The 72,089-nt window shown below is 34.5% G+C and overlaps 1 protein-coding gene across 1 annotated transcript; it reads left to right on the forward strand.

Moving 5' to 3' along the window:
• The first annotated feature begins 39,606 nt into the window (after positions 1-39,606).
• LOC131869067 (AP2-like ethylene-responsive transcription factor PLT2) lies at positions 39,607-42,268 on the forward strand. Its single transcript, XM_059215721.1, has 7 exons — positions 39,607-39,674; positions 39,773-39,855; positions 40,361-40,449; positions 40,851-40,924; positions 41,242-41,292; positions 41,453-41,529; positions 41,667-42,268. The coding sequence occupies exons 1-7, from the start codon at positions 39,607-39,609 to the stop codon at positions 42,266-42,268; spliced, it is 1,044 nt and encodes a 347-aa protein (XP_059071704.1).
• Positions 42,269-72,089: the final 29,821 nt, after the last annotated feature.

Raw genomic sequence — 72,089 nt, forward strand, 5'->3', positions numbered from 1 at the left:
CTTTTTATTTTTTTATTTTCTTTATTATTAAATAATTTAATTAATATTTGTTTTTTAAAAAAAAGTTTTTTTTTTTTATTATTTTTTTATATAGAAAAAATAATAAATTACAAATAATTACATTATTATGTAGTTAGTTATTTCAATTTAATTGGGTATTAAATTTATTTTGTTGCAATATTGAATTTTCATTTTATTATATATATATTTTAAATATGATATATTTATCAGGTATATATTTGAAGAATATATATATATATATATATATATATAATTTGAAATTTAATTTATGTTATTGAAATCATTTAATTGGGGGTATTTGTAAATTTTTCTTCAATATTTGTAGTGTTAGGTCATGGCAAGGAAAGCTAGGGGAGTTGGCCATGTTGGTGGCTTCAATAGAGGCAGAGGTGGGGGATAGGGTCGAGGTTCAAACTGCTATAGCCCTCCAACACCACCCACTCATGTGAGTGTGAATAAGGAGCAACTTGTTCATTAGGATGAACATCTTGTAGGAGAGCAGGTTCTCGAAAGGGAAGAGCCAAGACAGATGTTTCAGGAGGTTCTAGCCAGACTAGGCCCCAGGCCTGAGGGTGAGCAGCCCAACCATGCTCAGGTTGGGGAGTTGCATCAACAGGTTCTAGAGGGGAGAGAGAGAGAGAGGTCTCCAAGAAGGAGGGAGGTCCCAGCTAACAAGGACCCAGCTCCCATGGCTCATATTAGGGACTTGATGAGGACCAACTCTCCCTTCTTTGATGGTAAAGGGACCGATCTTGAGGCAGAGACCTAGCTTATCAATTTGGATAGATGTTTTTCCATGTTCCCTTATATTAGCAACACCAAGACGAGATGTTCTATCATGCGTCTCGATAGTTTTGCTTTGATCTGGTGGAGATTAGAGGTAGAGAAGATCGGTGTGTGTATTACCACCATATCATGGGAGATATTTCTAGAGAGATTCAAGAAACAATTTTTCTCACCCTATTGGAGGCAGTCTCTGGCAAACGAGTTCTACGCTTTGCGTCAGTTTGGTTCGTCAGTAGACCGGTTTGAGCATAGGTTCTATGAGCTTAAACAATATGTCGGGATTGGTAATGATGAAGCAATGCTTGTGCAACACTTCTTAAGGGGTCTAAATGACCGCATCAGTGGAGGAGTGAGAGTTTTTGAGCTAGCTTCAGTTCAGGTTGCCATGGTGAAAGCTAGGTTGGTTGAGCACAACCTTAACCATGCACATGGTGGTAAGTTAGGGGTGCAGATAGGGAGTGTTTCTTTCAGTGGATCCAAAGCTCGTAGGAACCAGTCCTAGCTAGCTGCAACATTTAGGAGTCCTCAGGCACCCACTAAGGGTGGACAACAGTAGCAGTAGCAGCCGTAGAGACCGAAACAGCTCCAGTGCTTGCAAGGTAGTAACTCTCAGGATAGGAAGAACAGGAACTAGCATAGGAGCAAACAGGGTCTTCCAGGGGAGTCCTCTCAGGGTGCATCTCTGGCCCCTAGCAGGGGAAGCTTTTAGCAGTCCATTGGGTCGACTGGAGGTAGAGGACTAGGTAGGAGAGCTTTCTTCTCTTATGGATAGTTTGGTCATTTAGCCTCTTAGTGCCCTCAACATTCTCACAAGACAGGTAGTCAAAGGCCAGCAACATTAGAGCAGATAGTAGGGGATGCGGGTAGATCTCATAGAGTGTTTGCAGCAATTGATGACCGCTAGGTTGAGCATCAGGGGATAATTATTGAGGCTACAGGTGTATTGTTTGGTATTCCTATCTCTATGCTTTTTGACTCCAGTGCTTCAGATTCTTTCATTTCTTCATCCATTATGGGGTGGTGTCGACTCGCATCTTCTAAGCAAATGGATAGGTGGCAAGTAGAGTTGTCTACCAGGGTGCGCGTGTTTGTAGATGCCTTTGTTCCTAGTTGTGAGTTGACCTAGGACCCTTTTTGACTTCTGTTGACCTTTGAGTCATTCCTTTCGGGTCCTATGGAGTAGTGTTGGGGATGGATTGGCTATCATCTCACAGTGCTCGTGTAGACTGTCTTCAAAAGATAGTAGAGTGTTTCGATGACCATGGCAAGAAACTGGGGATCGCTGGAGTTTAGAGATCGATATCCTTACGTATGATTTCCACTTTGAAACTTGCATCAAGGATGCTAGCTTTTTGCAATTGCTCTTGAGGATATGGATAACCCGTAAGCATAACCCAAACCCACCATAGATACCGAACACTACTAAGTTTTGGTTTCATCTCCTCTTGTTTAGTTTTCTAACTAGGAATTTAAATTTGAATTCACAAATCTTATGTAAAGTACTAATACAATCATGAAAATGAAACAATGATATACAAGGAATTTTTGCTTGAAAATTTATAAAATTATAACTTATGAATTTTTTTTAAATACTTCTTGAAAGGTACTAAATTTCTTAAAAAAGTTCTAATGCCTAGGTAGAAATAATTTATAAATGAATTTTAACACTTACTTGATTGAATGAAAAACCCAATAATAATAGGCTCGAAAGTAACTGCATTATTAATAACCCACTAATTCTTCCACTTGAAGCATAGATTTCATATTTAATTTTTTTTTCTGTGAATGATAACCTTTAATTATGAATCCTAATGCTTTAAAGGTACTAATTTTCTTAAAGAAAATTAAATTATCTAATATTAGTTTGGAAATAAAATTAATATTAACTTGTTTGAAGGAAAAAGAAAAGAACTATTAACAATATGCTTTAATAACCACAATACTTTTAATCACTAATTGTTCGAAAATAAGAGTGGAAGAGAGTACAATACTTGTTAATCAACTAAAATAAAGACCCTAAGCAATTCAAACCAATCTTCCTCTAGTTTCTTTAGAACCAATGTCAATTCCTTGCAAGATTATAAGAGATAACTAACCATTTCTTCCACTTGAAGTAATGTTTACTTTATCCTTAGAATTTCCTATATATAGCAACCTCTTCAATTCCAAATTCTTAGAAGTGAGCTAAGGCTTGCTCCTAAAATGTACTTCAATTAAAATTTATTATTTAACTCTCCAAGTGATCATGGGGTAGTTTTCTTGAAAAATCATTTGCTTGATAATGATAGAACTCAATAATCTCAGAACAATGAATCCTAATTTTTTTCGGCTTTGGAAGGTAAGTGATGTAGCCAGTTAAAACATAACCAATAGAACAAAGAATAATTAGAACAAACACAAGTCTAGATCAAATTTTATTCATTATTCTTCTGCAACTCCAACCATTCTGCCATTACAATGAAAAAGTCCATATTTTAAACAATCACCAAAAATTTCCTTTTTGGACCGATTTTTACAAAATCTAAAAATTTCAATTTAAATAAATTTTCAAATCTATCCCAAAAATCATGAAATCTTCTAGAAATCTAAAAAAATTCCTATGACGCAAAAAACCAACTTTCTAATCTCAAAAATATTACAAGCTCAAAATTAACTAAAAAACCAACTTTCTGAAAAACTGAGAAAGAAAGTAAAAGCCAATTTTGAGGCGTTAGATGAAGGAATCCGACCCTAAAAATTTGAATTTGGGAGGCCTTACCGAACAAGGTTTAATTAAAATTATAATTAACTCCTTAATATCTGCGTCCACGTAAAATTTCAGCCCAATCGGACAACCGAGTCAAAAGTTATGACCTCGCGAAGTCCCTACATCATTCTCCTCTAGTTGAAAAGAACGTAGCTTTTGCAAGTGGGTGTCCTTAAATTGCTGCCACTAACCTTGATCCAACTACTGCAATTCCCACTCTGTAATCTATGTGCTCTTTTTTGGTGCTAATCCATCTCACTGTACCAAGTATCTATGGTATTCTCCTTGCCGAGTGCGAATAGTCTTCTTGTCAAGAATCTGTGATATCTTCTCCCATTTGTAACGAGGGAGAGTCTGCTACCAATCTACTTCCTCCTTAGCGCCATCATCATGAATGTCACCATGAAATGTGTATAGATCAGAAATATTAAATACAGGAGAGATAGCAAGATCAGGTGGTAAATCGAGTTGATAAGCATTGTCATTGATCTTCTTGAGAACCCTGCAAGGACCAACTTTCTTTTATTTTAACTTGTGATATGTGCCTGTAGGAAACCTTTCTTTCTGTAGATAAACCATCACTAAATCACCTTCCTTAAAGACTTGATGTCATCGACCAACATCGACTATAGATTTGTACTTCACATTACTTTCCTATAACTTATGTCTCACCTCTTCATGCAATTGCTGAAGGTGTTCTGCAAATGCTACTGCATCATCACCGATTCTTTCACTAAGGGGGAACTGCACCAAATCTAGAACACCCTTAGGATTCTTACCATAAACAATTTGAAATGGGGGTTCACCTGTAGATTTGTTCACTGAGCTATTGTAAGAAAACTCTTCTTGGGGCAATGCCAAATCCCACTACTTGGGCTTCTCTCCAACAATGCACCTTAATAGGTTTCCCAAACTATGATTGGCTACTTTGCCCATTAGTTTGAGTGTGTTAGGAACCTCTAAACTTCAACTTAGTCCCCATCTTCTTCCATAAAGTTCACCAAAAATGACTTAATAACTTTGTATCTCTATCAGAGATAATAGTTTTTGGCACACCATGCAACCTAACAATCTCTGAAAAAAATAATCTGGCCACTCATGTTGCATCACTAGATTTCTTACAAGAAATAAAATGAACCATTTTACTGAATTTGTCTACAACCACAAAAATAGAATCATTACCTCATTGTGTATTTGGCAATCCCAAAACAAAGTCCTTGCTCAAATATGTCCATGGTTCTAGAGGTACAAGAAGTGGCATGTACAACCCTGTATTTTGTGAGTGTCCTTTAGCAACCTAATAGATCCTACACCTTGCCACATATCTGGTTACATCTCATTTCATCTTTGACCACTAATATTTATCTTCGATTAAGGCTATTGTCTTATCCTTGCCAAAATGTCCAGTCAAACCAGTGCTATGAAATTCCTTGATGATATTCTCCCTCATGGAACCAACTGGAATGCATAATTGTTTCCCTTTGAAGAGATAGCCATCTGGCATAAAGTATTCACCTTGAATATTAGACATATGTCGAGCTATTGGTTTCTTCAACTGTTCCACAATCTCCCATAAGTCATTTCCAGACTCATACAATCTTTGATTGCATCAAAACCAACTACCTCATTCTCCATTATTGTTAGAAGTACAACATGTCTTCTCAATGCATCTGCAACTTGGTTGTGCTTTCCTGATTTTTGTTTCAAAACAAATGTATAGCCTTGTAAGAATGAAAAACCATTTTGCATGTCTACTACTCAACTTATTTTGTGTGTTAACATATTTTAATGCGATGTGATCTATGAACAAGACAAACTCCTTTGGCACTAAATACTGCCTCCAATGTCGCAAGGCTTGCACAAGTGTATAAAACTCTAGATGATATGTGGAATAGTTCTTCCTTGCCTCATTCAAATTTTCACTAAAAAAGGCGATTGGTTTACCTTCTTGGCTAAGAACAACTCCAATACCTACATATGAGGCATCACAATCAACTTCAAACACTTTTTTTAAGTCTGGTAATGCTAATATGGGAGCTTCAGTTACCTTCTTCTTTAGAAACTTGAAACTTTCTTCAACCTCATTGGTCCACATGAATTCATTTCCTTTGGTACAATCTGTTATGGGTGCAACAATACTGCTAAAATTTCAACTAAACTTTTGATAAAATGTGGCCAGACCATGAAAACTTCGTACCTCTGTTATGCTCTTAGGACTAGGCCATTCCAAAATTGCTCTAACATTATCTGAATCCATCTTGATACCTTCTGCAACAATAATAAATCCCAAAAATACCAGACTCTCTTGCATAAAACTACACTTTTTCAAGTTTGAATAAAGTTTCTCTTTCCTCAAAACATCCAATATGATCCACAAATGCTGCAAGTGCTCCTCTTTGCTCTTGCTAAAAATTAAAATATCATCAAAATAAACTACAACCAACTTATCAATGTAAGGTCGAAGCACTGTATTCATCAATCGCATGAAGGTGCTAGGTGCATTAGACAACCCAAATGGCATCACCATCCACTCATATAATCCATCTCTAGTCTTAAAATCAGTCTTCCATTCATCCCCTTCTTGGATCCAAATTAGGTGATACCGACTTCTCAAATCAATTTTACTGAAATAATCAGCCCCTGCAAGAACATCCATTATGTCATCCAAGCGAGGTATAGGGAACTGGTATTTGATGGTAATTCTATTGATTGCACAGCTATCTATGCACATCCTCCGTGTACCATATTTCTTTGGTGTTAATAATGCTGGTACAACACATGGACTCATTCTTTCTCACAGAACGCCTTTCTTCAAAAGCTCCATCACCTGCTTGTTGAGTTCTGCATGTTGTGTAGGGATCATCCTATATGCTTCCTAATTAGGTAAAGATGCTCCCGGGATTAGATCAAGATGATGTTGAATATCTCGCTTCGTTGGTAGACCATCAGGTAGCTCATCAGGTATAACATCACTATATTCTTTGAGTACCTTTGCTACTTCAGTAGGTATTGATACCCCTCCTCCTTCCTCCTTTTGTACCATTAATGCATAATAGAATCCTGTCGCCTTCATCTCCTTAACAAGCTCTCTTTTAGACAACATATTCTTAGCTTCCCCTACATCCTTAAGGGGTTATAAGATGACTTTTGATCCCTCCTTCCAAAATGTGTATGTATTCCTTTCCCCATCATGCATGACCTTTCTGTCATATTTCCAAGGCCTCCCCAATAATACATGGCATGCATCCATTGGGATGACATCACACCAGACCTCATCTTTGTAAGTTTTGCCTATAGAAAACTTGATCAGGCACCTCTTATCAGTAGTAACTTTATTCCCCTTCTTAAACCATGCAATATGGTAATGGTGAGGATGTTTCTCACACTGTAAATTCAACTTATCTACCATCTCTCTGGAAACCATCTAGTTCAAAAAATATTGGTTCGAAGCCATGAGTCATCAGAGCTTTGAATCTATGTTTTCTCCTTCTTTGGGATTATCAAGGTTCTCCTTATGATGAGGTTTTCTCCTACATCTGGGAGAACTAAATTTGCTATTTAATTTTCAGATTTAGCTAAAATCACCCTGGATGCTACTCCTTGATTTCTATCTTGCATGTTAAAATTTGAGCACTCAAATGCTCTGTGGCCTTCTTCCCCACACGTAAAACAAGTGAATTGTCTCCTTTGGCCTTCCCATCTTCTACCACCACCATAATCTCTTCCTATTTGAATCCCTCGTCCTCGTTGTAGATTAGAGGACTCTAGACTGGTATTATCTTGCTTATCTACTCCTTGGGATGAATCTCCCCTACCATAACTTGAACCACCACATGAAGGAGATGAAGTACCCCCTCTTCCTCCTCTATTCCTTTGAACATACTGTTTGTTTTTCTTTTCTTCTGCCTTTAGAGCCAGTTGATAGGCCTCTTCCATATTGTCGATTCGGTGCATGCTTAATTCATCCTGAATTGAAAACTTCAATCCATTTACATACCTAGCAGCCATTTGTTCATCAAATTGTTGATGCCTAACCCGAATGAATAACTGGTAAAATTCATCTATGTAATCTTGTACAGTAGATAAGTTTTTCTTCAGATTTTGAAATCTGTGAAACAGAGTTTCTACATAGTCTAAAGGCAAAAAATTTCTCTTAATTTCTTCTCCATCTTGCTCCAGGTTTTGATCTTCTCTTTTCTTTTCCTCATTCGCTCCTTTTTTAGATGATCCCACTAGATCATTGCATGACCCTTTAACTTAGTGCATGCAAACTTAACGTTTTTTTCCTCTATCATAGATTTCCACTCAAAAAATTTCTCCATCTCATTCAGCCAATCAATTAGCTCCTTTGGTTTAAGACTACCCGCATATTCTGAAACTTCAACTTTAATTCCTTCATTTTTCTCTTTTATTGCCGTAAGCATGCTCTCTTCAAAATTTCCATGATTTACTGGTTCTTCTTCAAACTCTTCAGATAGAGAGAGATTTTTACTAATTTCACTTTGAGAAATAAAAACAAAGAGATAGATACACACATATATACATATATACATACATACATACACATATATATATATATACATATATACATATACATTTATATATACATATACATATATATATATACATATACATATATATATGTATATATATATATATATATGTATATATATATATATGTATATATATATATATATATATGTATATATATATATGTGTATGTATATATATATGTATATGTATATATATATATGTATATATATATATATAGACATACATACATATACATATATATACATATCTATATGTATATATATGCATGTGTATATATATATATATATACATATGTATATATATATATGTATGTATATATATATATGTATATATGTGTATATATATATATATACATATATATGTATATATATATACATATATATGTATATAGTTTAAAATCTCTTTATCCCTTTACCTTGATTCCATTTTTCTACTCAAAAGTTACCTTTTTGCCTACAGATTTAAAATCAGAATAGGGATAAGAAAGAAATAAAATATATTTTTATGTGAAATGCATATATATATATATATATATATAGATATGAATTTCACATAAAAATATATTTTATTTCTTTTAAAATATAGAAACATGTAACTTTTGAGTAGAAAAATGGAATCAAGGTAAAGGGAAAAAGAGATTTTAAACAATATTCTCATTGCATGTATATTTTGAAAGAAGTTTGTTGATTATAGGCAAAATATACAAACTTTATTTCCTATTTGCATATAAATTCTTCTATCAAAATCTAAACTAATGAACGAATTTTTATTTTTTTTAAAAGATATACAATATTATTTTCACCTACCCAAATTTATGATAGGAATGCATACAAGTGAATAAAAGTATTTCTTCCTTCAACTACATAAAACCCATAACAAAGAAAACCTATGCATGAAAGTAAGAAGGAAAAGAGATCTTTTTGCTACAATATCTACCATACAAATACATCATGAAAGAAAAGCAAGTGAACAAAAATGGAACTTGGATTGAATGAGAACTTTTTGGAGAACTGTCTCTAAATCTCCCCCTAATCTTCTTGAATCCTTCATTGTAGCTTGGTGAGTATTATTCAAGAAAAAACTTAATATATCTACAATGAAATGTGGTTACAAAGTATGACTACTACTAACAAGCATCTACAAGAACTTGAGAAATTACTTCACCTCAAATCCAAAAAAACCATCAACTACTGTTTTGAAAACTAAAATCCATTATATAGAAAGGGAGACATTTTTCATATTACTAAAAGAATTAATTGATTGGAGAATATTTTTCCAAAGTAAACTCCATTTAAAATTAATTATTGACAATGTGGGGGCTACATGCAAGAAATGAAATTTGAAAATTCTTCTCATTTTCTCGTACGACATGTGCTGAATTTATATTTGAATAAATAAATACTTTATCAATTAAATTTATGACCTCATACATGTCACCACTTATTAATTCTTTTTACTTTAAAATATTTCAACTGTATTAAATTTATAATTTCTACCTAACAATATTCTTAAAATTACTGGTTCCCTTCCAAGAATGTGTAAATAAAGATGATGAGCGGGAAAGGGCGATCTGCAAGTGGAGGGTGTGCTAGGGTTTCTACTGTCGTAGCCTCAGATGAAGACAATGAGGAAGTGGATGCGAATGTGAATGACCTTTGTGTGGGCCTCTCTTTAGTCGATATTCTGCCTATTGCCATGTACAATGTGCTTCCTTTTTGAAGTTCCAGGATTAGAAGAATTTTTAGTGCAATCGCTTGGGTGTGCGAGGGATGTGGTGGTTGTGTTGATGCTTTGCCTGATGGTCATGGCTCTCGCTCTATGATGGTATTTTTTCTAATGTGTCATGTTTCTGAGAGGGTCGTTTGCTTCCTTGATCTTAGTGGTGAAGCTTCTATCGCTGGTGGAGATGGTGGGTGGTGTCGGTTTGTTGCTTATCATCCTGTTCCTTGAGTTATGGGCAGGGCCATTCACGGCTTGGTTTATCTTTGGGTTTGCAGTTTCTTCTCACCCACTTTGGCTTTTGTTGGCGGCTGTGACGATGGCTGTAGTTTTTGCAGCGGAGGCCCTATTTTGATCCTCAACTTTGGGCTCTATCATGTCATTTATTTTTGGGTGTTGATGGGTGAGCGACCTGTGGTCTTTTGTCCTGTGGCTTTTCTTGGTGATGGGGGTGGTTCAGTCCTCTTCCACTTCTACTGGCAGTTTCATGGTTTTCTCTATGGGTTCTGAGGAAGGGAGGATGGAGATATTCTGGGGTTTCTAAATCTTCTGAGGTTTTCAACTTGTGCTCTCATTCCCATATTTTTTTGTTCTCTTTGGTGGTGAATGGGGATTTTGGGCAGCTAGTTTATGCTTTTTTGAGTCCTATTGAAGTGGTCCTCTTTCCTATAGAGGTGGAAAGTTGGTTTTTTGGAGCTTTCTAGCTCTTACAGTTGACCTTGTTGGGTGAGGTTGCCTTCATTTTCCCTTGATTTTTTGTCTTCAAGAGGTTCTCAGGTCTTGGTAAAATACCAATGATTTGGTTTATTGTGGGTGTGGTTTATTTTTTCAGCTATTTTCTTTCCCCCCTATTTGGTTTTTGTGGCTGCCCTTCTTGCATCTTTTCCATTTTCCTCTTATTTCTCTGGTGTTTCCTTTTGAAGTGGATGGTGATGTAGATTACCTTTCTCATATTGAGGTGCAGTTGGGTGCTATGTTTGTGGTTGGGAGGTGTTGTGGGGATGTTAATGATGCCTTGTTTCTTGGTTGTTTGGGATCTACGGATAATCTTATTACTAGTCACTCCCCTTCCTCACCTATGGAGGTAGTGATCTTGGAGGAGCTTCTTTTCACAAACCTATTCATTCTCAAGTTCAAGGTTATGAGAGCCTCTCAAAAACACATTGTCTCAAGTTGTGGGAGCCTTGCAAAACCCACTTTCATCAAGGTTGAGGGAGCCCGAAAAAACCCTATGCTTTTTACTTATATCAAGAACAGACTGGATGCTAGCAGTTTTTGTTTTTGGTTAGGACCAGGCTTTGGTTGTGGCCTCGAGATTCTATTACAAGTTTTGGGAGATTGTAAATCCCTTCTTATGTGGGTTTTGGGAGCCCTTTCAAAACCCAAAATGTTGAAGGTTAAGGGAGCCTTGATAAAACCCTAGTGCTAGTTATTGGCTTTGGCCACTTCCTGTTTCAACTAAATTTCATTGATTTACCTCTATTGATAGGTTAGTTTTTTGTTGTTGTTTATCTTTGATATGTCCTTTGCAGCTATTTGTTGTGGGTTTCAGATCCTAGAAAAATCTGAGGGTTTCGAATCCCTTCAAAACCTATTGTAAGGAGTTTCAGGTCCCATAAAAACTTGTTTATCCTGATCAAAAATATTATTCTTAAAATTAATAATAATAATGAAATTAGTAATAATATTAAGCATAACAAGGTCTAAAAGAGGGTTATGACACATGGAGCATACACATAGAAACACAAAGTATACACATAAATATATGAAGACACAAAGCATACACATCAAAACACAATGTATACATGAATATGCAAACACAGAGTATACAAACAAAAACACCTGTTGTTAGATTCCTTCCTTTATTTTGAGCCAAAAAGTGGGCCTAACACCATCTTTCCATTTGAACTAGAACGTGGGCCTAAACTCATCTTTCCATTTTGAGCTAGAAAGTAAGCCTAACCTCATCTCTTTATTTCAACCAAAAAGTGGGTCTAACTGCATATTTCCATTTTGAGATAAAAAGTGAGCTTAACCCTATCTCTCCATTTTAACTAGAAAGTGGGCCTAACCCCAATCCTTCTCCTTCCAATCTAATCTGAGTCAAAAAGTAGGCCTAACCATAATCCTTATACTCCTAATCCATTCTAAGCCAAAAAGTGCACGTAACCCCAATCCTTTTTCTTCCAAATCAAAATGTAGGCGTAACCCCAAGGCTTCCTACTCCTAATCTATTTTGAGCCATAAAGTGGGCCTAACCCGAATCTTTCTACCCCTAATCTATTTCGAATGAGAAAGTGGGCCTAACCCCAATCCTTCTTCCCCTAATCAATTCCAAGCTAAAAACTAGGCCTAACCTCAATCCTTTTGCTCCTAATCCTTTTCAAGTCAAAATGTGGGCCTACCCCCAATCCTTCTACACCTAATCCATTTTGAGTCAAAAATTTGGCCTAACCCCAATCCTTTTACTCTTAATCCATTCTGAGCTAGAAAGTGGGCCTAACACTAACCCTTTTGCTCTTGTATGCCCATTCATGTGTCATAAACTTTCTCCAATATTCTTCAAACTTTTTCTTAATTTGTCCCATACATCTTGACGTTGTAAGGGCACCATAATTACTATATTGGATCCTCCATAAAGATCCATTTTCTTATTGTCCTTTCTTCATTCAATAGCTCTTAAATCTCATTGACTTAACTATATTAATCAATTTCCCTCAGGTTGGTAGGAACATGCTCTGATACCACTTGTAATGTCTAATTTTGTGGGCACACTAAATATTGCCCAATATATTTGTATAATTAATGCAAGTTATGTATTTTCAGTCTATTATGGTAATTTGGACAAATTCAATTCAATGTGTTTTTCTGTTTAAATGCACAGATCTATTATTTATATCGATCTAATCTACTACCTATACTCAGATGCGAGTGTGTGTGTATGTATGAATCTATTCTATTCCATTAGGTTTTATTCTCAATTTATTGAATTAACATTTCTTCTTCCTTTCCTTCGTTGCTTGCTTTATTATTATTTGTAGATTTGTATTTATGTTCTAATCTCTTTGAAAATTGTTCACATCATTCTTCTAGATTTTCTTAGAACTCAAATTTAGGTCTTTTCCTAAATCTATTTTTAATTCTTTAGATATTTTCTTCTATTCCATGGATCCTTCCTTCTCAAATGAAAAATTCTCCACTTTATATCCTACAATGTGAGGGAGGGTCACAACCTTTCACAATTACCATCCTTTCAAACGGTCACAAAATTTCATCATTGCTACCCCTTTGAAAGAGTCACTTCCAAATCTTTTTCCCATTAACACTTAATTCCTTTTCTCCCTTCTTTCTTTCTTCATCCCTCCTGTTGAAATGAATTTATCTTTTCCCTTTTATATCTAATGTTTGAGGGAGTCAGAACTTGTCATCTCATACCTTTTTGAGGGAGTTAAAACAAGAGCTACACATGGAAGAAGAGGAAAACTTAGTTACAGCTAAGTAACTATGTTTTCTTCTAATGTGTTTCATTTTTTGTGGGTGTAAAATTTTATCATATATGAGTATCATTTAATCACAAGTGGAGTGCCACTTTGGTGGCCTTTCACCAATTTCAGGACTTCTTTTTTAAGTAGCATGATAGTTACCTTTCATTATATGATGTTTTCATCATTTTACATTTTTGAAAGGTGCATTCATATCTTCAAGATAAATGGACGGATTTTATTTCATTTTCTCTCATGTGTAGGAACATATTAGAAAGTACCTCCACCTTCAATTATGACATCAAAATTTTAACGGTAAAGATACACCTGCCTACTAAGTTCTCCTCAATATTGCATCTTCAAAATTTAACATTGTGAGGTTGATGACTCTATCTTGGGAATATAGAGTTTAAATTTAGAGAGAATTTAAAATCTTTTCCCTATAAGACAAGTGTGTTGAATTATGTGTGCATGTTGGGGGAAACTATAGAATAGGTTATTGATCAAGCAAGAACATCTTGGCCATCTCTTGACAAGTAGCCAATGCTAAATGTAGACTATAGGGGGTGCTCCTATATTTTGTAAGTAGGATTTCAAGGACGTTGATATTTTTGTTTCTCATCTATTTACCAAGGCCTTCAAATTTGTTTGGGTAATATTCAAGTAGGTGTATTTTCATAGTTGGCCCATTTTCTCAACTCATGGCCATTTTCATGGTAATGTGGGCTGAGTGAAAAGGGGTGGCATAATTAGAGATTCATGTGGTAGTTTAATTCTTGCTTACATGGTAAACATTGATGTACAAACCTCCAAAGTGGCTAAGGTGGCTATTGTGTTTCATGAGCTTGTTGCTACTAGGGATAAGGGTATAAGAAAAAAATATTGTTTTTGATTAAGATAAGTGAGTTTTACAAGGACCCAAAACCCAAAGTCGAAGAAAAATACAAAAAATTAAATAGTCGCTGACCAGTCCAAAGACAATGGCAAAATAGACATAAAAATAGGGGCCATTCCTACTTAGAAAAAACACAAAAACTAAAAATAGAAAAAACTAAAGAAACCACTAAACCAAAGATTGTATCAGCTCTGAGTTCTTTTGGATCATACTCTTGTTGATTTCCTCGATCTCACCCATGATGAACCTGGAGCTACTCTTCTCCTAGTTATTGCTCCTCGTCCTCATATAGGGGCTAGTAGTGATTTGTGATCCCATACCTTGCAAGTTTGGCTCCTAGATTTTCTTTTTTTATTTAGTGTGTGAGGGAGAGATACTAGTGACAGACTTGGCTCTTTGGTCTACAATCATTGCATTGACCTTTTTGATACCCTCAACTCTATTATTCTTGGCTTCCCTAATAATATCAACCATATTCCTCAGGTTGTCACTAAGATCTTCCAATCTTATTTCCAACTTACCAATCCTTATTTCATTATCCACTTTCGTGATCTTAACATCTTTTGAAAGTTTCTCTGTCATTCAGATAAGTTTGTCATTTTTGCTTGGCATGGGCGCCTTAGTAAAGGTGTCAATACTGCCCTTAATTCCTTAATTCAACATGTTGATCTCCTTGCTGACCCAAAGAAATAAATTTTCATGGATTTTAATAGAATTATTAAGGAGAGTATTGAAATTAGAGTCTTTTTTAGTATCCCCATGTTCCCTGTGTTCAATGTTAATGGGGATGTCAAGATTTATTTCCTTCTCCTTTTTCTCGGCTTCCCTTATTTTCCTAATTTGGAGTTTTTCATACTCGGTGGGCCAGAACCCTGTAAATTGGGGTTAGTGGTTTTATACTTACTAGTAGCCCATCTGGGTTGTTTTTTTCTTCTACTGCTACTAGTGAAAGGTGTAATATTTTAAGGGGGGCCCTCCTACTAAGAGGGAAACCAAATCCCTCTTCCTCCATCTCCATGTCAGACATAATTTGTACATTAGGGTTGGTCGAAGAATTGAGGGTTTTGACAACTGGGGAGGATTTAACCCCATGATCTTTGACATATTCCATGATGAGCATGATTAACCCTTTATTCAAGATAGGGTTGTCACTATTTTTGGCGTGATTTGATAGACTATTTTCAAGAGAATATAACAAATAGAAAGGTAAAGGATTTCTTTTGTTATGCCTAAAATGATTCAATATCATAAAGTGGTAAGAGAAGCTATTGGTATAGTGGCCATCAAGTATAATGTACCTCATTATCACTTCAATCGCATCCACCCAAAGTGATTGTAAGTCCTTTCTGTTATAACCATTGTCCATGATATTTCACACCCTGTTTCTCTTGCTTTGTTTTTCGAAGAAGGCTGAAATGGATTCTTCCGCCATCTTCCTCTCTTTCTAAAACTTCATTCCATCCATTTTCAAGCTATTTATCTCCACAATAAAGGCTTCATGAATTCTAAATTTCGCTCCAAAAGCGGTGAAGATACCTTTCTTCCAACCATTCAAAAAATTCTTTGTCATTTTTGGGTCATTGCCATGAAGCCTCTTAGGATACGGCACAAGGCCCCCATTAGTAATCTTTGTCCACAACTCCCTATTCTTTTCCCATTTCTCATAGGAAGTAGGCTCTGATTTATTTTTGTCACCTCCCATAAGTAGTCTACCTCTGTAAAATTGGGTGTAAGAATCAAACTCAAACCAGATCATGAAAAAATAGACACAAAATAAATCTCTAGAAACCCTGATTTTAAAATTCAAATTCAAATCCCACAAAAGATCATTACTCATTTGACAATCTATCATCATTAATGTGATATGAATGGCCAATACATTTGGCGTCCTTTCTTGTTAGTTCACACAACTGTATCAAGAAAGTTTCCCTTCCTGTCCACCACCTTATGTCCGCATAATCCACACCAATGTTCACCTGGCGGTCCGTTGGCGTGTTACCTCCCCTTTAAATGTGGGAAATTTTGAATTCGTCCAATTTTGTACTCATGATGTGGTACTCCTAAATTTAGTGCTTGATCCAGCTAGGCTTTGTATGTTTACTCACACATCTGATGATGTTAACTGAGTTTATCTCAAGCCACACTTTTACTAGCCCTTCTCTAATAGCCAAGTTTAACCTAATGTAAGAAACTTTTGCATCGTTGAATTAGTTTGTCTGGGTGCTCAGTGGGAGTGCCATTACTGAAACAAGTCTTTGTTTGGGTGCCCAGTGGGAGTGCCATCACCAAAACAAACCTACCATTATGATCACAAGAAACTCTCCCACAACCAACCGACCTAGGATTACCTTTAGTTGCCTCATCTAAGAAAAATCATTGTTGAAGGTGACTTTGGTAATAGTTTTAAGATTCTCAATGAGTTGGCCAAGATAGACTAGAAGACTGCTTCTCTCATTAACAAGTGTTGCACCCTCCTTCCTACTCTCAATAATGTTAAATTCTACCATGTTTAGTGTGAGGGAAATAAGGTAGCAGACAAGTTGGCATAACTTGGCACTATAATTAATAATTTGAAAGTGTGATCCCACATGCACAAAGTTCTGATTTTGGATCGTTCCATAATATCGAATGCCTTACCTAGTAATGATGTTTAATCCCAAGATTACACTTTTTGTACTTTCTATCATTTCCTTCTCTCCTTGCTAGATAAGGCAACAATAATTTAATTTTTTTGGTACCTTTCATTGCTACTATCAAACCTGTCACTTTCTTAGTTTGGCTTCTATCTAAGAAATGAGAGGTGAATTTAGCCAGCTTGAACTTGATGAATGCTTTGAATTCAAAAATAATGGTGAGCTATAAAGCAAGATGATTTAAGGCAATTTGGATTCCTATGTGGAGGGGATGAACTGCCATGATCCTAAACATTCCATAGATTTTTCTCAAGCCTAGGATAATGGAAATGTTAAGATTGAGAGTATTGCCTTTGTGGTTTCTAAGGAGACCATTGTGAAAGTGACTAGTTTGATCCTTGATGGTGTTTCCTTCCCCAAGAAGCCCAAGAGGAGTTACAAGAAAGATTTCAACTATTTCTATGAATCTAGGAAGGAGTTTCTAGAGTCCAAAGTGGCTACCATAGAGAAGATATTCTTGGTATCTAGAAGGAGGCTGCCCTTTGTCTCATGAAATATTTCACTCTAGATGGTAGAAAGAAGAGATTCCACCTTCAGCTCTGTCCTATGTTGAACCACCTATGCCACAGGGTAAGAATAAAGTTTCATTTTTGGGTCTTGTCCTCTCTATCTCAATCTATTTCTAAGGATTGTGTTAAGGGTAAAGCTCCCCTTCATCAGGGTCTCATATGTAGGCTTTATACTTTCTATTTTTCCCTAACACTCTTGGGTGGGATCCCCATTATTGAAATTGGGTCCACTTAAGACCTCAACTAATTTGTCAATGTTATAATCACCCCATCGAACTCTGATGAAGTGTCTCATTTGGGTTCTAAAATTCCCACAAGAAAGAACCCCATACACATGGCCATATTTAAAGTCATTGCTACCTCTAAAGAAGAGCTTGATGTGGAATCCCAAATTGAGGTTCACAAGGGTGCGTAGATCAATTACAACTCAAGTTTTGATTCTATTTTCTCTGGTGAATTAGACTCCTCTGAAACTATGAGCTCAGATTGGTCCCGTACCACTGATGTTAACCCTAGATTTCCGCTTACAAACCCTCCCCCCTCTACAAATACCTAGCCCCCAAGATCAATAATGATCATCAACAAAATTGTAAAGCACCTACACGATGATGTGTAAAGGAAAGATGATTTATTGAAATGGCTCTTTGGGCAAATGAATGTGGTGATAAGGAAAATTAATAGGTTAGAGGTGGTGATAGGTCACTTGGCTACTAGATGTTCAGAACAAGGAACAAGACAAAAATTCAAAGAAAATAAAGGGAAGTTTAATAAGAAAGACTATTATATTACAGATGATGCTAGTATCTCAAATGTTGAATTAGACTATGAAGAAGTTGATTGTTTGTTTTTTATAGAAAATTATGTACCTAAGATTGATGTTTCCAACATTATGCTTGTTGAGAATGTTAAAACTATGGCTACAAATACTAGAGATAGAAATAAATCGATGACTGATAGTGGATATTCAGATCACATGACTGGTGATAAGAGTAAGTTTATTAAACTTTAGAAATATGATGGAGGTTATGTTAGGTTTGGAGATGATCAAACATCACAAATTGTTGGAATTGGTCTATTACTTTGGATGGAAAACATAACACAGGTAATTTTTACTATGTGCACAGTTTGCATCATAATCTACTAAATGTTGAACAAATTTGCAAAAAAGGTTACAAAGTTTTTTTTTAGGATGGTGGTTGTGAGATCTAGAAGAGATTCGAAATTGTTATTGCAGTAGGGAAAAAAACTAGTGGAAACATGTATTGAATCTAGAAGGAGCTAGAAGATACTTTTTGTTATCTCAAACCAATGATAGTTGGATTTGGTATCAAAGGATGTACCACATCAACTTTGACAATTTTAATTAAAGATTAGTTCAACTAACGTAGTGATATGTGGTCCTACTAGAACAAGGAGTACACAAGGTTAGAGGTATATAATTCTCTTAATTGATCATCATTCTAGAATGACACGGGCTGCATTTTTAAGAGAGAAAACTGAAGCATTAGAGAAGTTCAAAATATTTAAGGCAAGAGTTGAAAATGAAGTTGATAGAAGGATTAAGCGTTTGAGGTTTTGATAAAGGAGAAAAATTTATTTCTGATAAGTTTAACAATTTTTTTTAGAAACATGGTATTAGAAGACAATTATCTGCTTCTAGGACATCACAACATAATAGTGTAGTGGAAAAAATGAATCAAATTATACAAGAGGCAGCCAGATTTAATATGTAGCTTTCTTTCAAGACTATTAATAATCTTCTTTGCATTATTTCTATATACAAGAGAGATGGGAGATATATTGATGGATTACATGTGATTCATATATAATGCTTTCAGATGCTTATGAAATTAATGAAAAAATAATTTAGGTCTTTGGTGGTTATTTAGTTGGAACCTATAACAATTATCTTATTTTAGAGATCGTGTTCTTGACGTTTTAGTTAAGTTATTTGATTTCATGGGCACCTATGGATGATTTTTTGTTATTTGATATTTTATTATGATGACATGAGTATGTATAGATCATGTTTAGTGGGAGTATTAGTAGTGATGTAACATTGTGCCATGGAGGAATCTAGATATTTCCTTCTTTTAGTCTAGACATGATATGGGAGCTCATGGTAGTATATATGTCTATTAAAGCGATAATATTAGTTGAAAATATTAAAAATAATGGTGAAATGTGTAGTTTATAACATTTAGTTGTAACCTTTTAAGTGATTTGGCATGGTTTTCGAATACTGAGTTTATTGGCAATTTATTGTTCGAAACATTCAAAAATTATAGCGATAGAGTATTCTAAAGGTGAAAATTAAGGTTTCAACAATTAACATAACAAACCTACTATTTTTCTTAATTAACCATAACATTGAAAGAGAGTTGGACCTCATAGATCTAGGCTTAATCCCTCTAGGGAAAAGGTCTGAATATTTTATTAGGTTCCTCTAGGGTTAGGGTTTTGTTGTGTCTTTCTAAGTTGAATTGTGAAAATGATGAAATTAGGGTAAAATAGGTGATTACTGAAGGAATTGAGTATAAATAGTGAGCTATAGTCATTGTACAGAGTCACCAACATTGATTTGAGAAAAAATAATATGTTTTGGATTTGTTCCTAGAACTTGTGCCTAATTTTTTTGGACCAGGTAGTATCATTTCGCCATGGTCCTCTAAATTTCTCATTTTCAAAAGGTGACCCTATTTGTCTCTATGAATCCTGTGGATCCTCTCAAATCTAGGTTTGTACCTATTTCCTACAAACAAGAAGAAAGGGGAAATTGTTGGGAATAGTGGTTTGCCTAAGTCAAACCTTAGTTTAGGAATTAACCTTGAATGAATAAATGCAAATGATGAAATAAATACTCAATAGATATGTACCTTATATCAGAAATTATTGATGATGATTATTTTCTCTTTGAATGTAATCACATATGTTGTATGATATATCAAAAACATGACAAAACCCTAATCACACACATGCTTGCATAGGAATGATGTAATTTTGTCCCACAATGGTTCAATGAAGAATAAGGTCTCTGAAAATGTGTAATTATGAATGCTTCATTGATAAAAGAATGCTTTAAGTTGAATGTAGATTGAGAAATAGGTTAAAATTAATTGATTAATTCTTTTATATAGGGTATTTCTAGGTAATTTACTAATAAGGCATAACTCCAATGACCATGCAGAGCCACGAGGGTCAAATCTTAATAAGGAGGTATAACACCTACCTCATTTAAAATTAAGGTCAAATTAAGAGGGACTAGGGCATTTTGGGGTTCCATTGTCTAGAACAGGGTGCTCCACACCCTGGTGCCTCTATAATTCGGGCTCAAACAAAGGTAAAATGAGGTGGATATACCACTCTAGGACACAAAAAAAGGTTTTTCATGGATTCAATGATGGAGAATAGGTACAAACGGACCTAGAATGGTGATGAGAATGGGACACACGAAAATATGGGTATAAAATTGAGGTGTAAATTGTCGTAGTGATAATTAGCGACATTACAAATACAACTAAATTAGTACAAAATAGTCTTCTAGGTGATCATCATACTAAATAGAATAGGGCGATGCTTGATATCTCTTGTTTATAAGGATTAAATGTTAGAATAGTTATTTTTTTATAATAATTTAACAAGAGTATCAAATATCCATGTCTAAAGATATGCATTAATTCATCATGGGATTGATATGAAGATTGTTTCTAATTGATTAAATAGGGAGAGGGGATTGATCCCAAATACAAAGAAGTAGCTCAAAGTGTTAACCAACTAAAACAACTAACAACCTAGAAACAAATTGAAGTTGTACACCAATCAAAGCATAGGAAAGAGCCCCCTTAATCAACCAAAAATATTAGCATAAAGTAACTAGTAATTACCAATAATATAGGAACTATTGTTAAAATATCTAGATGTTTGTTACATGCTAAAAATATAAACTATAAATTTTGGCGTAAAGCTATGGCTAGTACTACTTATATTATTAATAACTATTAAGAGAAGATCAAGTTGTTGATATTCTCACCAAGCTACTTTGTAAAGAAAGTATCAAAATTCAATGTAAAAATATTGGTTTACAACTCATTTAAAGGTTTGATGTAAACTTCCGGATTAAAACTTAATGGGGGTGTTAGAATACTCCCCGCATTAAGTTATTAATCTTTATTTGGTAAAAGTTAAATATTTATTTGTATTATGTTAAAATATTCCTTTGGAATCCCTACATGTCTTTTGTCATTTTGTGTCATTGACACATGTGTTGATGACTCATTTTCTTTTAATGTCTTTATTAAGGAATAAACTCTTCTCTCCATCTCTATTTAAGAGATGCTTCTCTAATTCCTGATAGGTTATTGTAATAAGCTTATTACTTAATATTTCTCTCTCTTATATGGCTAGGCTATTTCTTTCCATTCATAGCTCATAAGGGGTTTATTCTTTTCTTTATCCCCTTCCAAAAGCTCTTGTGTCTCATCTCACATATGGTGATTTCTCAACTCAAGCTTATGTTCATTCTTGGTAACATTATCTCAATCAACTAACTTGTTAGATTATTATTCCATTGCTTGCTCTTATTTTTCTTTAAATCCAATAAATAATTTTTAAACATGAGGGCCAATATTGAATATAATGTTTATTATTGTAGCGTCGTAAATTGTACGCACTTGCTAGGGTGGTACAATTTCACACCTAGTTTAGCACCCGCCTTGGCGCATTTTGTATTTTGCATTGCATTTCCCCTTTAGCACTTAACTAATTAAATTAATTAGGTCTAAGGTCCTATTTTATCATTTCCTACATCATAAAGTTGGGCCCTTTTCATTAAAGTGTGCCCCTTTCATTTTATTCTTCCAATACATCATTTAATCAAAAACCCTAATTAGGTCCTATTTTGAACTTGGGGGCTTGATTTTGGGGGTCAAAACATCTCAAAATCAGCTGTAACTTCGGGATTCTCTCTAAAATAATCATATCTGACGGCCCTGAAAATTTGGTGAAAAGTTGTCGGGACCATGGCGCCCGGAGTGCAACATGGTCCCGAACATTTTTCCCGAAATTTTAGGAGCACGATCCAATCATAAAATAAAGCTTAACCCCAAGAAATTGGCAGGATATTCAATCTCTAGGTCGGCCTAAAGTTGAAATTATGACCTAGGGTTTCATATATAAGAGCTCTCTTTCTTCATTTGAAAGGATCCGATTTTTGTTTGGAGGACCTCATATGCAGCGAAAGAGAAGATCTTTGAAGACCTCAACAACATTCAACATCCTTCTATCAAGCATTCATCAATTTCATTCATCCATTTAGGGCTTGGAAGACATTGAAGAACAATAGGAGATTACCGACTGAAGATTGGCTTGTACTCCTCCCTCTAGGGTTGGGTATGATTTCATGTTGTTTTCATGTCTTTGCATAAGCTTCAATATATCCTTTATTCATGCTTTAGATCACTTTGCATCTTGATTTAGAGCATTTACATTATCATTTACAAGCAATTAGGGTTTACTTTCTAGGTTGCTCTAGTTTGCTTTCTTGCATTTTAGGACCTTGCACACACACTAGGTCTGCACACACAATACATTTTACAATACAACTTGGCTATTCGTGGAGGTGGAAATCACCGAAGCGGGGGTTTGACTAAGGCAAAACCCTATATAGCCGCCCAAACACCTTTTCAGATATAAGTGCAGGTTTCGGGACTCGGACGACGCCGCAAGTTACAGATCCGGAAGAAGCAGACTGAGACCGACCTGCCCACCAAATTTCAGAGCAAAAGACCAGGACAGGGGTGTGGGGCACCTTGGTCCTACCAGGATAGGGGCGTTGGGCACCTTGGTCCTTGGGACAGGGGCGCTGGGTGCCCTAGTCCTCCTGACAGACAACATTTTCAGCATTTTGATAGCTTTTCCAGGTTGCAAAACAGCAGTTTCCAGAGCAGTTTCAGGGGCAGAATCAGGACAGTGGCGCCCGCGCCCCCGTCCTGAACATTTTTAGTCAGATTTTAACTCCGGGTACGCATTTACATTCTTGTCTTATCCTTGTGTTTACAGCTTTCCATCATTTAAGTTCAATTCTGTAATCTTGTTATTAGTTCATACTTGCACTTTGGGGTTAGGGATTGAACTTGCATCATTTTATCTTTCAATTACAACAAAGGAATAGAAATCCTAATAGGTAGCCCGTGGCTCTCTCTTCCACAAAAAGAAGTAGCCAATTGTGTGATACCTCTAGGCTCTTTCGTATTCCACAAATGTGTGATCGAAGGTGAGATTAGGGCATGTTTGCTTAGTGTCACTTTTTCCCCCACACATTTTGGTGAACCCGACGTGAACTCCAATCTTCTCTAATTCTGATTTATGTTTTCAAATTTGAGTGTTTATGCTATTTTAAATTCAAAATTGTATTTACAAGTCTCAATTTCTTGCAAGATTCAAAAATTTAGAGGAAATTTTTGCTAAAACCCTAATTTTTCAATTCAAAGTTGAACTTGTGGATAGCTTAATTTGGATCAATAATTTTAAATCTGATTTAGGAACTCATTTGAATCATAAATTTCATTTTCTAAATCTATATTCTAAGTGCTTGCATTGGTTAAAATTAAACATTTCCTTCTATTTTGCATGTGTTGTCATTTGAAGAGGAAAATTGTTGTCATGATGCATTCATTTGATAATGGGTTAGCTTCCCTTGTTTCAATTTTTCCTTCTCCTAAAGAACCTCCCCCCATCTATAACAACATTTTAGTGCCTAAAAGAGTTGCTACCAATCCCTTTGAGACTCTCCCATGCTCTAAGGATGAAGACTTTAAGAGTGATCTTGACAATTCTCCTAAAATGTGCCCTTCCTATTTAGCTATCCTAGAGGAAGAGAATGATATCATAAACACCTTTCTTAATGTTACTTCACCTTCCCTACATGACACCTCTCTAAGTGAAAATGCATTGATGGACATTGACTTGTTTTCTCCTAAAGTTGGTCCTTCCAATGGGGGCATGTTAGTGCAACAAGAGGTTATGAACACTTCTTTCAAAGATCTCCTTCCTAAGCATGAATCTTTGGAGAAATATGTTCATGTTCCTCCTAAAAAACACTCCCTTCATGAGGATCCTTTTGTGCAAGAAGATGACATGATCCCTACATTCCCTAGTGATGGCATTTCCTTTTCCAACAAAATTCCCACTAGAGATGATGAATTAATGATGAATGCTTACCCTTCTCCTAAAGTTTGTCTTACCCATAAGCATCCCTTAGAGAAAGAAGATGAAATAATAAGCAATTTCCTTAATTCTCTCTCCCCTATTGAACATATTTTGAGGAAAGAGGATGAGTTTAACACATCTATTGATGCTCTCCCTCCTAAGGATGAGGAATTAATAAACAATGTTATCTCCTCTCCCGAAATTGACAATAATTCAAACATTCCTTTCAACAAACTCACTATTTGGGATGAACCATTAGAAGAAGGTATAGATTATTCTCTACCCCTAGCCAAAGGGGATGAAATCAAGATTGAAAACTCCCTTGATAGTTTCTCACCTTCCTTGAATCTCAATTATTCTCCCTCTAAAAATAAAGCATCTCCCTCTCCTCAACTTGGTTCTACTCATAAGGAAACCCTAGTTCAAAGCAAGATGGTTAACATCTCTTTCAAAGATCTCCCTCTCAAAAGTGAGACTTTAGAGAGTAATGTTGATCCTTCTCCTAGAGAGTTTATTCCCCATGTAGATCCTTTGATGATAGAGGATGATATGACCTTTCCTCTTCCTACTAGAACATCAATGCCTATCCCTTGTCTCTCTCCTAAAATTGATAAAATTTTAGTGCAAGAGAAGACTATCAATAATTCTTCCAACACTTTTGTTCATTCCTCTAAACCATCCTCAATCAATTTGATACATGTGAATGAGACACCTAACAAACCTCTCTTCATTGTCCAAGGTGTTTGTCCTTCTCAAAATTCTCAACCTTTAAATAAGCCTATCTTAGTGGTTCAAGGTGGTTATGCTAATGATTCTTTTTGCACTCCTAAGAAACCTATTATTACTGTACAAGGAGGTTATTTTTCTAAGAGCCCTTATGAGTATGCTAAGCAACTGACTAGAGAGAGTTATCATGCGGTTGCTCATACCTATACCACAAGAAACAATACGCAACCTAATCCTCCTCTAGTTATCCCCACTTCGCTTCCTCCTTCCCAACCTATTCTTCCTCAAGCTCCACGTATTTCACAAGTTCTTGGTAAGGAATATGATCTCATAGAACAACTTAAAACTACTCCTGCTAAGATATCCCTTTGGGATTTGATCCAAACTTCTTCTGCTCATCATGGAATGTTACAAGATGCCTTGAAAGATTTGAATGTTCCTCCACCTAATACATCTAGTAATATAGTGTCTTTGGTTAACTCTGTGATGAATCCTAAAGCTCAAATTGTGTTTACTCAAGATGAGTTGCCTACTAGTGAAATTCAACATCAATATGATCCCTTGATGATTGTGGTTATCATAAATGACACTGCTATAAGACGAACACTGGTAGATAATGGTTCTGGCTTTAATGTGTGTAGCATTAATCTATTGCATAAGATGAATGTGGATACATCCCTTATTGAGCCTGACTCTCGTCCCATTCGAGGCTTTGATAATGTGGCTAAGTCTTCATTAGGTATTATCACCCTACCCATCACAGTGGGACCTGTTACTTTGCCTACTCCTATCCATGTTATGTCGGGAAATCTAACATACAACTTGTTATTAGGGAGACCTTGGATTCATAGTATGCAAGCTGTCCCTTCTACATTGCATAGACAAGTTAAATTTATTTATAATAATAAGACATATACCTTGATAGGTGATAGTAATTTTCAAGCTTGTTTGCAAACATCTACTTCCAAAGGGAGTTCTTCTAAGCCTTCCTCTTCTAGTGATGACTCGTTAAACAAGATACCTATAGATGAATCATCACCCTCTGATAATCACAATTCTTTGGATGAGCCTAAAGCTCCTGAAGAAGATCCTTCTCGACTTGAGTCTACACATGAAAAGGCTTTTGATCCTGAGAAGGTTCTCGCAGAAGACGATTGGGGATCTCTTGACTTTAATCCCACCTTTGTAGGTGAGTATAGGGTTCCTCCTAGAGTGCTTAAAGTTAAAGAGAAGGAAGAAACTAGAGATCAATCAGTCTTACCTGAACCTATGAGCAATAATTTTGTGGCCGCTTCTCAAACTTCTTCTCCTCACACCTCTAACTATGAAGAGTTTGATTCTTTGTCTTATGAAAAACCACCCTCTCTTCCTGAAATGGCTGATCATTATGGTCGTGGTTTTCGCATTTTTGCTAAGCATGGGTATCATGGAAATGGTTGTGGCGCTCATGAACAAGGGATAAAAGTTCCTCTAGAGACTAATTTTCACAATTATGCCTTTGGAATCGGCTATAATCCCTGCAAACGCACTAAAGCATCTAAAAGACCATCTCTCAATGTGAATGCTATATTTAGTAGTGATGATGATCTCACTTCAATTAAATCATCTTCTACTTCTATCAATTCTCATTCCCCTCATAAGGAAATCTTGGCGATGAACAAATCTCTTTATGAATTCCCTCAAATTTCTAAATCCACTTATGAATCTTTATCTCCTATTCATCATAAAGTCCTTTCCTCTAGGGATAATGCTCTAATAAATTACACTCATCCCTCTTCTAAGATTTCATGTGACTTTTCTTCTTCAATTTTTATCACTTTATACATGTTTTTGATCTCACTTATAGTTGAGCATTTAGCATGTCATTCAATCTATCATGTCTTTAAATAACATTAATGGCTGTTATGTTGCTCATCATTAGGTGACATTGGTAGCTCATTTACTGGGGGCTCATTGTCATTCATGATGGTACAATTTCAAGTGCAATCATATATTTTTTGAAGCAACATAATAGCCTAATTTTCTATGTTATCTCTTGTTCCTATGGGGGCAAGAGTGATTTCATACATCTCTTCTTTTTCTTATGTCTAAATCTCTCCCTAGAAGATTGTGTAAGTCCTTCTCATTGAGGCAATGATCTTTTCTTATTTTTATCTAAGGATCCACTTTTTTCCTATTTCGTGGATGGTGTGGACTTTATTACTTGATGTTTTTCCTTGTATGTATTTGTTGTTGTTTGTTCAAGGATTCTCTCTTACAAGAGGTTTAAGTCCTTGACTACAACCTCTTTTGCACTTGGTAAAATACATCAATAATGAATTCACTCTCCCAATTGGGTTAAAAAGAGCGTCATCCTTCATTAAGAATCACTTTCACCTCATAAAAGAAGGAAGTATTGCATTCTTATTCTCTTCTTTGTCTTATTCTAGAAGATGTTATATTTGTCTAAGACAATTCCTCTCGGGGATAGGTGTCTTTTGTACAAAGATCTCTTCTCCTCTAAGGATCTCCTTTACACATACTACAAGATATCCCAGGGCATGTTTGCTTAGTGTCACTTTTTCCCCCACACAATTATATATCAAAAAATGTATAGATGTGAATGAGATAGCATTAAACATAAGATAATATGTTTAAAATACAAAAATGAATGATTGAATAATGAATCCAACTCTAGATTAGTATGAGTACAGTGATATATTTATCAATACGTTATCCCCTAAAATAGAAGCAAATAGAGTGAAAATTTAGATTAACATACACATTTTTTGATTAGGGGAAAACAAGTTTTGAAGGGTCCCTTAAACCCCTTACAACATTAGATCAAAAGATGGCCATTAGAGAGCACCACAAAAGCTAGAGACTACAAGACATAGAAAAGACAGATTTTCGGATAACAAAAAGCCAACAACGAAAAGACGCAACACACAAGAACTAAAGACAACACAACACAAAAAACAGAAAAGAAAAGCCAAGACTAGGTAAAGTTATTTAGCAACTCGGTAGCTTCCAGCTCCATTTGCTCCATGTTCTCAGCATTCCGCTTGATCTTTTCAATATCCTTTCTTTGGGTTTGCTTCTTTATAGTGCTTGTGCAAGTTCTTTTTCAAGGACCTGTCTCTTTATCTTGTGACTATGCTCCCCAATCTTTTTGAGAGTCTTCTCAACCCCTTCCATCCTCTTTTTAGTAGCCCCAACTTTTTCTTCCAAGGCTTGAAAGCTATTGTGTTGGGCATTTATAATTTGTGAAATAAATAATTTAATAGAATAAATAAATTAAATACTATAACTAAAATAGTAACAAAAATTAAATACACAATACAAATATAACTAAAATTGACATGCCAAAGGGTCATTCAAATATATAGAATACTCCATGTGCATTAAAAGAATATTTTAAAAGAATAGTCAATCAACTATTTGGGTAAAGAAGATAGATAGATTGATAGATAGGAATACAACATTTTTTGTTATACATTATAATGTGTTGATGTAAAATTAAGTTTGACTAATATATTTAATAAAGTTTATAGATACATTTTTAATGGAGAAAAGTATATTTAAAAAAAAATCTACACGTTAGATTTTACCTAAACCAATATGCATCATTATTATTCACATATATCTAGATTTATATACATCTCTACTATTATAAAGAGGGCATTGTACAACTCCAATCTATCCTAAAATTAACCAAAGTTATACTTTACCCACACTAATAATGTGGCATTATATTATACACATTCCTAATTAGATAAGAAGATTTTGACGATTGCGCATCTCAATTAAAATATAACTCTACTATTAAAGAAAAGAGATTGTATACCTTCTATATAATCTCGACAATATAACATGGTTTTGAAGATTGTACATCGTATAACTCCAATCTATCCTAAAATTAACCACAAGTTATAATTTACCCACATTCTACCCTAAAAAGACATTACACTTTTATTGTTTTGAACAGATGGAGAGAGAAGGTTAAGCATATATTTCTAATAAGTATGATTACCCCAGATTTGGTAGGGTTATTTTTCTAAAGAGCTACAGTAAAACATCATTGCTTTGAAAGGTATTTAAGTTGAATGTGTTATCTGAAGAGTTGTAGAGAAAAGTTATTTCTTTGAAAGGTTCTAAATTTGTGATTGGACTAAAATATTATTTTTCTGAAAGGTACTAATCTTGAATGTTCTTTTCTGAAGAGTTTTAGTTGCAGTGAAACAATATTGCTTTGAAAGATACTAAATCTCAAATCTTAAAGAAAAATGATTTTTTAAATATTGTTTGATGTAGATTTAGTTTTAGATCTGTCTTAGAACATTGTGATTTGGAAGTGGAACTGGAGGTGATGCTATATGGATGGGCTTACATTTCTTATTATCCCCTTATTCTTTTTATGTTTTGTTTTTTGTTGTTAACCATTTCTAGGTTGTTGCCTGTGAATTTTGATAGTAGTAGTTGTTTTAAGAGCAATTTATAAACTCTCCATTCACTTGGGTGGTGAGCTTGATCTCCAAACCCTTGTTTTGATTTTAGATTGATGGTTTACTATTTGGATCTATAATTAATTGGGGCCCTTGCCTAGTTAATCTAATAAAAATATTTCTGATCTACATAACCCATAAAAGTTTTTGTATTTAAAAATGATTTTATAATACTGACTTTGTTGAATTGTTTTTTACATTATCTATCGTATCTGTTATATATTATTTATTTATGATGATGTTAATTTTGTTCGCTAGATATTTCAAATGTCATTTATATTCGTTTCAATAATATTTCTATTTTCAGATATAGGTGATGGACTAGGCTAGGTTTCAAATGTTAATGTGAACATTTTTGCATTTAACATTTGTCCTATTTTACATATTGATGCTTATATGAAAAATTATACTTATATTTCATTTAAAAAAACTCTTACAAGTAGTACCATAAAATGATTTTTTAGAACATTGAATTATATCAAAATATGTTGACAGCTTGTCTCATCATAATAGTTATTCAGATCACAATCAGTTATTCAGATCAGAGTAATTATCTAAAAGAACTTTTAAAGTACCTTATGATAGCTGAGACTCCTCAAATTTTCTTTATATTTGAAACTGAAACCATCATGATTCAAGATTCCTTAAGTTTACATATAAGAAAGTTTAATTTACACATCAAAAGAATTTCTTTAATTAATTTGGATGTGGCTTATTTCTGACAGTCACTTATTTCTAACAGTCATGAGATCTAATGATTTTTTTTTATATTTTAATATAAATAAGATAAAGATAACAGTGATGGAAACACAAAATATAATCTCGTATTATATTTACAATTTGTATGTACCGAACTTATTTTCAGTCAATATATCATGGATTCTAATGTTAAATTCATGTCCATTTGCAGAATATTACGAGAGAAGAGCTTGATGGATCTCAAAGACCTGCCCTTCAGTTTTTTCCGCCACAATTCAGTATACCGTGGAGTTCCTAGGTATATTCATATATATTTTTCTACATTTATATTTATATATTCCAAATAAAGGTCTTGTTTTAAGTAAGATTATGTGGGACTCTATGTAGGCATGGAGATATCAAGTCCATCTGTGAGACAAATGCAAACAGACCAGGAACCGCAAGGGTAAATAAGGTTAGTTTTATCAATTTATAATTTAATTAGTTATCAATTGAAGAGCTTTATTTCTACAGGTACAAATTGGATCTAGTGCCTGTCAAAATACAGTAAGTTGTTTAGGTTCTTATTGTATGTTCAGTGCTATGGAATGAAACCTCTGAGATTTCTTTGGTGGTCTTCTTTTCAGGAATGTGTAAGAATCTCATAACTAGGTGTTATGTACAGAAATAGGTCTCCCATACATTATTTTTTATAGTCTTCATTTGAGGATACAAACAACATTTTTTTTTAATAGCAGCTATTGAACAAATAGGTTAATTCTCATTTTGATACTAATTAAAGAAATTTAATTGTTTTATTGTGATCCAATGATTGGATTCACCAGTATATCTCGGTAAGTTTATACTTTTATCTGTTTGTTATACAGGTGGTATATTATTAGAATTTAATTGTTTTATTGTGATCCATGAATTTTGGATAATGATTGGATTCACCAGTATATCTTGGTAAGGAGATACTTTTATCAGTTTGTTACACGGGTGGTATATAATTAGAATTCATAGTATTTTTTTCAGATTTATAATTGGACTGTTCACTGTAGGAAGAGGGCAGCTCTCAAGTATTGGGGTTCGGATATAGTTTTATATATAGTTTCGTACTGTTGGTAAACAGATTTGTCACTTTGTCATTGCAGTCGTTTATCTGAAACCGATCTTGTTGGTCCGATGAGCAGTGACAAACGTTCCAACAGTTGGAAAGATTGGAGTAAACCCACAATCTTCCTCTGTGTTTGAGAGGAGCAGCTCCTTTGTATGATAGGGGTATTTAGGATTTTTGTGTACTTTTAACCTGAAAGTACAGCAGCTCCTTCGTATGATAGGGGTATTTAGGATTTTTGTGTACTTTTAACCTGAAAGTACATAAAGGAGAAAACATAGAACTTAAACAAGATTAATAATAGAAACCCTACTAGAAGACATACGAATACCAAGTAGGATTCCATAAATGATAACAATTACAAAAGAGGTTACCACCAAATAGGTATGATGATGAAAGCAGTACAATAACCCTCGACACACAATAAGAGATAGGTTGCACTTACACATGCCAATCAAGATACCATAAAGGGATTACTAATTCAACATAGGAAAAATTAGTACCTCATTAGGATTTTCTTGGAGAATTAATTTGTAACTACTATTTAATAACTTATCAACTACCTCTGTATTTTGAGGTTTTTATGCAAAATGGGATTAGTTAGAAACCTCCTCACTTTCACACAAAAACAGTCAAAATTCTAACCTTTAGTTAGAAAATGTGACAAAAATCACTTTTACTTAGGATAATTAGAGGGCTGTATCTTTTGATATAGACAAATAATCAATTTTGTCACAATGAGTACTTTGACTTCTTCTAATCTATTGATCACATGTTTTGTAACATGTTGGCCTTCAAGAAGAAACATTCCAAATGTGAAAGATTTTAATAGCTGCTTTGGATGAGTAACCCATCAAATTGGTGAAGCTTCTCTTCTGTCCTTGAACATTTTTTTTTATCTACCATATTTCAAATGTGCATATTTAGAAAAGCAACTAACTATTCTTCAACACTGCGAACCACTATTGGATGGCGGCCATATTCTCTGAATTCTCATTACCTCAAGCACTATTGTTATCATATGAAATTGAGATGTCAAATTCTTTCCCAATAATGGATTCATGTGTCAGACTGGCATTAGTACCTAAGACACCAAAACAACTCCTCGAGTTTAGTATCCATTTGTACCCTTGTTTTTTTTTAAAGTACTCAAATCCACTTTCTGTTAATCTTGCAATCATTTCATTTCATGGGATGACATCTCCTTCAAGGAGTTATTACCACAGTTCCAAATGTATCGGGTTCCTTAAAGATGGACATGGGCATTTATTGGTCAACAATAGATGTAAGGTGATCTACATAACCTTCATCAACCAACCGATTCAATAGTGCTTCATTACATCAAATATTACAATAACTTCCTTGTGAAACCTATTTGATGCACATATTGCAATCATATATATCATTCCCTGGGATAATAGTTCATTGAGGCATTCTGTCAAATAGTTAAAACACATTGTCTATGCCTCCACATTCTACGTAAGCAAAATAGTTCATGTGTATCGTATGGATGAGACACAACACCTTTGTCGAGCTTCACAACATAGTTATCAATGTGGGTGGGTATCAAATCTCAAAAGGCACTTCTCTCCTTTTATGGACGATCCCCACGACTCTACTCTGCAAGCCTTACATAGTGGTTACTTCCTCCCTTACTCAATGACTCAATGGGTGTTGTAGCAAAATCTTATCGTCATACATGCAATATGTACATCTCTAGTCTCTTACCAACTGGGACACTGTGTGACACTTACATTGGCATAAATGAAAAGCCATTACCATATCATCTCCCATGATCATACTTCTCAATGGATTAAGCAAGGCACGGGTATTAAGCATCTAAACAATAAGTGCTATCAACTTTATGGATCCGTTATCTCTATATTCTAAATTTCTCCAAGTCAAATTCATCAGTCACTGCTTCCTTTACTGTCTTAGTCTCTGCATTCAAATGACAATGGAGTTTCAAATCGATAACATAGTGTTGGCCGACATAGGACCGTGAAGGATAGTGGAGAGATTCCTTGTGAAGTCTATTTTGTGTTCATTCCGCAATCCTTGCTTGCCATGATGAGGTGACATTTCTTTAAGGCATTCTGTCAAACAATTCACTTGCCGTGTCTAAGCTTCCACTATCTGTAGTGATGTCTATCAGTGTAGCTCGCGGTGTAGTTTTGTTTCCATGGTTTGCATGCGTTTCTAACTCCAATGTCTAACAAAAACCGATGTGTCCCTAACCTAGTTTGAAGCTCCCATTTTGTGTAGGCAAGGAGTTAGCAAAGGCGTGGGAGAATTTGGCTTTATATTTGCCAATTGCATCTGCTTTAAAGTTTTTAAAAGCTTTTCAACAAACCTGTCATTCTATTCCATGGGTTTCTATCTCTTTGAGACATTTTGTCAGATAGTTCAAATGCCTTGTCGATGCCTCCACATCTTGCATACATCTACAATAGCAGTTGCCAGTATCAGATATGATAAAATCTTACTATCCTTTATGCTGTGATGAATATCAATGTCTGTTCCAAAGTTCCCATTTTGTACAGGCTGGGATGATGTGGCTAAAGGTTGCAGAGGATTTCATTACCCTTGCCAACTGCAATCACTTCAAAGTTTCTAAAGTCTATTAAAAAAATACATTATGTCTGTTTTGCAATTATTGCAACCGTGAGATGAAATCTCTTTCAGAGGCTCCCATAATTTGCTTTCATATCTCCAGAGCAAATTTTTTGTTAGCTCTTATGGAGGGGGTTAAGAATGCTCTAGAACAGAGCATTTCTACCCTTCTTGACAAAGCAAACCCACAAAGGTTAGCAAATAAGGTTAGGAATGCTCTGTTCTAGAGAATAATTAACCTTTTTTTTAAAGTCCTCTTGAGGTTATGAAAATGGGTTAAAAATGCTACAGAACATTTTTAATCATTTCTTAAAAATACAATGACCTTGACCTCAAAAACCACCAACCATGGAGGCAAAATAGAGGAGGAATGGAAAAGACATGTTTAGACGACTCATATCTTCTTAAATGACCTCAAATATTAAATTATTTATTTGAAAAATAATTTAAATATTTTAAATTTAATGCTTAGGCTTGAGAAAAATTACCATATCTTCTAAACGGTAAGGAGTTAGGTGTTGAAATTTGAACAACACGATGATGGTAGGGAAACGAGCCAATATAATCATTTATTCCTCATGACGATACGTAGGATGAAATATATCATCATTTATTCCTCATGAAGATACCTAGAATGAAATATTTTTATTCCTCATGAACATACCTAGGATGAAATATTTTAATCATTTTCGGGCGAGGGACACCTAGTAATTTCCAAAATTCATCCATTTTTCATATTTTGACTAGAAACGACCTTGGATCCATTTTTCAATTCCGGATAATTTCCAAAATTCATCCAAAATGCAATTGTAGAACCAAAGTAATAGAAAGTCATACCAGAAAGTTTATTTCAGCTGATGTACCCCAATACTTGAGAGCTGCTAGATAATAAGCTTTGGCAGCATGCTTTTCTTATCATAGCCACCTACAATTACATCATTAAAATGTTCAATTGCACATCTAGAATTTAGAAGAGACTTGTAAATTCAAACATCACGATACATACATTATAAAGAAATAAAGTATTTTCTTATCAAGATATGCTGAGGAGTCCAATCATCATCGAGAACTCAAGAATGGCAATAAAAGAGACAAATTACTCTGGTTAGTGTCTAGGAAAAAAAAATAGCTTTGGTCTTGTATAAATTACTTCTCGAGTTCTAATAAAACAAAGAAAAATAATCTTTTAGGAACTAAGTTTAAAACTTAACACTACAAGCTAGATAGTTATGAGTTTTATTACATGCCCTTAAAATCAAGGCAATCATGTCTCTAAATGTAGATATCATTTATAAATAATAGAATTTATATCATTTGTAGTGCCATGTTTCCCTATAAACACTAATGTTAAAACATCTTAAACCCATTTAACTTAAGAAAAACTAAAAAGCCAAAAACTCCTAATCATGCTCACAAATGGGCTTCAAATTTCTCTTTAATTTTTGTTCCTGCATTGAGTCCACAAGATGATATTCACAAGTAGCCCTGGATTTGGATTTGTAAGGAATGAAACATTTAGAACTATTTTTTTTTTATTAAGATAAATGAATTTTACATAAAACATTTAAAACTGTTTGTTAAGAAAAATTAGATATAAGTCTATATGAAAATACATGGCCAGGCCCGTTTGACTTACTCTTTTGTGATGGTTCTTCTGACCCGTTTAATAAATTAAAATAATATTTGGAAACTTCATGATAAGCTGAATTTTTTACTTCAAAGGGGAGTGGTTGATGTGTCTTTGTTGGATCAACAATTATACATGGCCAGGCCTGTTTGACTTACTCTTTTGTGATTGTTCTTCTGACCCTCGTTTAATAAATCAAAATAATATTTGGAAACTTCATGATAAGCTGAAGTTTTTACTTCGAAGGGGAGTGGTTGATGTCTTTTTGTTGGATCAACAATTATACATGGCCAGGCCTGTTTGACTTACTCTTGTGTGATGGTTCTTATGACCCTTGTTTAATAAATCAAAATAATATTTGAAAACTTCATGATAAGCTGAAGTTTTTACTTCGAAGAAGAGTGGTTGATGTGTTTTTATTGGATCAACAATTTAGATTTCTTTCTTTAACTTACATTTCTTTGGTTTTGATGTTCCATGGCTATGTGCAGATGGAATGGCTGCACATGACTGTTTATGAATACTCAGTTCCGATGATCAGTCACGTTTAGAAGCAGGTAAAGGTACAACAGGTTCAATACTTGTGCCCATTAAAGTAATTTCGCTAGCTCGGTCCATCTTCCTCCAGAGTGTTTACATATGTGGCTGAGGTGTGATTTAGTTGTACACTTCTGATCAGGGCTGAATTGAGATTTTCCTTTGCATGTGGATACGTTCTCCTGATTCTACTCTCCAAGGAATAAGCCTTCAACGATGACGCATCCACAAAACATCTCAACCAATGAATTTTTAACATTTTGGTAGGTATCATTCCCGGTCAACATTTTCTCATGGCATTGTCCATGTTTATGGGCGGGCTATAAATTTTGCATTACAATCAAATATTTTGACCATTAGTTGTGACATAAAGTTTGTCCTTCATTTAAAAATTATAAATAGCTCACTAACATATTAAATAACATTAAAAATTTGAAGTATGGTATTTCATATAAAATTAAAGAAGCAATAAAATAATAAAATAAATGTAAAGGAAATATCTATTCCAAATATATCTTTCATGCCATTTCTATCTATAGACATGTAAAGAAAACAAATTTAGAAAACAAGAGGATGTGCTAAGATGCTTTTAAATAGGAGTAGGAATAGAAAAAAAAAAAACAAAAAAAACTGATCTGTTAGTTTTCCTAAGACGGGATGCAATTAAATAGTGAAGTTTTTATTATTTTGTGAGTTCCAACATAAATATTTGTAAGGATTACAATATTAATAACCAATGATAGATGAATAAGTAAGTAGTGAATTATATAATTTCTTGTAACATAAACCATTGATTTAGGGGAGCATTGGGTATTAAATGGAATTCTATTTTGGTAATGATGTGAAAAACATGGTATACACAATTTTAATAAAGTTGGTCATGGGAGATACACAAACTGTTTAATTCTTTCTAGGTAGAGTTATAATCAAATTTTGTTCACTTTTTACACTTTGCAAGGTAGCAACTAATCAAATTTCTCAATGGAATTAAAAATATTTTGCAATCCATCTATTCATTAATTTTATATTATTATTGTAATTTTATTCAATTAAAAAATAAGAGTAATATTTTATATGTTATTCATTTGCATTTTTTTTAATAAAAAATCATTTTTTTTTTAATATTGCATATAAGGAGAAAAGACTATTACAAAGGCATGTATCCTATTTCTACATGGACAAAAGGTCCAAACTTCGCAAGTCTAGAAGATTAATGTGAACTATAAACATAGATGTACAGAGTTATACATATGTTACTATAAAGCAAAATTTCAAAAAATGTACACAATGCTCATATTTTCCGAACTGAAATGCTATGTCGAGATCACAGTAGCGTCTGCTCTTGAACTACTTCCACCCAATTAGTCCACCCCAGGGGACCCTCCATCCACATAGGTTGCTTTCCCCCTGCATCCACATAGGTTGTTTTCCTTGAGTAGTTGAGAGAGCATCTGAATCTGGTCTTTGGCCGGGTCTCTGATTTTGGCAACCTCTAGTCCAAGGCTCTCCATTGCTAGGTCAACATCCTACTTTCCTCTTATGCTTCTCGATATTCATTGTCACACAGACCTACAAAAAAATGCGGTGAATGGTGAGTCTAGGAAAAGACTCAGTAACGGCCTACCTATGCCTTTTTTCAGACCCTTAATATACCCAATTAGAACATCAAACACAGTGAATTGGTTAGGAATAGAGATACCAAATAACAGCCATATTTCTCTAACAATACTACATTCAAAGAAAATATCACAATTCTTATGATCTTTTCTGAAAGGCAGTCTGTTGATAATCAAAAGCCAATAAAATAAAATAGTATTTAATTAAAATATTGACAACTATTAAATACATCTTTAAAAAAATAAAAGCCATTATTATCTAGGTAATGAAAATGTTTACTACTTAAGTAATGAAAATATTTATTATTAGTAATTTCAAACTCTAATATATTAGAGTTTATCTTTTTAATTTTGTGACTTCTACGAGGGAACCCCTTCCCACCTACCGATGATGTAATTTTGGGAGTAGACCTCTATATATGTGCAACATTGTAATACATCTCTACAAGCAAGCAAGCATTGTATTTTGATTGCTTGAAGAGACGGAGAAGAAAGTCTTTCTCATAAGGTCGATCACCCTACCTCTTTAGGGATTTGTTTTCTTTTTCTGAAGAATCACAGTAAAAATTTACTATTTTGAAGGTATTAATCCTCAATCTTTATTGTACTGTTTTTTCTCAATATTGTACTGTTTTTTCTCTTAACAGTTTTAGTGTAACATTATTATTTTCAAGATACTAGATTTTCTCTATCTTTATAATACTAGTTTTTTAATATAGTTTTATTCATGTTATTTGGTTTCTCCTGTAATATATCAGCTGGATTTAGCTGTTATTTTCTTCTACAGCTATTTCCGCTATATTTTCTTTTACTACTATCCATGAAAGTTCTCAATGAATACATTCTCCTTTAGTTTTGGGTGGTACATGATATATAAGAATTTAGGAGGTGGGGTTGTTGTATAATCTTTATCACTTTGTCCACTAAAACCCCTGGTTTTACTATAGATTTGATTGGATCTTTGTTTACTATTGTGTTTCTTGTTCTTTTGTTTGTCCTTTCTTTTGCGGTCATTTGTATTGTTTCTATCCGATTTGTGTTTTCCATCTTTTGAACCCTTTGGACTATTCTTGTTTCACTGTAACATGTTTCAGATCCCAGTCAAAACCTCATTTTTTTTTTCTTTATCATAAACAGAGATAATCTAATCTCAAATCCGCCTTGGGATGAGATCTACCTTCTATTTGGGACCAAAATGGTTCAAGATCCTGTAAACTTGCCATAAAGTTGGCTGTTAATATTTTCATATCATGGCTAAGCAATAGTCTTCATTAAGATTGTTGGTACTTCACCATTCAGTTTCTAAATGGTCTTGTATTCTGATTTGGCTTCTTTTATTGATGATAGTGATAGCAATGGAAATGAAAGATATACTTGATAATTTATTACTTTTTTATATTCTTTCTTTTAATGACTTTTAATTTTAGGTTGAATCTGAGCATTCTATTTATTATTTTTATATACTCTTGATTTTAGGTTGAATCTCAGTATTCTATTTGTCATTTATATGTACCCTTGACAGTCACTAAGCTATGGATTCTGATACTAAATTCATATCTGTGGCCTACATTTGCAGAATCCAATAGTGAGAACTTAGATGGATCCCGAAAATACGTCCAACGTTTTCTTTGATCGAAGAAGTTCAGTCTACCGCGGAGTTACTTGGTGTGTTTGTATTTACTTTAGCATATACGGAGAGAGATATTCTGATAGATTCAAATAAATTATTTGTTTGAAGTAATATAATATGGGACTGAATGCAGGCATAAGGAAACAGGGAGATATAAAGCCTATCTGTGGTGCAGCAACTGCCCAATAGAGGGTCAAACCCATAAGGGTAAACAAGGTTAATTTAATGAATCTCTATTCTAATCTGTTATACATTAAACCTTTTTCTTTCTAAAGCCCTAGATGGATTCCACTAGATATTAAAATGAGGTATGTTTAGAAAGTTATTTCTGTGCATTCAATTCTTTCAAGCAAAATCTCTAAGATTTCTTTGATGGGCTTCTTTTTAAGGATATAAAAGAACTTCATCCATGAAGTGCGTTATATTTTGAAACAAGATCTCCAAAATATATATATTTCTCTTGAGAACATTAGAAACTAGTTGCTTCTTAAAAGTTGATATTTATCAACTCGATTAATTCTTTCTTCGATACTAGTTTGATAACTTTAACTTTCTTACTGTGCTTCCTCAATTCTGGATAATGATTGGATTCTCCAGTCTATCTCGGTAAGCACTTGCATATCCTTTTAATTGCTTTGTTATACATTCATCAAGCTATTCGAATTCATAGTCTCTGTGAAGCTCCAGATCTGTAATATAACTGTCCATTGATGTAATGCAGGCGGATTTGACCAGGAGGAGAAAGCAGCCAGAGCTTACGATCTGGCAGCTCTTAAGTGTCGGGGTCCCTCAACTCTAATAAACTTTCCGGTATAATTTTTCCTTAAGTTTCAAATCTATTTGCTGATATTCTACTTTCTCCGAGAATGTGCCTTTGGTTATCATTCTACTTTCCCACATAAAATGCCCAGCATAGCAAAATTGTATAACATTTGGCTTTCTGGTATAAAATGCCTCAAGGTTGTTTTATAATTCAACCTTTGTGTGTAATTAGTCGTATCTTATTATGCTTTGTATAACAGTTTCAACCAACCCTTCTACTTAATTTTTCGATAAAATTGTATAACATTTGGGTTTCCGGTATAAAATGCCTCAAGGTTGTGCAATAATTCAACATTTGTGTGTAATTAGTCGTATCTTATTAAGCTCTGTATAGCAGTTTCAACTAACCCTTTTTACTTCTTTTTTTTTACCTCCTGTATCAAATGCAGAGACAAAACTATGAGACAGAGTTGACAGAGATGAGGAACATGTCAAAGGATCAATATATTCAATTCATAAAGAGGTAATTAGGTTTCGTCCCATCTATGCATCGATAGGGGTTAGGAAAATGTAGAGCAGTAGATCTGGAGAAAGATCTCAGTGAGTATCATAATTGTTTTCCTGGGTGCTAGATTATTTCAATTTGGAGCAGAATGTGTAATAGTAAAAAACAGCTTCTTAGGACCTGTTATAATGTTTAATTTGATTTATATTTATACATTTTAGAATTCAGTTTATAATATTGGTACGAATTGTTTGTGGATTTAATACATTGACATAATATTTTCATTACTTGAATATGTTTTTTTCTCAAACCCTTACCATATGTCAATTTTGCAGGAGTAGCGATAGCTTTTCTAGGGGAACATCAGCCTACCGCGGTGTAACACGGTTTGGATTTTATAATTTATTTAGATGAACTTATATTTTTATCTTAAACATTACTATGAAAAAGATGAAATTAATTTAAATCTCTCTGAGATAAACTAACTAATTTAAAAGCCAGCACTGACCAAATGTATCTCTACAAATCCATGATATGGCTTGGCAGGTGTCCTAGTGATGGAGGGTGGCAGGCTAGGATTGGCGGGGTTGCTGGGTACAAAAATCTGTATCTGGGAACATTCGGTGAGCCCATCTTTCTCAGTCTGTAGTACAATATTTCCAATAAATCCTAGTACCGTACATTGAACTATAGTTCCACATAAATGCATCCAATAATCAAACCAGATGAAAAGGCTAATGATTCTTGTTTGAACTCACAGATGATCAGGAAGGTGCTGCAGAGGCTTATGACATTGCTGCCATTAAATATAGAGGAAAAAAAGCTGTTACGAACTTTGACACAAGCAGATATGATGTGAAAGCCATCAGGAACAACACACTACCTGTAGGAAGGAATGCAAAGCGAGCCAGAGTTGAAGAAGAAGATAAGGAAAGCATTGGGAAAAATGATGATTTTCCATACAATCTGTTTCGCTTCAAACCTGCAACCATAAATTCGCAAAGAACTGACAACTTGTCTTCCTTCGCAAACTGTATTGCACCCACAGCCGTTAATTGGCAAACTAACCATGGACTGGAGATGGGAGGTTCCTCTGTTCCATCAAACACTTCTCTGGCATTTCCATTCTCTTCTATTCAGAAAGGATTTGTTGTTTCAAAGGTACCAGCTTTTGAAAACCTTCTGTCTTTGTGTACCCCTACATCCTGCTTCCCTGGACAGTCCTCAGGTCTTGTGAGAGCTGGTCATGATAACTTAATGCCTGAAGCACCCTCTCTTCAGGTTTCAGAAAGTGGGCGTGGTACAGGAGCAGCATGCCAACTTCCTATTAAATTCAATATCTGGAGTAATATAAGGATGTAAAAATATTAGTTGTCTCCAAAAAGGATTCTAAATGTCTTACGCCAAAGTTTTAGGGTATGCTATTGAAACTTGTGTTGAGAAACTTTCAGAATTTATTTTATCATGTTTTTCATATTTTATCATTTCAGATGTCAAAATCTTAATTATCTTCAAATAGAATTCTAAGTGTGTTATTGTCTAATAGTAGAGTGTGATTAAATTTGTCTTAAGATACTTTAGAAAAACTTTTTTTATCATGCTTTTCACATTTTGAAAAGCTGATTCTGATTTTTGATATATCTAATCTTGATGAAGTATTCTCTCAATTTTATATGGTTTATAGTGTGTTGTTTAAATTTATTTTATGACAACATAGAGATTTAATTTAACATGCCCTTTAGATTTTTGAAGGCGTGGGTCTGATTCTAAGGAGATTTATGTCCTCCTTATGTTGCAGGTTAAATATTTAATTGAAGTTTTGTTTTTCTAAACAATATTGTTGTGATTTCCTCTTCCATCTTTTCTGGTCTGGTCATTACGAATATATCTAGTATGGGAGAAGTATATGCAATATGTTGAACACTCTAGTAATGCAAAGTTTGTATAATTATATTGTTATTGTTGTGATTTCCTCTTCCATCTTTTCTGGTCTGGTCATTACAAATATATCTAGTATGGGAGAAGTATATGCAATATGTTGAACACTCTAGTAATGCAAAGTTTGTATAATTATATTGTTGCGATTTTATTTTATTTCCGTGAGTGTTCTATATAAAAAATGAATAAGGTTCATTTATTTATTTTTATTTTATGGAATATTGAGAATCAAAAAATTGATATTCTGAACCACTTAATATTTACTTATGATCTATTTATTTCTTTTGTTTACATTATTGTCATTTATATAAGCATTCAAAGAGTCTCATAACCAATTCTATATAAAACAGATTTATTATTTTGTTTATATTATTGTAATCTATATATTCCTAAGAAGAGTGTAACAACAAGTACTTATGGAGAAAGAATTAGTTATCTTATTTATATTATTATAATCTACAACTTTTTTACAAATTACTGAACAGGAAACATTTTTTTGTTTTAACATTTTATTTTATATATTTTGTCTTAAAAAATAAATTAGTTTTTGTTTTAATAATCATCCTTATTTTATAATTTGAATGATTGTTGAATTTGAGGTATTTGCACAAATAGTGGGTACAAAAAAGTTGTCAAATATTCAAAATTCACATCTAAAAAATATGATGCATTTGCATTATTGCTGGTACATTTTTTCATTAGACATTTTATAGCGCATGCATTTTAGCTATCAGAAATTTTGAAGCTGATATTTGGACATAACATATTGGATCTTGAAATAAACAACACATTTAGATCCATAAGGGTTTCAAATTTTGAAACAAATATGAGTTTGATGGGGTTTAGGAAAAAAAAATAGATAATTTTTTAAGAATTTGAAAAAGTTATGTGTAATCATAATCTATGTAACTATATAGATCCTATTATCTAATGGTATGTAAAGGTTATGCACAATCATGATTTATCATACAATATTTAATAGCATGTCCTAGTTGATGTTTGGGCACTATATCGTTGTGGTCAAAAAAAAATAAGGTGGAATGATTGGATAGTTTGTAGTGACTGACATGTAAGTATGATAGAATTTAAGATGGTTAGTTTAAAATTAGGCAAAATTCCCTAAAAATATCAGCAAGTGGTTGTACCATGCTTTTCGGGGCTATTAGCTACACTACCACCATCCTACTTGAGAGCTACTCAAATTTAGTGCAATCGCCAAATATTGATATCCATGCACCACCACCACTAGATATCTAATGGTGGTTCTACCCAACTACCACCAAAATAATGCACTACTTTTCATTTGGCATAATAGAACATTTTTTCATGAAACATAAATTTCATTTTTGATGTCACAATTTTAACTTCTTGTTGTCAATAGAAACCTCTTTTAAAGTACTAGAAAATGATAGTGGGATTTTGATGTTGTTATATTGAGTGTAGTCGTAGTCATCATGGTATCACAGAAATTTGCTAATGTGGGATGCATGACCTAGAAGTTGTGAAGTTGGCCTATTTGGTGGCTTGGAGCTCTTAGATAACTTTTGTTGTTACTAGGTTGTATTACTTACATGTTTTATGTTCACGTTGAAATATTTATGGTTTGGTAAATCTCATATGTTTATACTAATGGATCTAATAAATTATTAGTCAATTCATATTTGCGTGAATGCACTTTACATATATTTTTTTTTAGGTTTTACATGTTTAACCTAAAATTATCATTTTATATTTAGAGAAAATATTATTTAGATTTTGAATATTATGGGGGTGTGTGTCTAGAGGAGTTAGATACAAAATAATTATAGTTTTTCATCTATGCATATTGCATAATTTGAAGAGGTTGTTTCTAGTTTTCTTGGTGTGGGAGTCATTAATACATAATCAATCACTTAACAATTTTATTATTGTTTTTTGATAGGTTCTTGATATATGGATAACTTATTATGTTTTTGTTACACATCAAATGTGAAACACATTCCAAGAGTGAGAGGGGGATGAATTAGTCTTGATCAAATAATTGAAACATCATACCTCAAATCAATCTCAACTTAACATTAACAATTTTAGTAGCAAAGAAAGATAAAACAATGAACACCATGCACAAGAAAACACCAAATTTATATAGAAACCCCAAATAGAGGAAAACCACAATGATAGTAAGCTCACAATATATGAATAATATTACAATATTATTTTAGAATCACTACCAAGTAATCTCATTGCCCCAGAGGAACTTTCATGATAAGGTGCACTACCCCATGACAAGATACAAGGGACTTGTAAGCTAAGACACACTACCTCAAGGAAAGATATAGAGAACTTGTTGAGTAGAGTCACTATCTTGGAGCACGGTATATGAATATATGAATCAACATGATAAAGCTTTTAACAACACTACAAAAATATCCAAATATGAAGCTTCCTTTGAACCTCTATCTCAAGAGAACAACTTCAAAACAATCACCGCACATTGCTTCAACTTCACATCATATACATTGTGTTTGATGTGATCATTTAAGCACATACATACTCTAATTCACACACACATTAAAGAACTCCACATTGGCTGGATATTCTATATGTACAATCTTATTTATTGAAAAACATCAATTAACTCAAACATAATAAGGAACAAGCATAAGTCCTATGAAGTCGACTACCAAACACAACTATGGTGAAAGCAATCCAATCTAAGATATAGAGAGGATCTAAAAAGATCATATCACATCATTCTAGCCTGCCCCAAAACATTTCACATGCTAGTACATGTCCTAGAAAGTTGACAACAAGGTAATTTGCAGACAAACCATGTAGCACATAACTAAACATAACTAAACAGCCTAAAAACATATCTTCTAGATAAATAAACTTAATGTAGATCCCCGCACAACAAGCTAGGACCCAAATACAACAAGACACAACCTCCAATGCAAGTGGAGACACCCATGGATAAAACACAAGCAAGATAACAAAAACAGTCAGCTAAACAACAACAATTGCCTTGAAACACAAATACCAGTCACAATTCAACACCAAATAGATTATCTAGCATCATGTAGATCATGCAAGGACATTTCGTGAACATCCAACAAAATTACGAAGTATTTATTTCTCAATGTCACATCCAAAAAATGTTAGTACAACACAACTGATATGAATCACTTCATTCCAAAGAGCTAGAATACATGATCATGAACAAATCATTATTATCAACTCTTGCAGACAATATCAACAATTGAAACTTGAACTGAGACACAAAACAAACATTAAAAACATGTCCTGCAAGAAGTAACCCATAAAATATCGATGTGGACAAATGCGGAGAAATTCTCAGACCAATCTTGATAGCTAGCTAGATTGCCAAAAAAAAATAAAAAATGCAATCACCAACCACATCAATTACAACACAAAAGACTTGAAAAAGACAAAATTACAATCTCCACACAACATACATACTATGTCCAAATCTGCAAGACCATATCATTAGGTGCAGAGGAATTCAATGTTCCATGGCTATCTGCAGACGGAATGGCTGCACATGATTTTTTCTGAATACTCTTTTCTGATGACCAGTCATGTTTAGAGGCAGGCAAAAGTTCAGGTACAAAAGGTTCAATGCTTGTGCCCATTAAAGTACATTTGCTAGCTCGGTTCATCTTCCTCCAAAGTGTTTTCATATGTGGCTAAGGTGTAATTTAGGTGTACAATTGTGATCAGGGCTGAATTGAGATTTTCCTTTGCATGTGGGTGCGTTCTCCTGATTCTACTCTCAGACAAACAAGCCTGCCCTCATGATGCATCCACAAAACGTCTTAACCAATGAGTTTTTAACTTTTTGGTATGTATCATTACCAATCACCCTTTTTTCATGGCATTCTGCAATTTATGGACAGGTTATTACGCCGAGATGCGTAACCCTACAGTGGCACCCAGAAGAGGAATGAAAGTCCGTGTAAACTTTTGAAAAGTCAAAGCACCGGTAGCACTATCATCGTTTGGGTGAGATCTGTTTCCTCCTTTTGGAGTTGATAATTAAAAACTTCACCATTAATTTGTGGCTTTTAATTCCACTAAAGATATAACGCCGGGTGGATATGACGCAGTTTGGCAAATTAATCTTCGAACTCCTATGTGTACACAGTTAAGTTGTAATTTGAATTAACCAACACAACAAACAGTTACCATTTTGTTATCCAGATTCCCTCATAAATCTGATATGGCAGCTATATTGCCGTGGAATAACCGTTATTTTGATTAGCTGTTACTTTGTTTTAAATTTAATGTTTTAAGTTATTATGGTGTATTAAATTAAATTAATGAAAATAATAGTATTCACGTTTTACTTGTCCTTTTGCTAAATGCATGGTATGCTGTTTGAAATGACTACTGCAGATGGGCACAGCACATGGACATGCATTGTATTTCAAAGCCTTCTCCAAGGCACTGTCCTTTCAAACATAGGCGTTGAAAATATATACAGAATGGCCCACTGTCGATGGCGATTACCTTTTGCATGAGGTTAATACCCTTATTCCTTTCACACTTTCAAATCCACACTGATAACTTTACCCCTGTGGATGATAAGTGGGCATCAAATAGATGCTGGCCAAGCACTATAAATAACCGTGATCTACTCCAAGCACATTACTATGCTGCGAGAAGACTCACAATGATAGCTTTTCCCAATTATACAAACTAGGCGCTAAACATGAGAAGTAGTGATGTATTCTGCTTCATGGGTCATATTCTCCAGCTCCCACCTGCATTACAGTGTTACCGGAGAATGCTTCCTGCCTCCCAAAATTTTACCTTCGGAGTGTTCCTCGCCTCCAAAACCATGCGAGGTGGAGGTAAAGCCATTCCCCTCCACCGCTATCCCGTGCCACTCCTCTTGCCTTAATCTGCTTCATGCGGGATGGATGGGTTGCACGGTTTTTCCAAAGCCTTCCTGCTTTCTTCAATTCATTTCATATCTCACGCACCCCCACCATTGTTTCCACTGGCTTAGAAGAAACAAAATAGTTAACATAGCTTAAAATCATTATTGAAACAACCTTAATTCTATTTCATCGTGCCCTATTTTTTAAATCATTTTTTGTGCCCTATAAAATGATCCTTGGCCAGCCGTCAACTCTCCATATTATCCCCGCTACTCATGCTTCGCCCAATTTAGGTATAAACTTTTATTTGTTCAATATAAATAACAGATATCGTTTTTAAGATGAAAAATTGTCTAGATCAATTAATCTTTCTTTTTTTTGGTTGAAAGATGCAGATTTAATCAAAGAAGATACGAGTTTATTCCATCTTATTTCATAGAGGTTCTGTAGTCCATTTATTAAAGTAGCACACAATTTACTGATGATGATCAGAAAGATGATGTTGAGATGGACAAGTCTGGAGCTAGACTACATGAAAGAGGCTGAACTTTGAAAAATTCCATTAACTGTTTGGTGACTAAGAAACCTTCCCAATAAAATGATATGGGGAGAGGTGATAACCATTTTTAAATAGATACAAATATAAATCAATCATGGCAACATTGTAATACATGCTGTCATTATATAATATAACAAAAGGAAAGAGAGCCACATCATTCAATTAAATTTGATTTAAATTGATTGAATTACTTTAATTAATTAGAGTATTAGTTTATGGAGTATTAGGTTGATTAGTTTTAACTACTTTAAGAGTTTTATAAACCAACTGTATAAATACTACACGTGGATCAATAAGATCAAATTGTTTCCTAAATCTGGTTTATTCTTTTCAAGGAATGGTTTATAAAAGCACTATTTTGTGCATGTGGTGGTTTATACAAGCACTGTTTTGGTGACAAGTCCATCTATGGGCATTATCATTTTTGTACTCAGCAAATTACATATCTTATATGAACCATAATTCTTAAATGAACACTAAAACACATTGAATTGAGAGAAAATTGAATATTAAACATAACCATAAACAAAATTAAATCCTAACCCTTATTCTAATTAAAAACTAGATTGAACCATATTCTTAAATAAACAATAAACCTAATACAAGTCTATCTTAAATAAACACTAAACCACATTGAATTGAAATAACCAGTATCCTAATTAAACAACAATAAACATATATTCAACCATAATATAATACTAAAACAAATTGAATTGTAACTTGGACTCTAACCTTAAATCAAAATTAACCATAACCTTCAACAAAACAAAAACAAAACAAAATTAAAACCTAAAACTAAACCCACACTAAAACAAATCAAACCCTAACCCTAACACTTATCAAATGTAAAGCCTAACCCTAAAACCAAATTTAAACCAAATCAAGCCTTAATTTTAACACTAAACCACATTGAATTGAAATAACCCTTATCCTAATTAAACAATAAAAATGTATTCAAACACAATATAATACTAAAACAAATGAATTGTAACTTGTAGTGTAACCTTCAACAAAACAAAACAAAAATAAAACAAAATTAAAAGCTAACACTAAGCCCACACTAAAACAAATCAAATCCTAACCGTAACACTTATCAAATGTAAAGCCTAACCTTAAACCAAATTAAAACAAAATCATAAACCAAATCAAACCTTCATTTTAAGACTACACCAAATTTCACAAACCTATCTCTTAATGAAAAAACACTAAATCTAAACCATATCACCATAGTAGTAAACGAAAACCTAATTGAACCGTAACGTTTACTCTAAAGAAAATTCAACTCTAATCCTAAACCACATTCCACCTAAAATCTATTTGAAATCTACACTTACTGTAGTACCCCTTCTCAATCGAACTTGTATATATGCATGTGTGGTTCGATGATGTAGGATATTGCAAGTACAAGTACCGTGTAGGTACGGGGTATCGTCTCCACCTGGCTTCATAGGTCTGAGCGTACTTTATATGTCTGATGGGAATGGAGGAAATAGCTGACCCTAATTCTTACCCTCAGTCTACTCATGTGAGTGTTGTTAGTTCTTTGTCCTTTCCCATGTGAGTCTTGTTAGTTGTTCGTCCTTTCCTTTGTGTTATGGACTTAGTTAATTGAGTGAAGTTATTAGATTTAAATTAGTAATTGCTTTATATTGGAAAAGTAACTATATTTAAATCAAGTAGAAAAATAAAATAAATAAAGTAAAAAAAAGAAATTCCCATTTACCTTTTTGAAGGAAATTTAGAAAAGTGAATTTTATTATTTAAATGTTTTTGAATGAGAAAAATATTTCAACCTAAAAGTTTAAGTTAAAATATTTTTCTATTTATCCCTGTGAGTGCTTTGAAAGAGGGATGCATAATTTTGGGAAGACAAATTTCGGAGATTGTTTGGGAAGAAGGTTTTGGTTTTGGTTTGGAAATCTCTTGCAGGATTGAAGCTCTCCAACAAATTTCTACCTGGAAAGCTCCACAGGTTCGATAGGCTCTACCTTGTTTGTTTTAAAAAATCCATATTTCTTTCCCTTCTTCTGGATGTTTGAAAAAAATTGATTAAATGATTGTAGTGGTATTGAATTTAGTTGTTATGAGGTTTATTGAGAATTTCAATTTATTTAGTTTCCAGCCAATTTGGCTTTGTGAAAGAAATTGTCTAGTTTTTTATGCTTTTCACAATCTCTATTTATATTTTGTTAAAAATTTGAGATTTCAAAATCTTTGAGAAGTTTTTTAAAAAAAAATTAACTTAAATTTTTTTTAAAAAAAAATGGTTTTTGAGGGTGCGTGGCAGGGAGCTGGGCTCAACCCCACTAGGCACCCCCAAGGGCAGCTTGATGCTCTCCCCATTCATGGGTTAACAGTAGCACTGCTAACCCAGGTATGAGGTGGTGGGGGCTATGGGCCCCACTGCTCAGCCTCCTTTTTATTTTTTATTTTCTTTATTATTAAATAATTTAATTAATATTTGTTTTTTTTAAAAAAGTTTTTTTTTATTATTATTTTTTTATATAGAAAAAATAATAAATTACAAATAATTACATTATTATGTAGTTAGTTATTTCAATTTAATTGGGTATTAAATTTATTTTGTTGCAAAATTGAATTTTCATTTTATTATATATATATTTTAAATATGATATATTTATCAGGTATATATTTGAAGTATATATATATATATATGTATATATATATATGTATATATGTATATGTATATGTATATATGTATATGTATATATATATATATATGTATATATATATATATATGTATATATATATATATATGTATATATATATATATATATATAATTTGAAGTTTAATTTATGTTATTGAAATCATTTAATTGGGGGTATTTGTAAATTTTTCTTCAATATATGTTAAGGAATTAATTTTGATGTGGTTAAATTTAGCCTTATTGGACAAATGACAACTTTGAATTTCTTTTATTAATATAGTTGTATTTTCTAATTCTCTGAAATATCTGTAATTGCAAGTATTTAGTGCTTTTGGTTGTTTAAAGAAAAGATTGTTTGTATTAGGATCTTAGTGTAATGGTTTTTGTAGTCAAAGCTTATTTTTGTTGCAATTCTGGTTGAGTTGTCGTTATGTCGTATAGTTATTATACCCCTTGGTCAGGTGTTGTTGTGTAATCTTGTCGATGTGATCTGTTGTGTGTTATGTTCCAATAGTGAATCCTGGGTTATTGATTTGTGTCTCCTTCGCCTGTATTTTGTCAGGTTTAGATATGGCTGTTAGTTTCACCATAGGGTTCTCATAGAGAGACCGTACCAGATAGTGTCCTATGAGAGAGTGGCTTTCGAGCGAGGGCCGCACCCGAAGTGGTTGGCAGGATAACCTCTCGAAATTCAGTTAATAAGTGACAATCTAAAAATTGATTAGGGGGTTGGTAGTCATAAATTTAATTAAGATATTACAACCCGCACATGGTTGAGTCCTTGTATAGGATCAAGGTGTTGTGAGAAGGCCTGGAATGGAAAACCTATGACCTTGTCTTCATGAAAGGTTGGTAGGGTCCGCATGATGCTTAGATGGAGCCAGGGGTTCGGGAAAGGTTACCAGGATAACCCAGGTTGGGGGTCGGGACCTATGGAGGCCTACCTAGGGTAGCCATCTTAAGCCATGTCATGACACTCTCTCTTTAGGGTCACTAGTATTTTGTGAGTCGAGCCACATGAGTATAGTGGAGTCTTGATGTACTATTGTATTTGTCTTGTTTGCTTGCATGAGGGTCTTCTGCTATCTCCTAGCACGGTGGGGTGGTTCTATTTTGGGATCACATGGTCGGGTGGTAGTAATACTTCCCATCGGATATTCTAGTTCGTACCTTCATGCGAGGATTGGCTTCACTGGTGTACCTTTGGTTCGTGATTCATGTATCAACTCATGTTAGTGATTATTGTACCTTTGAGACCCATGTGGTCATTGTGTCAGTAAGCTATGTAACCTTGGCTTTGTAATTATGTATTTCATTTGTGCTAGTGGAAGCCATATAACTATTGAGTATTATAATCCTAATTTAGTGGAATGTATGTTATTTCAGTTATCTTTATGCCTAGGTGTAAATGCTTCATTGAAATCAATATATTGTATCACTTTAAATCTTTCTATGTGAAATTCAATTTATGAATATGATGTAATTTTATTGCTATTGAGTTCTCTAATTAGATGGATAATTGGATTAACATTATGGTGTTGGTTATAGTTGTGGAGTAATCTTCATTGCTAACTCTTTAGGATGTCATTGTTAGACATCCACTTGTGTTATTATACGTGCAATGTTATAATTAATGTACTTAATCTTTTAAAAAATAATTATTTCACCCTTTAGTTGCCTTGTAGTGTTGCATTCCTTTAGGGTTCTTGGTGGGGCATTACGTTTGGTATCAGAGCCCATGTTTCAACACTAGGTACTCTGGGATTGTAGTGAGCCCATGTTTCAACACTAGGTACTCTAGGATTGTAGTGAGCCCATTCAACTTGACCTTTTGTGTAGGTCATAGTGTTTGTATTTCATTTGTTTTATCCTTGCCATAGATCTAAACGGTTTTCTCTTTTGTAGTGTTAGGTCATGGCAAGGAAAGCTAGGGGAGTTGGCCATGTTGGTGGCTTCAATAGAAGCAGAGGTGGGGGATAGGGTCGAGGTTCAGACTACTATAGCCCTCCAACACCACCCACTCATGTGAGTGTGAATAAGGAGCAACTTGTTCATTAGGATGAACATCTTGTAGGAGAGCAGGTTCTCGAAAGGGAAGAGCCAAGACAGATGTTTCAGGAGGTTCTAGCCAGACTAGGCCCCAGGCCTGAGGGTGAGCAGCCCAACCATGCTCAGGTTGGGGAGTTGCATCAACAGGTTCTAGAGGGGAGAGAGAGAGAGAGAGAGGTCTCCAAGAAGGAGGGAGGTCCCAGCTAACAAGGACCCAGCTCCCATGGGTCATATTAGGGACTTGATGAGGACCAACCCTCCCTTCTTTGATGGTAAAGGTACCGGTCTTGAGGCAGAGACCTAGCTTATCAATTTGGATAGATGTTTTTCCATGTTCCCTTATATTAGCAACACCAAGGTGAGATGTTCTATCATGCATCTCGATAGTTTTGCTTTGATCTGGTGGAGATTAGAGGTAGAGAAGATCGGTGTGTGTATTACCACCATATCATGGGAGATATTTCTAGAGAGATTCAAGAAACAATTTTTCTCACCCTATTGGAGGCAGTCTCTGGCAAACGAGTTCTACGCTTTGCGTCAGTTTGGTTCATCAGTAGACCAGTTTGAGCATAGGTTCTATGAGCTTAAACAATATGTCAGGATTGGTAATGATGAGGCAATGCTTGTGCAACACTTCTTAAGGGGTCTAAATGACCGCATCAGTGGAGGAGTGAGAGTTTTTGAGCTAGCTTCAGTTGAGGTAGCCATGGTGAAAGCCAAGTTATTTGAGCACAACCTTAACCATGCACATGGTGGTAAGTTAGGGGTGCAGATAGGGAGTGTTTCTTTCAGTGGATCCAAAGATCATAGGAACCAGTCCTAGCCAGCTGCAACATTTAGGAGTCCTCAGGCACCCACTAAGGGTGGACAACAGTAGCAGTAGCAGTCGTAGAGACCGAAACAGCTCCAGTGCTTGCAAGGTAGTAACTCTCAGGATAGGAAGAACAGGAACTAGCATAGGAGCAAACAGGGTCTTCCAGGGGAGTCCTCTCAAGGTGCATCTCTGGCCCCTAGCAGGGGAAGCTTTTAGCAGTCCATTGGGTCGACTGGAGGTAGAGGACTAGGTAGGAGAGCTTTCTTCTCTTATGGATAGTTTGGTCATTTAGCTGCTTAGTGCCCTCAACATTCTCACAAGACAGGTAGTCAGAGGCCAGCAACATTAGAACAGACAGTAGGGGATGCAGGTAGATCTCATAGAGTGTTTGCAGCAGTTGATGACCGCTAGGTTGAGCATCAGGGGATAGTTATTGAGGCTACAGGTGTATTGTGTGGTATTCCTATCTCTATGCTTTTTGACTCCAGTGCTTCAGATTCTTTCATTTCTTCATCCATTATGGGGCGGTGTCGACTCGCATCTTCTAAGCAAATGGATAGGTGGCAAGTAGAGTTGTCTACCAGGGTGCGCGTGTTTGTAGATGCCTTTGTTCCTAGTTGTGAGTTTGACCTAGGACCCTTTTTGACTTCTGTTGACCTTTGAGTCATTCCTTTCGAGTCCTATGGAGTAGTGTTGGGGATGGATTGGCTATCATCTCATAGTGCTCGTGTGACTGTCTTCAAAAGATAGTAGAGTTTTTCGATGACCATGGCAAGAAAGTGGGGATCGCTGGAGTTTAGAGATCGATATCCTTACGTATGATTTCCGCTTTGAAACTTGCATCAAGGATGCTAGCTTTTTGCAATTGCTCTTGAGGATATGGATAACTGGTAAGCATAACCCAAACCCACCATAGATACCGAACACTACTAAATTTTGGTTTCATCTCCTCTTGTTTAGTTTTCTAACTAGGAGTTTAAATTTGAATTCACAAATCTTATGTAAAGTACTAATACAATCATGAAAATGAAACAATGATATACAAGGAATTTTTGCTTGAAAATTTATAAAATTATAACTTATGAATTTTTTTTAAATACTTCTTGAAAGGTACTAAATTGCTTAAAAAAGTTCTAATGCCTAGGTAGAAATAATTTATAAATGAATTTTAACACTTACTTGATTGAATGAAAAACCCAATAATAATAGGCTCGAAAGTAACTGCATTATTAATAACCCACTAATTCTTCCACTTGAAGCATAGATTTCATATTTAATTTTTTTTTCCATGAATGATAACCTTTAATTATGAATCCTAATGCTTTAAAGGTACTAATTTTCTTAAAGAAAATTAAATTATCTAATATTAGTTTGGAAATAAAATTAATATTAACTTGTTTGAAGGAAAAAGAAAAGAACTATTAACAATATGCTTTAATAACCACAATACTTTTAATCACTAATTGTTCAAAAATAAGATTGGAAGAGAGTACAATACTTGTTAATCAACTAAAATAAAGACCCTAAGCAATTCAAACCAATCTTCCTCTAGTTTCTTTAGAACCAATGTCAATTCCTTGCAAGATTATAAGAGATAACTAACCATTTCTTCCACTTGAAGTAATGTTTACTTTATCCTTAGAATTTCCTATATATAGCAACCTCTTCAATTCCAAATTCTTAGAAGTGAGCTAAGGCTTGCTCCTAAAATGTACTTCAATTAAAATTTATTATTTAACTCTCCAAGTGATCATGGGGTAGTTTTCTTGAAAAATCATTTGCTTGATAATGATAGAACTCAATAATCTCAGAACAATGAATCCTAATTTTATTCGGCTTTGGAAGGTAAGTGATGTAGCCAGTTAAAACATAACCAATATAACAAAGAATAATTAGAACAAACACAAGTCTAGATCAAATTTTATTCATTATTCTTCTGCAACTCCAACCATTCTACCATTACAATGAAAAAGTCCATATTTTAAACAATCACCAAAAATTTCCTTTTTGGACCGATTTTTACAAAATCTAAAAATTTCCATTTAAATAAATTTTCAAATCTATCCCAAAAATCATGAAATCTTCTAGAAATCTAAAAAAATTCCTATGACGCAAAAAACCAACTTTCTAATCTCAAAAATATTACAAGCTCAAAATTAACTAAAAAACCAACTTTCTGAAAAACTGAGAAAGAAAGTAAAAGCCAATTTTGAGGCCTTAGATGAAGGAATCCGGCCCTAAAAATTTGAATTTTGGATGCCTTACCGAACAAGGTTTAATTAAAAATATAATTAACTCCTTAATATTTGCGTCCACGTAAAATTTCAGCCCAATCGGACAACCGAGTCAAAAGTTATGAGCCCGCGAAGTCCCTACATCATTCTCCTCTAGTTGAAAAGAACGTAGCTTTTGCAAGTGGGTGTCCTTAAATTGCTGCCACTAACCTTGATCCAACTACTGCAATTCCCACTCTATAATCTATGTGCTCTTTTTTGGTGCTAATCCATCTCACTGTACCAAGTATCTATGGTATTCTCCTTGCCAAGTGCGAATAGTCTTCTTGTCAAGAATCTGTGCAATCTTCTCCCATTTGTAACGAGGGAGAGTCTGCTACCAATCTACTTCCTCCTCAGCGCCATCATCATGAATGTCACCATGAAATGTGTATAGATCAGAAATATTAAATACAGGAGAGATATCAAGATCAGGTGGTAAATCGAGTTGATAAGCATTGTCATTGATCTTCTTGAGAACCCTGCAAGGACCAACTTTCTTTTATTTTAACTTGTGATATGTGCCTGTAGGAAACCTTTCTTTTTGTAGATAAACCATCACTAAATCACCTTCCTTAAAGACTTGATGTCATCGACCAACATCGACTATAGATTTGTACTTCACATTACTTTCCTATAACTTATGTCTCACCTCTTCGTGCAATTGCTGAAGGTGTTCTGCAAATGCTACTGCATCATCACCGATTCTTTCACCAAGGGGCAACTGCACCAAATCTAGAACACCCTTAGGATTCTTACCATAAACAATTTGAAATGGGGGTTCACCTGTAGATTTGTTCACTGAGCTATTGTAAGAAAACTCTTCTTGGGGCAATGCCAAATCCCACTGCTTGGGCTTCTCTCCAACAATGCACCTTAATAGGTTTCCCAAACTATGATTGGCTACTTTGCCCATCAATTTGAGTGTGTTAGGCACTGCTAAACTGCAACTTAGTCCCCATCTTCTTCCATAAAGTTCACCAAAAATGACTTAAGAACTTTGTATCTCTATCAGAGATAATAGTTTTTGGCACACCATGCAACCTAACAATCTCTGAAAAAAATAATCTGGCCACTCGTGTTGCATCACTAGATTTCTTACAAGAAGTAAAATGAACCATTTTACTGAATCTGTCTACAACCACAAAAATAGAATCATTACCAAATTGTGTATTTGGCAATCCCAAAACAAAGTCCTCGCTCAAATATGTCCATGGTTCTAGAGGTACAAGAAGTGGCGTGGACAACCCTGTATTTTGTGAGTGTCCTTTAGCAACCTAATAGATCCTACACCTTGCCACATATCTGGTTACATCTCATTTCATCTTTGGCCACTAGTATTTATCTTCGATTAAGGCTATTGTCTTATCCTTGCCAAAATGTCCAGCCAAACCACTACTATGAAATTCCCTAATGATATTCTCCCTCATGGAACCAACTGGAATGCATAATTGTTTCCCTTTGAAGAGATAGCCATTTGGCATAAAGTATTCACCTTGAATATTAGACATATGTCGAGCTATTGGGTTCTTCAACTGTTCCACAATCTCCCATAAGTCATTTCCAGACTCATACAAATCTTTGATTGCATCAAAACCAACTACCTCATTCTCCATTATTGTTAGAAGTACAACGTGTCTTTTCAATGCATCTGCAACTTGGTTGTGCTTTCCTGATTTTTGTTTCAAAACAAATGTATAGCCTTGTAAGAATGAAAACCATTTCGTATGTCTACTACTCAACTTATTTTGTGTGTTAACATATTTTAATGCGATGTGATCTGTGAACAAGACAAACTCCTTTGGCACTAAATACTGCCTCCAATGTCACAAGGCTTGCACAAGTGTATAAAACTCTAGATGATATGTGGAATAGTTCTTCCTTGCCTCATTCAAATTTTCACTAAAAAAGGCGATTGGTTTACCTTCTTGGCTAAGAACAACTCCAATACCACATATGAGGCATCACAATCAACTTCAAACACTTTTTTGAAGTCTGGTAATGCTAATATGGGAGCTTCAGTTACCTTCTTCTTTAGAAACTTGAAACTTTCTTCAACCTCATTGGTCCACATGAATTCCTTTCCTTTGGTACAATCTGTTATGGGTGCAACAATACTGCTAAAATTTCAACTAAACTTTCGATAAAATGTGGCCAGACCATGAAAACTTCGTACCTCTGTTATGCTCTTAGGACTAGGCCATTCCAAAATTGCTCTAACATTATCTGAATCCATCTTGATACCTTCTGCAAAAATAATAAATCCCAAAAATACCAGACTCTCTTGCATAAAACTACACTTTTTCAAGTTTGAATAAAGTTTCTCTTTCCTCAACACATCCAATATGATCCACAAATGCTGCAAGTGCTCCTCTTTTCTCTTGCTAAAAATTAAAATATCATCAAAATAAACTACAACCAACTTATCAATGTAAGGTCGAAGCACTGTATTCATCAATCACATGAAGGTACTGGGTGCATTAGACAACCCAAATGGCATCACCATCCACTCATATAATCCATCTCTAGTCTTAAAATCAGTCTTCCATTCATCCCCTTCTTGGATCCGAATTAGGTGATACCGACTTCTCAAATCAATTTTACTGAAATAATCAACCCCTGCAAGAACATCCATTATGTCATCCAAGCGAGTATAGGGAACTGGTATTTGATGGTAATTCTATTGATTGCGCAGCTATCTATGCACATCCTCCATGTACCATATTTCTTTGGTGTTAATAATGCTGGTACAACACATGGACTCATTCTTTCTCACAGAACGCCTTTCTTCAAAAGCTCCATCACCTGCTTGTTGAGTTCTGCATGTTGTGTAGGGATCACCCTATATGCTTCCTAATTAGGTAAAGATGCTCCCGGGATTAGATCAAGATGATGTTGAATATCTCACTTCATTGGTAGACCATCAGGTAGCTCATCAGGTATAACATCACTATATTCTTTGAGTACCTTTGCTACTTCAGTAGGTATTGATACCCCTCCTCCTTCCTCCTTTTGCACCATTAATGCATACTAGAATCCTGTCGCCTTCATCTCCTTAACAAGCTCTCTTTTAGACAACATATTCTTAGCTTCCCCTACATCCTTAAGGGGTAATAAGATGACTTTTGATCCCTCCTTCCAAAATGTGTATGTATTCCTTTCCCCATCATGCATGACCTTTCTGTCATATTTCCAAGGCCTCCCCAATAATACATGGCATGCATCCATTGGGATGACATCACACCAGACCTCATCTTTGTAAGTTTTGCCTATAGAAAACTTGATCAGGCACCTCTTATCAATAGTAACTTTATTCCCCTTCTTAAACCATGCAATACAGTAATGGTGAGGATGTTTCTCACACTGTAAATTCAACTTATCTACCATCTCTCTGGAAACCATCTAGTTCAAAAAATATTGGTTCGAAGTCATGAGTCATCAGAGCTTTGAATCTATGTTTTCTCCTTCTTTGGGATTATCAAGGTTCTCCTTATGATGAGGTTTTCTCCTACATCTGGGAGAACTAAATCTGCTCCATAATTTTCAGATTTAGCTAAAATCACCTTGGATGCTACTCCTTGATTTCTATCTTGCATGTTAAAATTTGAGCACTCAAATGCTCTGTGGCCTTCTTCCCCACACGTAAAACAAGTGAATTGTCTCCTTTGGCCTTCCCATCCTCTACCACCACCATAATCTCTTCCTATTTGAATCCCTCGTCCTCGTTGTAGATTAGAGGACTCTAGACTGGTATTATCTTGCTTATCTACTCCTTGGGATGAATCTCCCCTACCATAACTTGAACCACCACATGAAGGAGATGAAGTACCCCCTCTTCCTCCTCTATTCCTTTGAACATACTGTTTGTTTTTCTTTTCTTCTACCTTTAGAGCCAGTTGATAGGCCTCTTCCATATTGTCGATTCGGTGCATGCTTAATTCATCCTAAATTGAAAACTTCAATCCATTTACATACCTAGTAGCCATTTGTTCATCAGATTGTTGATGCCTAACCCGAATGAATAACTGGTAAAATTCATCTATGTAATCTTGTACAGTACATAAGTTTTTCTTCAGATTTTGAAATCTATGAAATAGAGTTTCTACATAGTCTAAAGGCAAAAAATTTCTCTTAATTTCTTCTCCATCTTGCTCCAGGTTTTGATCTTCTCTTTTCTTTTCCTCATTCGCTCCTTTTTTAGATGATCCCACTAGATCATTGCATGACCCTTTAACTTAGTGCATGCAAACTTAACTTTTTTTTCCTCTATCATAGATTTCCACTCAAAAAATTTCTCCATCTCATTCAGCCAATCAATTAGCTCCTTTGGTTTAAGACTACCCGCATATTCTGAAACTTCAACTTTAATTCCTTCATTTTTCTCTTTTGCCCTAAGCATGCTCTCTTCAAAATTTCCATGATTTACTGGCTCTTCTTCAAACTCTTCAGATAGAGAGAGATTTTTACTAATTTCACTTTGAGAAATAAAAACAAAGAGATAGATACACACATATATACATATATACATACATACATACACACATATATATATACATATATACATATACATTTATATATACATATACATATATATATATATATACATATACATATATATATATATACATATACATTTATATATGTATATATATATATATGTATATATATATATATATAGACATACATACATATACATATATATATACATATGTATATGTATATATATGTATGTGTATATATATATATATACATATGTATATATATATATGTATGTATATATATATATATGTATATATGTGTATATGTATATATGTATATATGTATATATATATATACATATATATGTATATAGTTTAAAATCTCTTTTTCCCTTTACCTTGATTCCATTTTTCTACTCAAAAGTTACCTTTTTGCCTACAGATTTAAAATCAGAATAGGGATAAAAAAGAAATAAAATATATTTTTAGGTGAAATGCATATATATATATATATATATATATATATATATATATATATAGATATGAATTTCACATAAAAATATATTTTATTTCTTTTAAAATATAGAAACATGTAACTTTTGAGTAGAAAAATGGAATCAAGGTAAAGGGAAAAAGAGATTTTAAACAATATTCTCATTGCATGTATATTTTGAAAGAAGTTTGTTGATTATAGGCAAAATATACAAACTTTATTTCCTATTTGCATATAAATTCTTCTATCAAAATCGAAACTAATGAATGAATTTTTTTTTTTTTAAAAAGATATACAATATTATTTTCACCTACCCAAATTTATGATAGGAATGCATACAAGTGAATAAAATTATTTCTTCCTTCAACTACATAAAACCCATAACAAAGAAAACCTATGCATGAAAGTAAGAAGGAAAAGAGATCTTTTTGCTACAATATCTACCATACAAATACATCATGAAAGAAAAGCAAGTGAACAAAAATGGAACCTGGATTGAATGAGAACTTTTTGGAGAACTGTCTCTAAATCTCCCCCTAATCTTCTTGAATCCTTCATTGTAGCTTGGTGAGTATTATTCAAGAAAAAAATTAATATATCTACAATGAAATGTGGTTACAAAGTATGACTACTACTAACAAGCATCTACAAGAACTTGAGAAATTTCTTCACCTCAAATCCAAAAAAACCATCAACTACTGTTTTGAAAACTAAAATCCATTATATAGAAAGGGAGACATTTTTCATATTACTAAAAGAATTAATTGATTGGAGAATATTTTTCCAAAGTAAACTCCATTTAAAATTAATTATTGACAATGTGGGGGCTACATGCAACAAATGAAATTTGAAAATTCTTCTCATTTTCTCCTACGACATGTGCTCAATTTATATTTGAATAAATAAATACTTTACCAATTAAATTTATGACCTCATGCATGTCACCACTTATTAATTCTTTTTACTTTAAAATATTTCAACTGTATTAAATTTATAATTTCTACCTAACAATATTCTTAAAATTAGTGGTTCCCTTCCAAGAATGTGTAAATAAAGATGATGAGCAGGAAAGGGTGATCTGCAAGTGGAGGGCGTGCTAGGGTTTCTACTGTCGTAGCCTCAGATGAAGACAATGAGAAAGTGGATGCGAATGTGAATGACCTTTGTGTGGGCCTCTCTTTGGCCGATATTCTGCCTATTGCCATGTACAATGTGCTTCCTTTTTGAAGTTCTAGGATTAGAAGAATTTTTAGTGCAATCGGTCGGGTGTGTGAGGGATGTGGTGGTTGTGTTGATGCTTTGCCTGATGGTCATGGCTCTCACTCTATGATGGTATTTTTTCTAATGTGTCATGTTTCTGAGGGGGTCGTTTGCTTCCTTGATCTTAGTGGTGAAGCTACTATCGCTGGTGGAGATGGTGGGTGGTGTCGATTTGTTGCTTATCATCCTGTTCCTTGAGTTATGGGCTAGGCCATTCATGGCTTGGTTTGAATTTGGGTTTGCAGTTTCTTCTCACCCACTTTGGCTTTTGTTGTCGGCTATGAGGATGGCTACGGTTTTTGCAGCGGAGGCCCTGTTTTGATCCTCAACTTTGGGCTCTATCATGTCATTTATTTTTGGGTGTTGATGGGTGAGCGACCTGTGGTCTTTTGTCCTGTGGCTTTTCTTGGTGATGGGGGTGGTTCAGTCCTCTTCCACTTCTATGGGCAGTTTCATGGTTTTCTCTATGGGTTCTGAGGAAGGGATGATGGAGATATTCTGGGGTTTCTAAATCTTCTGAGGTTTTCAACTAGTTCTCTCATTCCCATATTTTTTTGTTCTCTTTGGTGGTGAATGGGGATTTTGGGCAGCTAGTTTATGCTTTTTTGAGTCCTATTGAAGTGGTCCTCTTTCCTATAGAGGTGGAAAGTTGGTTTTTTGGAGCTTTCTAGCTCTTACAGTTGACCTTGTTGGGTGAGGTTGCCTTCATTTTCCCTTGATTTTTTGTCTTCAAGAGGTTCTCAGGTCTTGGTAAAATACCAATGATTTGGTTTATTGTGGGTGTGGTTTATTTTTTTAGCTATTTTCTTCCCCCCCTATTTGGTTTTTGTGGCTGCCCTTCTTGCATCTTTTCCATTTTCCTCTTATTTCTCTGGTGTTTCCTTTTGAAGTGGATGGTGATGTAGATTACCTTTCTCATATTGAGGTGGAGTTGTGTGCTATGTTTGTGGTTGGGAGGTGTTGTGGGGATGTTAATGATGCCCTGTTTCTTGGTTGTTTTGGATCCACGGATAATCTTATTACTAGTCACTCCCCTTCCTCACCTATGGAGGTAGTGATCTTGGAGGAGCTTCTTTTCACAAACCTATTCATTCTCAAGTTGAAGGTTATGAGAGCCTCTCAAAAACACATTGTCTCAAGTTGTGGGAGCCTTGTAAAACCCACTTTCATCAAGGTTGAGGGAGCCCGAAAAAACCATATGCTTTTTACTTATATCAAGAACAGACTGGATGCTAGCAGTTTTTGTTTTTGGTTAGGACCAGGCTTTGGTTGTGGCCTCAAGATTCTATTACAGGTTTTGGGAGCTTGTAAATCCCTTCTTATGTGGGTTTTGGGAGCCCTTTCAAAACCCAAAATGTTGAAGGTTAAGGGAGCCTTGATAAAACCCTAGTGCTAGTTATTAGCTTTGGCCACTTCCTGTTTCAACTAAATTTCATTGATTTACCTCTATTGATAGGTTAGTTTTTTGTTGTTGTTTATCTTTGATATGTCCTTTGCAGCTATTTGTTGTGGGTTTCAGATCCTAGAAAAATCTGAGGGTTTCGGGTCCCTTCAAAACCTATTGGAAGGAGTTTTAGGTCCCATAAAAACTTGTTTATCCTAATCAAAAATATTATTCTTAAAATTAATAATAATAATGAAATTAGTAATAATATTAAGCATAACAAGGTCTAAAAAGAGGGTTATGACACATGGAGCATACACATAGAAACACAAAGTATACACATAAATATATGAAGACACAAAGCATACACATCAAAACACAATGTATACATGAATATGCAAACACAGAGTATACAAACAAAAACACCTGTTGTTAGATTCCTTCCTTTATTTTGAGCCAAAAAGTGGGCCTAACACCATCTTTCCATTTGAACTAGAACGTGGGCCTAAACTCATCTTTCCATTTTGAGCTAGAAAGTAAGCCTAACCTCATCTCTCTATTTGCACCAAAAAGTGGGTCTAACTACATATTTCCATTTTGAGATAAAAAGTGAGCTTAACCCTATCTCTCCATTTTAACTAGAAAGTGGGCCTAACCCCAATCCTTCTCCTTCCAATCTAATCTGAGTCAAAAAGTAGGCCTAACCATAATCCTTATACTCCTAATCCATTCTAAGCCAAAAAGTGCGCGTAACCCCAATCCTTTTTCTTCCAACCCAAAATGTAGGCGTAACCCCAAGCCTTCCTACTCCTAATCTATTTTGAGCCATGAAGTGGGCCTAACCCGAATCTTTCTACCCCTAATCTATTTCAAATGAGAAAGTGGGCCTAACCCCAATCCTTCTTCCCCTAATCAATTCCAAGCTAAAAACTAGGCCTAACCTCAATCCGTTTGCTCCTAATCCTTTTCAAGTTAAAATGTGGGCCTACCCCCAATCCTTCTACACCTAATCCATTTTGAGTCAAAAATTTGGCCTATCCCCAATCCTTTTACTCTTAATCCATTCTAAGCTAGAAAGTGGGCCTAACCCTAACCCTTTTGCTCTTGTATGCCCATTCATGTGTCATAAACTTTCTCCAATATTCTTCAAACTTTTTCTTAATTTGTCCCATACATCTTGAAGTTGTAAGGGCACCATAATTACTATATTGGATCCTCCATAAAGATCCATTTTCTTATTGTCCTTTCTTCATTCAATAGCTCTTAAATCTCGTTGACTTAACTACATTAATCAATTTCCCTCAGGTTGGTAGGAACATGCTCTGATACCACTTGTAATGTCTCATTTTGTGGGCACACTAAATCTTGCCCAATATATTTGTATAATTAATGCAAGTTATGTATTTTCAGTCTATTATGGCAATTTGGACAAATTCAATTCAATGTGTTTTTCTGTTTAAATGCACAGATCTATTATTTATATCGATCTAATCTACTACCTATACTCAGATGCGAGTGTGTGTGTATGTATGAATCTATTCTATTCCATTAGGTTTTATTCTCAATTTATTGAATTAACATTTCTTCTTCCTTTCCTTCGTTGCTTGCTTTATTATTATTTGTAGATTTGTATTTATGTTCTAATCTCTTTGAAAATTGTTCACATCATTCTTCTAGATTTTCTTAGAACTCAAATTTAGGTCTTTTCCTAAATCTATTTTTAATTCTTTAGATATTTTCTTCTATTCCATGGATCCTTCCTTCTCAAATGAAAAATTCTCCACTTTATATCCTACAATGTGAGGGAGAGTCACAACCTTTCACAATTACCATCCTTTCAAACGGTCACAAAATTTCATCATTGCTACCCCTTTGAAAGAGTCACTTCCATATCTTTTTCCCATTAACACTTAATTCCTTTTCTCCCTTCTTTCTTTCTTCACCCCTCCTATTGAAATGAATTTATCTTTTCCCTTTTATATCTCATGTTTGAGGGAGTCAGAACTTGTCATCTCATACCTTTTTGAGGGAGTTAAAACAAGAGCTACACATGGAAGAAGAGGAAAACTTAGTTACAGCTAAGTAACTATGTTTTCTTCTAATGTGTTTCATTTTTTGTGGGTGTAAAATTTTATCATATATGAGTGTCATTTAATCACAAGTGGAGTGCCACATTGGTGGCCTTTCACCAATTTCAGGACTTCTTTTTTAAGTAGCATGATAGTTACCTTTTGTTATATGATGTTTTCATCATTTTACATTTTTGAAAGGTGCATTCATATCTTCAAGATAAATGGACGGATTTTATTTCATTTTCTCTCATGTGTAGGAACATATTATAAAGTACCTCCACCTTCAATTATGACATCAAAATTTTAACGGTAAAGATACACCTGCCTACTAAATGCTCCTCAATATTGCATCTTCAAAATTTAACATTGTGAGGTTGATGACTCTATCTTGGGAATATAGAGTTTAAATTTAGAGAGAATTTAAAATCTTTTCCCTATAAGACAAGTGTGTTGAATTATGTGTGCATGTTGGGGGAAACTATAGAATAGGTTATTGATCAAGCAAGAACATCTTGGCCATCTCTTGACAAGTAGCCAATGCTAAATGTAGACTATAGGGGGTGCTCCTATATTTTGTAAGTAGGATTTCAAGGACGTTGATATTTTTGTTTCTCATCTATTTACCAAGGCCTTCAAATTTGTTTGGGTAATATTCAAGTAGGTGTATTTTCATAGTTGGCCCATTTTCTCAACTCATGGCCATTTTCATGGTAATGTGGGCTGAGTGAAAAGGGGTGGCATAATTAGAGACTCATGTGGTAGTTTAATTCTTGCTTACATGGTAAACATTGATGTACAAACGTCCAAAGTGGCTAAGGTGGCTATTGTGTTTCATGAGCTTGTTGCTACTAGGGATAAGGGTATAAGAAAAAAATATTGTTTTTGATTAAGATAAGTGAGTTTTACAAGGACCCAAAACCCAAAGTCGAAGAAAAATACAAAAAATTAAATAGTCGCTGACCAGTCCAAAGACAATGGCAAAATAGACATAAAAATAGGGGCCATTCCTACTTAGAAAAAACACAAAAACTAAAAATAGAAAAAACTAAAGAAACCACTAAACCAAAGATTGTATTAGCTCTGAGTTCTTTTGGATCATACTCTTGTTGATTTCCTCGATCTCACCCATGATGAACCTGGAGCTACTCTTCTCCTAGTTATTGCTCCTCATCCTCATATAGGGGCTAATAGTGATTTGTGATCCCATACCTTGCAAGTTTGGCTCCTAGATTTTCTTTTTTTATTTAGTGTGTGAGGGAGAGATACTAGTGATAGACTTGGCTCTTTGGTCTGCAATCATTGCATTAACCTTTTTGATACCCTCAACTCTATTATTCTTGGCTTCCCTAGTAATATCAACCATATTCCTCAGGTTGTCGTTAAGATCTTCCAATCTTATTTCCAACTTACCAATCCTTATTTCATTATCCACTTTCATGATCTTAACATCTTTTGAAAGTTTCTCTGTCATTCAGATAAGTTTGTCATTTTTGCTTGGCATGGGCACCTTAGTAAAGGTGTCAATACTGCCCTTAATTCCTTAATTCAACATGTTGATCTCCTTGCTGACCCAAAGAAATAAATTTTCATGGATTTTAATAGAATTATTAAGGAGAGTATTGAAATTAGAGTCTTTTTTAGTATCCCCATGTTCCCTGTGTTCAACGTTAATGGGGATGTCAAGTTTTATTTCCTTCTCCTTTTTCTTGGCTTCCCTTATTTTCCTAATTTGGAGTTTTTCATACTCAGTGGGCCAGAACCCTGTAAATTGGGGTTAGTGGTTTTATACTTACTGGTAGCCCATCTGGGGTGTTTTTTTCTTCTACTGCTACTAGTGAAAGGTGTAATATTTTAAGGGGGGCCCTCCTACTAAGAGGGAAACCGGATCCCTCTTCCTCCATCTCCATGTCAGACATAATTTGTACATTAGGGTTGGTCGAAGAATTGAGGGTTTTGACAACTGGGGAGGATTTAACCCCATGATCTTTGACATATTCCATGATGAGCATGATTAACCCTTTATTCAAGATAGGGTTGTCACTATTTTTGGCGTGATTTGATAGACTATTTTCAAGAGAATATAACAAATAGAAAGGTAAAGGATTTCTTTTGTTATGCCTAAAATGATTCAATATCATAAAGTGGTAAGAGAAGCTATTGGTATATTGGCCATCAAGTGTAATGTACCTCATTATCACTTCAATCGCATCCACCCAAAGTGATTGTAAGTCCTTTCTATTATAACCATTGTCCACCATATTTCACACCCTGTTTCTCTTGCTTTGTTTTTCGAAGAAGGCTGAAATGGCTTCTTCCGCCATCTTCCTCTCTTTCTAAAACTTCATTCCATCCATTTTCAAGCTATTTATCTCCACAATAAAGGCTTCATGAATTCTAAATTTCACTCCAAAAGCGGTGAAGATACCTTTCTTCCAACCATTCAAAAAATTCTTTGTCATTTTTGGGTCATTGCCATGAAGCCTCTTGGGATACGGCACAAGGCCCCCATTAGTAATCTTTGTCCACAACTCCCTATTCTTTTCCCATTTCTTATAGGAAGTAGGCTCCGATTTATTTTTGTCACCTCCCATAAGTAGTGTACCTCTGTAAAATTGGGTGTAAGAATCAAACTCAAACCAGATAATGAAAAAATAGACACAAAATAAATCTCTAGAAACCATGATTTTAAAATTCAAATTCAAATCCCACAAAAGATCATTACTCATTTGACAATCTATCATCATTAATGTGATATGAATGGCCAATACATTTGGCATCCTTTCTTGTTAGTTCACACAACTGTATCGAGAATGTTTCCCTTCCTATCCACCACCTTATGTCCACATAATCCACACCAATGTTCACCTGGCGGTCTGTTGGCATGTTAACTCCCCTTTAAATGTGGGAAATTTTGAATTCGTCCAATTTTGTACTCATGATGTGGTACTCCTAAATTTAGTGCTTGATCCAGCTAGGCTTTGTATGTTTACTCACACATCTGATGATGTTAACTGAGTTTATCTCAAGCCACACTTTTACTAGCCCTTCTGTAATAGCCAAGTTTAACCTAATGTAAGAAACTTTTGCATCATTGAATTAGTTTGTCTGGGTGCTCAGTGGGAGTGCCATTACTGAAACAAGTCTTTGTTTGGGTGCTCGGTGGGAGTGCCATCACCAAAACAAACCTACCGTTATGATCACGAGAAACTCTCCCACAACCAACCGACCTAGGATTACCTTTAGTTGCCTCATCTAAGAAAAATCATTGTTGAAGGTGACTTTGGTAATAGTTTTAAGATTCTTAATGAGGTGGCCAAGATAGACTAGAAGATTGCTTCTCTCATTAACAAGTGTTGCACCCTCCTTCCTACTCTCAATAATGTTAAATTCTACCATGTTTAGTGTGAGGGAAATAAGGTAGCGGACAAGTTGGAATAACTTGGCACGATAATTAATAATTTGAAAGTGTGATCCCACATGCACAAAGTTCTGATTTTGGATCATTCCATAATATCGAACGCCTTACCTAGTAATGATGTTTAATCCCAAGATTACACTTTTTGTACTTTCTATCATTTCCTTCTCTCCTTGCTAGATAAGGCAACAATAATTTAATTTTTTTGGTACCTTTCATTGCTACTATCAAACCTGTCACTTTCTTATTTTGGCTTCTATCTAAGAAATGAGAGGTTAATTTAGCCAGCTTGAACTTGATGAATGCTTTGAATTCAAAAATAATGGTGAGCTATAAAGCAAGATGATTTAAGGCAATTTGGATTCCTATGTGGAGGGGATGAATGGCCATGATCCTAAACATTCCATAGATTTTTCTCAAGCCTAGGATAATGGAGATGTTAAGATTGAGAGTATTGCCTTTGTGGTTTCTAAGGAGACCATTGTGAAAGTGACTGGTTTGATCCTTGATGGTGTTTCCTTCCCCAAGAAGCCCAAGAGGAGTTACAAGAAAGATTTCAACTATTTCTATGAATCTAGGAAGGAGTTTCTAGAGTCCAAAGTGGCTACCATAGAGAAGATATTCTTGGTATCTAGAAGGAGGCTGCCCTTTGTCTCATGAAATATTTCACTCTAGATGGTAGAAAGAAGAGATTCCACCTTCAGCTCTGTCCTATGTTGAACCACCTATGCCACAGGGTAAGAATAAAGTTTCATTTTTGGGTCTTTACCTCTCCATCTCAATCTATTTCTAAGGATTGTGTTAAGGGTAAAGCTCCCCTTCATCAGGGTCTCATATGTAGGCTTTATACTTTCTATTTTTACCTAACACTCTTGGGTGGGATCCCCATTATTGAAATTGGGTCCACTTAAGACCTCAACTTATATGTCAATGTTATAATCACCCCATCGAACTCTGATGAAGTGTCTCATTTGGGTTCTAAAATTCCCTCAAGAAAGAACCCCATACACATGGCCATATTTAAAGTCATTGCTACCTCTAAAGAAGAGCTTGATGTGGAATCCCAAATTGAGGTTCACAAGGGTGCGTAGATCATTGACAACTCAAGTTTTGATTCTATTTTCTCTGGTGAATTAGACTCCTCTGAAACTATGAGCTCAGATTGGTCCTGTACCACTGATGTTAACCCTAGATTTCCTCTTACAAACCCTCCCCCCTCTACAAATACCTAGCCCCCAAGATCAATAATGATCATCAACAAAATTGTAAAGCACCTACACGATGATGTGTAAAGGTAAGACGATTTATTGAAATGGCTCTTTGGGCAAATGAATGTGGTGATAAGGAAAATTAATAGGTTAGAGGTGGTGATAGGTCACTTGGCTACTAGATGTTCAGAACAAGGAACAAGACAAAAATTCAAAGAAAATAAAGGGAAGTTTAATAAGAAAGACTATTATATTAAAGATGATGCTAGTATCTCAAATGATTAATTAGACATTGTTTGTTTTTTATAGAAAATTATGTACCTAAGATTGATGTTTCCAACATTATGCTTGTTGAGAATGTTAAAACTATGGCTACAAATACTAGAGATAGAAATGAATTGATGACTGATAGTGGATATTCAAATCACATGACTGGTGATAAGAGTAAGTTTATTAAACTTTAGAAATATGATGGAGGTTATGTTAGGTTTGGAGATGATCAAACATCACAAATTGTTGTAATTGGTCTATTACTTTGGATGGAAAACATAACACTGGTAATTTTTACTATGTGCACAGTTTGCATCATAATCTACTAAATGTTGAACAAATTTGCAAAAAAGGTTACAATGTTTTTTTTTAGGATGGTGGTTGTGAGATCTAGAAGAGATTCAAAATTGTTATTGCAGTAGGGAAAAAGACTAGTGGAAACATGTATTGAATCTAGAAGGAGCTAGAAGATACTTTTTGTTATCTCAAACCAATGATAGTTGGATTTGGTATCAAAGGATGTACCACATCAACTTTGACAATTTTAATTAAAGATTAGTTCAACTAATGTAGTGATATGTGGTCCTACTAGAACAAGGAGTACACAAGGTTAGAGGTATATAATTCTCTTAATTGATCATCATTCTAGAATGACACGGGCTGCATTTTTAAGAGAAAAAATTGAAGCATTAGAGAAGTTCAAAATATTTAAGGCAAGAGTTGAAAATGAAGTTGATAGAAGGATTAAGCGTTTCAGGTTTGATAAAGGAGAAAAATTTATTTCTGATAAGTTTAACAATTTTTTTTTAGAAACATGGTATTAGAAGACAATTATCTGCTCCTAGGACATCACAACATAATAGTGTAGTGGAAAAAATGAATCAAATTATACAAGAGGCAGCCAGATTTAATATGTAGCTTTCTTTCAAGACTATTAATAATCTTCTTTGCATTATTTCTATATACAAGAGATATGGGAGATATATTGATGGATTACATGTGATTCATATATAATGCTTTCAGATGCTTATGAAATTAATGAAAAAATAATTTAGGTCTTTGGTGGTTATTTAGTTGGAACCTATAACAATTATCTTATTTTAGAGATCGTGTTCTTGACGTTTTAGTTAAGTTATTTGATTTCATGGGAACCTATGGATGATTTTTTGTTATTTGATATTTTATTATGATGACATGAGTATGTATAGATCATGTTTAGTGGGAGCATTAGTAGTGATGTAATATTGTGCCATGGAGGAATCTAGATATTTCCTTCTTTTAGTCTAGACATGATATGGGAGCTCATGGTAGTATATATGTCTATTAAAGTGATAATATTAGTTGAAAATATTAAAAATAATGGTGAAATGTGTAGTTTATAACATTTAGTTGTAACCTTTTAAGTGATTTGGCATGGT

The sequence above is a fragment of the Cryptomeria japonica genome, unplaced genomic scaffold, assembly GCF_030272615.1.
Source record: "Cryptomeria japonica unplaced genomic scaffold, Sugi_1.0 HiC_scaffold_231, whole genome shotgun sequence".
NCBI classification, from domain to species: domain Eukaryota; kingdom Viridiplantae; phylum Streptophyta; class Pinopsida; order Cupressales; family Cupressaceae; genus Cryptomeria; species Cryptomeria japonica.

What these genes read in the sequence shown, in the direction of transcription:
- LOC131869067 (XM_059215721.1), top strand. Translation starts at nt 39,607, where the DNA reads ATGGATCCCGAAAATACGTCCAACGTTTTCTTTGATCGAAGAAGTTCA. An exon ending in TATATTCAATTCATAAAGAG is followed by an intron (nt 40,925 to 41,241) that starts GTAATTAGGTTT and finishes TCAATTTTGCAG; the next exon opens with GAGTAGCGATAGCTTTTCTA. An exon ending in TCTGTATCTGGGAACATTCG is followed by an intron (nt 41,530 to 41,666) that starts GTGAGCCCATCT and finishes TTGAACTCACAG; the next exon opens with ATGATCAGGAAGGTGCTGCA.